The 72,089-nt window shown below is 35.1% G+C and overlaps 2 protein-coding genes, 1 long non-coding RNA gene and 2 other non-coding genes across 6 annotated transcripts; 3 read left to right on the plus strand and 2 right to left on the minus strand.

The window, feature by feature from the left end:
• Positions 1-21,725: 21,725 nt before the first annotated feature.
• On the plus strand, positions 21,726-25,430 carry LOC130982698 (S-adenosyl-L-methionine:benzoic acid/salicylic acid carboxyl methyltransferase 3-like). The gene is made up of 4 exons (XM_057906767.1): positions 21,726-21,864; positions 22,061-22,471; positions 24,500-24,754; positions 25,035-25,430. Exons 1-4 carry the CDS (start codon positions 21,790-21,792, stop codon positions 25,380-25,382), a joined length of 1,089 nt encoding a protein of 362 aa, XP_057762750.1. The 5' UTR covers positions 21,726-21,789; the 3' UTR covers positions 25,383-25,430.
• A 6,423-nt stretch (positions 25,431-31,853) lies between these two features.
• LOC130979047 (uncharacterized) lies at positions 31,854-34,210 on the minus strand. 2 transcript variants are annotated; one of them, XR_009086513.1, is made up of 6 exons: positions 34,167-34,210; positions 33,884-33,960; positions 33,424-33,472; positions 32,749-32,788; positions 32,543-32,652; positions 31,854-32,180 (listed from the first exon to the last, which is right to left on the minus strand). It is a non-coding gene; the product is annotated as an uncharacterized LOC130979047 (long non-coding RNA). The 2 variants fall into 2 exon arrangements; XR_009086514.1 differs by having other exon boundaries at positions 31,854-32,176; positions 33,884-34,204.
• Positions 34,211-43,109: 8,899 nt separating this feature from the next.
• On the plus strand, positions 43,110-43,213 carry LOC130983572 (small nucleolar RNA R71). The gene has a single exon (XR_009087556.1). It is a non-coding gene; the product is annotated as a small nucleolar RNA R71 (small nucleolar RNA).
• Positions 43,214-59,064: 15,851 nt separating this feature from the next.
• LOC130978974 (AAA-ATPase At5g17760-like) lies at positions 59,065-63,196 on the plus strand. The gene is made up of 2 exons (XM_057902308.1): positions 59,065-60,169; positions 62,424-63,196. The coding sequence occupies exons 1-2, from the start codon at positions 59,159-59,161 to the stop codon at positions 62,937-62,939; spliced, it is 1,527 nt and encodes a 508-aa protein (XP_057758291.1). The 5' UTR covers positions 59,065-59,158; the 3' UTR covers positions 62,940-63,196.
• Positions 63,197-70,922: 7,726 nt separating this feature from the next.
• On the minus strand, positions 70,923-71,030 carry LOC130984799 (small nucleolar RNA R71). Its single transcript, XR_009088708.1, has one exon. It is a non-coding gene; the product is annotated as a small nucleolar RNA R71 (small nucleolar RNA).
• Positions 71,031-72,089: the final 1,059 nt, after the last annotated feature.

Raw genomic sequence — 72,089 nt, forward strand, 5'->3', positions numbered from 1 at the left:
TATTTTTATAACGTGTTTAGTTATGAAATTGTAACATATTTTGTAAATTAATTAAAATTAATTGTTTTAAAAAATAAAAAATTTAAAAATAAATTATAAACTATTAATTATATCAAACATACCAGTGCTTTTATCAAATAAAAGATACCATATAATAAATTTTATAATAAAACAATAAAAGAAATAAGTTATGTTAAAAAAGTAAGGTACTATTTTTTTTAAGAGTATAAAGTCAGAAAAAACATTAATATTTGTGACAATAAATAAAAAAAATACATAATAGTGTAATTATCAAAATATAATGATGTAAGATATTATTAATTTTTTATATACTGATATGTACGTTAAATTTGTTGAGTTAATAGTCAAAATCGTTTCTAAAAGATATCTCGATTTTTATTTTCGTTCTTGAAAGATAAAATTAATCAAATTTGTCCCCAAAAAATAACTAACATGGTCGCGTTAGTCCTTCCATCATCTCCTGTGCTAAGGTGGCTAACGCTCGCTGACATGGCCTGTTAACTGCCATCGTGGCACTCGTTTAGTGTACCTTTTTGTTACTGATAAGATAAGTTTATTACATCAATTCAAATCAGTCCCTAAGTCCATGAACCCTAATCCTAAATTCAATGATTGGCTACCTTGGTACTGTCGTCCCTCTTCCTCTCACTTCCGACTCCCCTCTTCCTCTCACTTCTATCATTGCTCTTGGAGCAATTAATTCAAACTATAACTATATTAAATCCTCTTCTCAAACCACAGAGAGTTCATGTATGAAATCAGAACATTAAGATGGGTGCCTGCAATGTCTTTTCCTGTTCTATTTTGGCAACAAGGTTAATATATGATGATGATGATGGTTGTGTGAATGATGAGTGATCAAGTCATAAAAAGCTTGTTCCTACACTTGCAACGCCACGCTTCTAGGTAGTACTCAAGCCGTACGATCATATTCGGTTGAACCGACACGTGAACCGGTTCGCATGAGCTGCACCACCCGCACTTTGACCTAAACGACGGCAGCCATGACCCTGGACCCCTCAACCTCTTCTCATCCCCCGCCGTTGCCCTTTTTTCCTTCTCTTCCATGTGATGCTACACATGTCTTGCTGCTACTCCAAAACCTGAACCCAGAAAGGCAAGTTAAATAGTTAGTCAGAGCTGAAAACAGAAGTAGAGAGAGAGTCACGTGATGTTGAAGTGTACTGTTATGAACTTACTTGGCGCTGATGATACTCTGGTGGTTTTGCTGCTTCTACTGGTCATGGCTGAAACAGCAAAAGAGAACAAGAGGAGAGTGAAGGCCGTCAATGCTAATTTGGGATTAGGGTTTATGGATTTAGGGACTTATTTGAATTTATCTAATGAATTTATCTTATCATCAATAAGAGGGTACACTAAGCGAGTATCATATTGGCAGTTAACAGGCCATGTTAGCGAGCGTTGGCCACCTCAGTGCAGGAGATGACGGAAGGACTAATGCGATCAGGTTGGTTATTTTTCGAAGACGAATTTGATTAATTTTATTTTTTGAAGATGAAAATGGAGATTGAGATATCTTTCAAGGACGAATTTGACTATTAACTCTAAATATGTTAGTATTTTAATATCATGAAAAGAGTAAATGAATTTTTCTAAAAGATAGATATAGAGATCAGTATATAGAATTTGAATTGAAAAAATTTCTCAGATTTAAATCTATCACATGAAAAAAAATAATCACATACAAGAAAGCACATAATTTTTTTTATTTAAGCACCTATCTCGTATATATATGGTTAATTACTAACAATTTTACTCCTTCTTATTTGCTTTCAGCACATTTAAATTTTTTTTATATTTGATCTAATATTTTACTATTTTAGCGTCCATCACACCCAACAATAATGCTAGTGGCACTACAAGGTTTTTGTTTATTTGTGGCAGTTTTTTTTCTTATTTGTGGAGGTTTATAACCCCCACCAAATAGTTTGTGGGGGTTTCTAAAACCCCCAAAATTTGAGGTGCCATGAGGTCTTTTGTGGGGGTTTTTAAAAACCTCCACAATCTATTCAGTGGAGGTTTTGTGTGTGTTTAGTAGGGGTTTTATATTGGACTTTTGTGACAGTTCTTGGTCAATGTTTGTGACGGTTTAAAACCCCCCACAAAAGAACTTTTTCATTTTAAAAATAACAGCTATTCTGTGGAGTTTTTAAACCTGTCAATATAATTTTTAAAAATTAATCTACACTATTATTACACTACTAATCATTTATTATTAAAAAGAAATATTTAAGTAAGACATTAAAAATGTTGAAGAAAATTAAAATAAAAAATACTTTACAACAAAATATAGCACACTACCATCATTTTTCAATCACATTAATTACTACTACAAAATATTAAAAATAACTTGATAAAATACAGACTTATATGTCTAAACTCCTGAACAATGAAAATAACTAGATAAATGTATTTACAAACAATGCAACTAGATCTTGACTTCTAGCCATACCATTATCATCCAGAAATAATGACAAACTAATAATGCAGTTAACAAGTCCTAATGCTTACATTAGCTGTTGCAGTAGCTGTTGAAGCTAGAACAAGAATATTTAGGAATTTTTGTTACAATGAGGAGCCTTTCTTTTAATCTCTATAGCCATTACTCCAAACAACAAAACCTGTTTATGTTCAATGCATCATATCAAATCTCAGGCTTACTTCACTTTCCAAATTCCAAATTTTAAGAGGACTGAAATTTGAAAAAGAAGAAAATAAAAAAACAGCAGCATGCAGAGAAGATATTTAATGTAATATAAGATTCATGCCTGGATTATTGCTCCACTAGCATACCAGAAAGGACCACTGACCCCATATTTCCAAGCAACATTTGAGCTTTGCAAGATTGTAGCATCCCATGTCCACTACACCACCAATTCATAGCAATTAACAAAATATATGTGAAAAAGAAAATTAAACTACAGATTCATCAATCTGTGCAAACTTCAAAGACTTTTAAATTCGTAGTTTTTGGCCTAATATAAGTGTTTGATCCAACAGAAATGATTACCTGTGAAACAATGACACTAGCAATGAGTCCTGTCTTGACATTTCTGCCTGCAGTATTGAATCATTCCGAGGTGTGACGAGACCCAACATATCTCTTCTCCAACCATATCTGATCCATAAGAATCAAAGTTTCTATCAATAATTTCAGCTTGATGAAAAATTAAAAACTAAAAAACTTCATCGAAAATGAAAAGTATGCTTCTCAATTAAAAGGGTGGAAAAGCATAATGTCACTCACTTGGTAATCTTTTCTGGTGTATGATAACCCATGTCAAATCTCACTACAAGGATATCTAACCAAGAAAAGGCATATAATTAAGTTTTCTTTCACCAAAAACTAACAAAATAATAATGATAAAGTGTTCGCTGCCAAGGTTGAGACATGGGAGTGTTTAAAAAAATTTTAGACTTAACTTTTTAGTGTGCTTGGTTATTTTTTGTGACCAACTATTAACATGCAACTCCGCTATTTCAAGGGCTAAAACATTGAAAATTTACTTTCCCAATAGGTAGTGGTAAATCATATTTTCTCATGATAGATAAAAAAAAACAATAGCACAAGGATATGTGCTACTTACTCTTCTTTAAGCCAGTAGGCTTGGCAAGCAAAACATCATTCATATTAGCAATATCACTAGTCAGAGTACCTAGCTGTAAATCATATTCACCTTCGATGTTTAGACCATTAATATTGAAACATGAGAAGAAAAAGATTTAAAAATTAAAAAAAAATAAAGAGATAGCGGATGTATTCAAACATATATAAAAGGCATACCAATAGATTTTGAGGCTTGATATCACGATGGCAAACTCTAATACAACGATGAATATAAGACAATGCCCTAAAGATCTGCAGCATATCACACAAATTGTCACAAGACCAACAAGGCAATGGCTAAACATATTAAGGGCAACAAAACATACCTGGTATGTGTATAGCTTCACATATATAAGTGGCATCCTTTGGTTCAACTTGTTGTAATGTTTGATAACACGAGTAGCCAACGATCCCTATAAACATAAGCATGGATAGAATGAATGGAATGAATGCTTGCAGTACTTTCTCTGTAGAATTTACTTGCTGAAACCCTCATTATGTTATAAACATACCTCCATATATAAACTGCTCCCATCTAGAGATTATAATCAAAACAAAATAAGAATTAGCCCCAAATTAAAATGATAATAAGAAGAGATAAAGAAGCTACATACAGCCATAAATAGTGAAGAATATGCCATCCCATATTTGTAGCAGACATCAGGATCTCCAAATGGGCTACCTTTATCTTTGCATATAGCTGGGATAATGATTATAGGCAAGTTTCCTAAGTTTCCTGTTCAAACATTAATGAAAAATTTAAGATTTCTCAGATCCATTAGTGTTAATACTTATTAGTATACAAATTAAGAGAATTTAGAGGGTTAGTAATTACTATGCCTGCAGAACAGACACCAATTATCAAACCTTCTAGGTTTTTGGGAGCCCTTGTGATTTTGACTAGGATCCATCCCAAAATTGACTCTATTATAAATGTAATGAGAATGTTCACTGGCATAAACTACCGTTAACAAAAGAAACAAAGTTAGAACACATGAATCAGAAGAAACAAAATTAAAGCAACATAAACATAACTACTACTCACAGTGTAACAAAATCCTCAAATGTTATAGTATCTGCCAAATTTCCTCCGACCAGTGCAGGATTGAACACAATACACAAGCTGTTACCAAATAATAAATACAATTCACAGCCATTAGTTATCCTCTGCATAGGTGAAAAATGGTACACACTTGAAAAGTTCAAGGTGCATACACGTCCACTTAATTAATTAATTAATTAATTAATTACAATACATAAGAATGTGAATGACATAAAGATACAAGTGCTTTTAGTTAGGAGATCAGAGGACGAATAATCTGGATGAACAAATATATAGTCCAAGAAATTAATAAAATAAACTAATTAGCTAGATATAATAAAATTGGCAAAGTGATAGGAAATAGCACTATATGGAATGAAGTCGGTGACATTCGTCATGCCACACAAAGAAGCTCTAGCCTAGAAAGATGACCCAATGCGCAACCCTTTATTTTTGGAAAAGCTTAATTTGCTTATTTTATTCACTGCATGGCCCTTTAGTTTTTGATATTTGATATGAAATATCAAATGTATAGAAAGACATCTCACATGACATCTCACTGCATGGATAGTCCCTAGTAAGAATGAAGTGCCAATATATAGTGGAAGACCTCCTCCTTGGAAGTATAATGACTAATATTTTTCACATTTAAGCTTGCTTCAACCTTCTCAATGTACAGAAACACCAACTCTTGCAAAAAAAAAAAAGAAAGAAAACAAACAATCAATGAATATATAAGATTAAAATGATCATGTTTGATGAGATGCAAAGATAATGCATGCCTCAATTACAGAAACTTACTGCAAAGATAATGGAGTGAACGAATTTCTTAGAAGCAATGATGACTCTCTTAGGGGTAATCTTCCAGACGTTATATAACTTATTCTAATTCTGGAAAAAAACCGAGAATGCCACCCATTAGCAAACTGAAAATTGAACTAACAGGAAGAAAGGAATGAAATGATTGTTTAGATGACATAATAGTACTTAACATGGACAATTGGAGACCTTGAAATCTTTCAAAGCAGAGAAATTAGTGTCTATGATAACATTGAGAACAAGAATACTCACCTCAAAAGATAAACCAAAATATGTGACTTCATTGTTAGCACTAATCCACCTATGCTTTCCAGTAACATCAGCTACCTATCTAACAATGTTGTAAAGAGAAGTTCTTAAGATGTAATATTCAATCTACTAAATCAAAACTATAAACAAGAATAACAAACAAAACTTCCTATATATACTATAACACTACAAGAACCTGAAAAGATCACAATATACTCAGGGAATTGAACTTGAATAGATCAAACAAAAAACTCATTACAATGAACTACTAAATTCATTACACTGGAACTCATAAAGGGGATTATCACATTGGAGAATCTCTTTGCAAACAGATCATCATACACTCTAAAGCATTTTCCAACTCTCTGCAACGATCCTCGTGCTCTTTACGCTTATTGGGCAATTTTCTCCCTTTTTGCTTGTGCTAATCAAACGTATGTCCGAATTGTAACATCCGAGATGCTCTCTCATTATATTTTTTATATTGGTTAAAATCAAATCTATATTACCAAAATTAAACTTCAACTTTCATATGTTGGATTGACTCATCAGGAAAAGGGAGGAGATCCAGTACTCTTGGATTCTTCAAAAACTCAATGTTATTCTGTCTCAATTGAAAAAATATTTGGAGAAAATCAGAATCCAACAAGGTTACGTTATCTTCACACATACTATATAAATAAATAAATGCTACTAGTACAACTTTTACACTCTAGTACATTATTAGTAACTCGGGCAAAAATTAATTAAGAAATTTAACATTTATTTTATAAATTATAAAAATACAAAAATTAAATTTAAATAATTTCTCGTTATTTAAATCTATACTTACTAACTCAAAGGTTTATCTTTAATTTTATTGTAGGGAAATTGCAAGATATAATTTGGCATTCAGAGGCCTTACAAAATCCTTCATCAGTAGGATTTTGGCAACTCCTCAAAGCTCTAATCTATCCCAACAACGTTGATAAACCTGATAATATATACAGTGAGCAAATAAGACACAGTATCGGTTCACCAAACAAGAATTAATATAACGATTAAGAGAATAAACAATTCATCAAACACTTGGAGTACTTGTGAATTTGAAACAATGTTCATCGATTAAGAGATAATAAAACTCATTGAATGTTATATCATATAGCAAAGCATTCAGAATCTGAAAATGAAAAACAAAGAAAATGAATAAAAAAGAAAAAGAGAAAGAGAACCGAAAATTGAGAATGAGTAGAACGAAGAAGAGCATGCAGAAACGAGAGAATGCCGATGGAGAACACGAGAGTCGTTGGCGGAGGAGAGTTGACAGAAGAGGTGCTTTTTCTTGGTCTCAGAGGCTTGGGCATTGCGACAAGATCTAGAAACGTGTTGATAAAGGAGGCGTCTTGGCTTGATCTCAGTAGCTTTCTGGCAATAGCATAAAGGAGATGAACTTTAGTAATGACGACGGCAGCAATGACGGAGGAGGCGGCGACGACGGCGAAAATGGCGGTGGAGATGGCTATCGCAATGTTAGGGTTTCAGCGAGCTCTCATCCTTTGTTTTTTCTCTTCAAGTGTTTTTTTTTTGGATTTTGAAAAGATTTTTAATTATTTGGTAACTTAATTATGATAAGAATGGGTTCTATTGTTGGCTATCTTGTATCTTGTGGGAGTTTATCAAAATGTCATAGATAAAATATATTATGGGAGTTTTTAAAAACTCTCACTAAAAAACACCCATAAACATATATAAATTTTGTAGTATGGAATCGTGTCAATTTTCCCCAGCCGTTAACAATCAATCATTTGAATACTTATCTTACATGATGTTAAGCATAAATTAAAAGAGTACCAACAATATAAATATTACCATTTAAACAAAGTTGAAATAATACCTTTAATTTGTTATGAGAAATATTAAAAAGCCAACAAAATCTATTATTTAGCTTCTCATTTGCTATATATGATACTCAAAACTTACTGTAGGTTTGTTATCTTGCTCGTCGTTCAGATTCCTTGTACAACAGCACTGTAGCTGCATTTGGTTTTAAGAATATGATAAAATAAAGGGTTAACCACCAAAAACGTCTCTGAATTATTCAAACGCTGACAATAATGACCTCAATTTTTATTATCGACAAAAATAACCTTTAATAATTTAAAATGCTGCACAAAATATACTTCTGTCAAGAAAGATATATTCCGTTAATGAAAATATCTGATGTGGCAATCGGAAACTCTCTCTCTCTTCCTTCACTGCCACTACCAGGCAATCGAAGACTCTCTCTCTTCCTTCACTGCCACTACCACCACTTGACACCACTCCTTCAAATCTCTCAAGCCCACCACACCTGAACCATTACCATTACCTGCATCCTTACCCTTGCCACCATCACATGGTCGCCATCTTCACATACTTCCCGTAACACCATGAATCTCACCCCAATCTAAAAACTCAAACTACAACCTTCACCTATCTTGCCGCCACCATATTTCATCGTCATCCTTCTAAAAATTCATCCCACTCTCACAGTTCATTCACTAACAACAACAACAACAACAACAAAATCAATAATAACTCACTATGATTTCAACAACAGATTTAACAATAGAAACAAAAACAGAAGCAGATGGTGAAGAGCTAAGTCAACGACAGTGAGTGAAATAATGGAGAAGGCAGAGGTTGTTGTTGCGATGAATGATGGAGGAAGGAGAATTGGGACAGAGCCAACTCCCACCCGTGAAGCTCGCCTTCCAGACCCGTCGGCGCTTGCCTTCCAGATCTGGTGGTGCTCGCCTTTCAGTTCTTGTTGTGGCGCGAATGATAGAGGAAGGAGGATTGGGACGGAGCCAACTCCCACCCGCGAAGCTCGCCTTCCAGACCCAGCGGCGCTTGCCTTCCAGATCTGGCGGTGCTCGCCTTTCAATTCTGGTTGTGGCACGAATGATAGAGGAAGGAGGATTGGGACGGAGCCAACTCCCACCCGTGAAGCTCGCCTTCCAGACCCAGCGGCGCTTGCCTTCTAGATCTGGCGGTGCTTGCCTTTCAGATCTGGTTGTGGAGCTCGCCTTCAGCTCCGACCGTCAAGCTTCCCTTTCATTCCGATCGTGCTCGCGTTGTAGTTCTGGGAGAAGAAGAAGAGCACAGAGATTTGGGAGATTTGGGGTTTTAGGGTTATTAATTTTGGGAATGGGGGATGGGGAGACACGGTGAGGAAGAAGAAGAAACAAGAGAGAGCGCACACCACGTATGTTTTTCCGTCAACGGAATATGCCTTTTTTGACGGATGGATATTTTGTGCACCATTTTAAATTATTAAAGGTTATTTTTGTCGATAATAAAAATTGAGGTCATTATTGTCAGCGTTTGAATAATTCGGGGACGTTTTTGGTGGTTAACCCTAAAATAAAATACAAAAGACAAAGGAATAAAACTAATATTTGCTGTAAAAAAATTATTTTTTGTCACATTTTTAAAGCATGTTAAAAGTGTAAAAAAGTGTGACGATAACTTTTCGTCACCTTTTTTAAACTATTGGTATACTTTTAAAAAGATCACATCACAAATATACTAATTACTCTATCGTCACACTTTTATCTATCTATTGGTATGCTTTATTTTTTGTCACGCTTTCATCTATTGCCATACTTTAAAAGCATAACTAAGAGAAAATATGACAACGCTAATAAGAAAATGATAGAGTAAACACCCAACCCGGTCCCTGTCCATTTTTCATAAGGACAAAGCGATCCCTGTCTAAAAAAAAGGTACGTCCCGGCCCCTGTCTTTGCATTCCGTGAGACATGGTGGCCCTTCTGTGTATTCCGGCGTTGAAAACAACCAGAATAAACATACGTGTCACTTAACGGTGATGAGCTAGCTGCCAGGTATCATTGAAGTGCCAAGCTGTCAATTAAAAAATGGATAGGGGTCGATCTGTCCCTACCTCCCAAACAAAAACGCTGTCGTTTTAAGTGGGATGGGAGGTTCAAATGCTGCGCTGCTTTACTGTGTTCGACTGTAAACCCTAGGACAGCATGGTTGATAGTGAAGAACGTGGGTCGACATCAAATCGGCGAAGTGGGAGAGTTGAAAACGAATCAAGTTGGAGTTTGAAGGTTACTGGGAGTGTGGGATCAAGGTGGAAGAAGAAGTGGGTTGCCCCAGAGTGTAATTGTGGGATTTATGCAATTTTGTTCATGTCTGGAACCGATATGAACCCAAACAGACTATTCTTTCGATGCCCATATTTTAAGGTAGGTTTATTAACAATTAAAATTTTGTTCACTTTGTTTCTCATTGATGCTCATACTTCAAGGTAGGTTTATCAACAATTAAAATTATGTTGACTCTGTTTTTCAATAGATTCATAATAAAGAATATTATTTTGTAGACTCCAATACCTCATTGCAAATACTTTTATTGGCTTGATGATTATGTTGCATCATTCAATGAGGATGCTGCGAAGACTCTTTTGTTCGGAGGTTTGAAGCTAAATCAGAATCATAAAGAAGGTCATTCTTCTGCAGATGATAACAAAGTTAGGGAGCTAGAGGAAAGATTGGTTGGCTTAGAAATTCATTTGAAAAAAGCTAGATTGAATTTTTGTCAAATTAGATGCAGTAGTGTTGGATGTGTTATGTTGGCATTTGTTGCTGGAATTGTAGTTGAAAACCTGTTTAGTGGTGTAGTTTAGAGAGATCAAATGTTGCTTCTGGAGTACTGTGAAACATGGTAATCTTGGTTGTTAAGTTGTTTAGTCTATGGCATTTGTTGCTATTGATCACTTTTGATGAATGAATATAAATATAATTAAGAGACACAAAGAGATATGGAGTATTACAGATATGGAGACACAAGAGAAAAATTCCAACATCACTACTATGAATTCCATTGAACCCTATTTTCTATATATGAATTCCATTGCTGGAAGGGAAAACATCTTTCTCTCTTGATGGCAAAATGTCCCAAAATTAGCAACATTGAGCCCTAATCAAACTCTATCTTTGTTATGCGACACCAAGCCAGAAAACAAAAATTGCAGACTTGGAGACTTGCACAAACCCAAAACTAATTAAACAATACACAATGTAACTAATATTTTATTTGAATAATCTGTTACTTACCTTGAAGTCTTGCACAAGAAATTTCTGTCAACGTCGTCAGGGAGTCCGTTAGTGGTGCCGTCTGAAGCTTCACTTGGAGCGTTGTCAGCAACACTGTCAGCGTCTTACTCAGCACCACAGCTAGGTAGAGCGTTGTCGTTTTGTCGTCTTCAAAGAGTCTTCAGAGAGAACATGAAAAGATTTTGGGTATTCTGTAATTAGGAGAAAGGGAAGAAGGGTTAAATGGAAACCCAAGGTATGTACTCTTCGCACCATTTCAATCCCCCATCTAAAACGACAGTGTTTTTTGTTTGGGAGGCAGGGACAGATCGACCCCTGTCCATTTTTTAATTGACAGCTTGGCACTTTAACGACACCTGGCAGCCAGCTCATCACTGTTAAGTGACACATATGCTTATTCCGGTTGTTTTCAACGCCGGAATACACAGAATGGCCGCCATATCTCATGGAATGCAAAGACAGGGGCCGGGACGTACCTTTTTTTTTGGACAAGGATCGCTTTGTCCTTATGAAAAATGGACAGGGATCGGGTTGGGTGTTTACTCGAAAATGATATAGGCACGCTTAATAAATGTGGTTGTTAATGACTACAAAAAAAATTATAGCTATGTTTAATAAATAGTAATTGGAAATTCTAGTACAATAAGCTACTAAAACAACCCTTTGGATAAAAAGCAAACTCTGGTCGCACAAAGAATACCTAAAGTTTTAAGTAGTTTTAGATAAACTGCATAAATTAGGATTAACCTTGGATGCTTCAATTAAATTATGGACCCGAAAAGGTAGTAAAGTTGCGTTTGGTTCTAAGAACATGATAAGATAAGACACTAAAAATAAGACACAAAAATTAATATTTTTGTATTTTATTTAGTAATAAACTAGAACAAAAAATAAAAGTTCAATTTATTCTTATTTTTTTCATTCAAAAAATTTAAGAAAAAAAATATAATAATAAAAAGTATAATTATGAAAAATTAATACGAATAATGAAAGAAAAAATAAAAAATAAATTGTATTCTTTGTTATTGTTTTAGTATCTTTTCTGTCAGAATGAATACAAAATACACTAATTTAGAGTCTTTAGATATAATATTTCTGTCCATCTTATCTGCCAAACATGATTTTATATTCTATATCCTGTCTCATTGTCTTGTTCTTATAAACAAACGCAACTTAAGGACAAAAAATAAGAGACTATATTGCTAAGTAAAGAAAAATGTGAAGTTGAGAATATACTTATTTAAAAGCAGTATTGCATACTAAGGGCATAATTCATGAGGTTTTTTTTCTCTAAGATGCTTCATAAATTTTAATTTTAGAATATCCCTAATTATTTTCCAACCCATGACCTATTCAAAAAACAAACAGCCATGTTGAATTGAAATCAGTGTGTCTCAATAATAACTGTACGTAATATGAGTATGACTTGCATGCTCTTTTAGCAATAATATTAAACCTTTGGTTGACTGAGACATATATGCATTACACGAGTATTTGGAGCTACCCGAGCTATCACCACCAATAAACATCATCACCACAAATTGGATTTTTATAAATGTTTGCCCAGCATGTTGAAACCATCTGAAACTATAAACATTTGGTTGTCAATTTTATATCAAAGTAGCGTTCAAGTAATGCCCTTTGATTTCACCAGTTTCGGCCTGGGATTTAAAAATTGCTTCGGCACAAAATAAGAAACGGTCTCTCCAACGCATAAATGGTTGAGAATTCACATTTTCATCATCTTTGGTAAAATCAAGTCCACCGCGAAGACATTCATAAACTGCTCTACCGTAATTTTTCGCGGATAACCCCAATTTTGGTTTAATAGTACATCCCAATAGGGGGCGACCATACTTGTTTAATTTATCTCTTTCAACTTGGATGCCATGAGGCGGACCTTGGAAAGTTTTAATATAAGAGATAGGGATTCGCAAATCTTCCAGACGTAGGGCGCGAAGGGCCTTGAACCCAAATACATTACCTACAATGGAAGTAAAATCGGAAAAAAATCGGGCCCCCCTCTTTTTTATTGTATGTAATTTGTTCTATTTTTTTATTTAAAACAAAAAACGAGTTACCTTAGAATGCCCTTTCACTTTTTTATCATTAGATTTAGTCGTGGATTCCATTCCTTTACTATACTACAACAGAAGAAAAAGGATATGAGATCCCATCCCTCAAACTCGGGTTCTGCAGTTTTTTTGTCTTTCCATATCTTATTTAAAAAGAAAACTCTATCAACCACGAAAGAGTCTTTTTTTTCTGTCAATCACCCAAATAGTGAAATTATTACCTTATTCTATGCATACTAAATACAAAATACTCTGTCAATCACCCAAATAGTGAAATTATTACCTTATTCTTGTTAAGGGGATGAAAAAAAGATAGGAAATTTTTTCCTATTCCAACCTAATTCTTCCTAAGATTTCTATTTAGATGAACTGGCTCTTACCAAAGTTATATATCGAAAATGAGTAACCGCGGAACCCCTTTAACACCCATTTTCCCTTTTTTCCCCTCTTTTCAAAGTTGGATTTCTAAGTTCTTTATTGAACTCATTTATTTGCAATCATGGTTAAAATGTAAAAAAGATTGGGGTTGACTACCAATCTTTTCAAAATACAGAAAAAGCTTCTCGTAGAAACTACCGATCATTTGTTAACTATTACAACTATTCCAACTATTTAATCAATTACTTCTTGGAAATGCTAAAAGTATTACTCAATTTTTTTATATGATACCGGGCCGGGATTGATATTAAGAATCAGAAACCCATAAATTTGAATAGCAAAAATAAGAGTTGCTTTTGAATTATTACATATATATTTTAGTGGAACCAATACAAAAAATGGATGAAATAAAGAAAAAATTGGAGCTTACTTGGTGGAATTTGGCATATTTTAACCAAACCTTTTGCGTGGGCTCGGCGTGCACTTGTATGGTCCGGAGAAGCTTATTTGTCTTATAGTTTAGGTGCTTTATCTGTTTTTGGCTTTATTGCTTGTTGCTTTGTCTGGTTTAATAATACCGCTTATCCGAGTGAATTTTACGGGCCCACTGGTCCAGAAGCTTCTCAAGCTCAAGCATTTACTTTTCTAGTTAGAGACCAACGTCTTGGGGCTAATGTAGGATCCGCTCAGGGACCTACCGGTTTAGGTAAATATTTAATGCGTTCCCCGACCGGAGAAGTAATTTTTGGGGGAGAAACTATGCGTTTTTGGGATCTACGTGCTCCCTGGTTAGAACCTCTAAGAGGTCCCAATGGTTTGGACTTGAGTAGACTTAAAAAAGACATACAGCCTTGGCAAGAACGTCGTTCCGCGGAATATATGACTCATGCTCCTTTAGGTTCTTTAAATTCCGTGGGTGGCGTAGCTACCGAGATCAATGCAGTCAATTATGTCTCTCCTAGAAGTTGGTTAGCTACTTCTCATTTTGTTCTAGGATTCTTCCTATTCGTAGGTCATTTATGGCACGCGGGAAGAGATCAAGGAAGCTTTTCGGATGGTATGCCTCTAGGAATTTCTGGTACCTTCAATTTTATGATTGTATTTCAGGCTGAACACAATATTCTTATGCATCCATTTCATATGTTAGGCGTAGCTGGTGTATTCGGCGGCTCCCTATTCAGTGCAATGCACGGTTCCTTGGTAACTTCTAGTTTGATTAGGGAAACCACAGAAAATGAATCTGTTAATGAAGGTTACAGATTCGGTCAAGAGGAAGAAACCTATAATATTGTGGCTGCTCATGGTGCACTAATAAGCAGCAACAAACTTAACATGACAGTACCTCATTGGCTCATTCACACATAACCCTACAAATTAATTGCCAGATCGACCTACAAGAGTAGAAGACTTACCATGATAAATAACAGAGCCACCGAACAAGTTTGTCAAAAGAAGGACAGACTACATTCTTCTTAGATTTATAAAATAAAAAAGTGCTTATGTTTTGATTCCTTAACTAGTTACTTAATACTTGCGTTAACAAACTCTTTCTTCCGAAGGAGCAAAATTAGAACAAAAAATATTAGCAAAAAGAAAATTATAAAATTGGCATGAAAAGGAACCAAGTAACCTTTAATAGCTTCTCCTGCTCAACGGCAGCCTCTCTGGTTGTCCAGGCAGACCAATAAGAAGCATAAAGGATGGTACCAATAGCCATAAGCCATAAAAATACTTCCGCTACATCAACGAATGGGCGCAACGGAGAGTATAACTACACAGACACTTAAGAGTGCAACGTATATCACGTGAGACACAAAACCAGACAGGTACCAAAATAGCCATTTTAACTTTACCTATGTGAAACATACCTATCAATTTGTTTTGTATATGACTTCTAATGTTTTCACCAGCATCTTGTGGAAGCATCACAGTAAGAATTCCAATATCAATATCAGTTTCATTCTCTTCACGTATCATCTTGAAAAGTTTTGCACAGTAAAGACATAGAACAGTTGCTTAAAACGAAATATAATATTATCCTTTATTGCGACATCTGAGTTTACTCAAACAAACAAATAATGAACAAAAATTATTTATTTAACATTTCCAAATGCTAGGATCCAACTCCACCTAAGCTATACCTGTTATAGCCGATCCCAAACTCGGATAAAAGAGGAGGGTTGTGTTAGGCCTTCAAAAACCAACATAAAAACTTAGTCAAATCTTCATAATATGGATCAAAGACGTTATTGCACTAAAGTTAGGTCATTGCCCGAAAGCAACGTGCTGTATGACTCGCATACAGTGTTAAATGAGCAAGAGCTGCTGCATCAGTGTCCAGGTATAGTGTTAAATGAACAAGGATTCTTGCGTTTTCATAAACAGACGAGGGTAAATAAACTAGTTCACAAAGAAAAATGTAAAGGTAAAGGCCAGAGCAACAAAAGGTTGAGATTCGAGACATGAAACAAAGGCACTCTAATAGAAAAATTCATGGAGGTGGTGGATATCATGACAAGGAGGAAGATTAACATCATGTGCCTACAAAAAATAAAATGGGTCGGTGCGAAGGCTAGGGAGTTGGATACTTCCGGGTTCAAACTTTGGTATACAGGAAAGATGAAGAATAGGAATAGGGTAGGTAATATCGTGGATAAGCAGTAGAAGAAGAACGTAGTGAATGTCAAGAGGGTGGGAGATCATATCATTTCTATCAAACTTGTGGTGGAAGGAGGTACTTTTCATGTGATTAGCGTCTATGTACCGCAAGTGAGTTTAGACGAACAACACAAGATAGAGTTTTCGGGAAGATCTAGATAGTTTAATCCAAGATATACTTTCAGGAGATAAGATTTTTTTAGGAGGAGATTTAAATGACCATGTTGAAAGAGAAGTGTCTGGGTATGGAAGTATTCACGGAGGCTATGGTTTCGGGGTGGTCAATATTGAGGGTAAAACTATTTTGGATTTTTCCTCAACTTTTGACCTTCTCATCGCAAATACATGTTTTAAAAAGAGAGACGAATATCTTATAATCTATAGGAGTGGCATGACAAGCTCTCAAATCGACTTCTTCTTGTTGAGGAGAGTCGACTGGAAATTTTGCATTAATTGTAAAATTATTTCAGGAGAGATTTTAACAACACAACATAGGATGCTCGTCATGGATTTTCAGTTAAGCAAAAGACATCATACGAAGAACCCAAAGACGAGGTTGTGGCGGATGAAAGGTGAGAAACAAAGAACTTTCTAAGACAGGTAGGAAAAGAGGAAAAGTAGGAGAGGGATGGAAGCGCGGAGAAAATGTTGAGGGAGATGGCAGAAGTTATTAGAAAAACAGCAAAAGAAAGTTTTGTGGAATCTAGTGGGATAGGACTAAGAGACAAAGAGTCATGATGGTGGAATGTGAGTGTACAAGAAATGATAAAGACTAAGGGAGTGCTTTAAGGAGTGGTCTTTGGCCGTAATGCAGATAACTGAAAAAAATATAAGGCTACTAAGAAAAAGACAAAAGTGGTTGTAAGTGAAGCAAAAACAAGAGCATATGAGGGTCTCTACCAGTCTTTAGGCACGAAAGAAGGGAAAAAATGTATATATAAAATCGCAAAGAGCCATGAAAGAAGAACGAGAGACTTGGATCAGGTTAAGTGCATAAAAGATAAAGACAGAGAGATTTTGGCACAAGATGAGAAGATCAATGAAAGGTGGAAGAACTATTTCTACGAATTATTTAATGAAGAACAGAAAACTCTTCCGAGTTTTGTTCGGTTATGAACGAGGGAAGAAGATCAAAATTTTAACTACTATCAAAGGATTCGAGACTTCGAGATAAAAGAGGCTCTAAAGCAGATATAAAATGGCAGGGCAGTAGGACCCGATAATATTATGATTGAAGTTTAGAAGGGCCTTAGAGATAAAGGCATCAGTTGGTTAACCAAACTTTTTAATGGGATTTTATGGTCAAAGAAGATACTAGATGAGTGGAAAAAGAGCACCTTGGTACCTATCTACAAGAATAAGGGGATATACAAAGTTGTGAAAACTATAGAGGGATCAAACTCATGAGTCACACCATGAAGTTATGCGAAATGGTGATAGAACAGAGGTTGAGACAACAGACACAAGTAACAGAGAACCAATTTGGTTTTATACCAGGCAGATCCACCACTGAAGCGATAAAATTGTTAAGAAGGGTGATGGAGATGTATCATAATAATAAAAGAGATCTACATATGGTGTTTATTAATTTAGAAAATGCGTACGATAGGGTGCCAAGGAAGGTCTTATGGAAGAGAATAAAGATCGCATATATTCGTGCAATTAAAGAAATGTATGATGTGACTACAACTAATGTAAAGACTCAAGGTGGTGTAATAGAGAAATTTCCTATTGGTATAGAATTATACCGGGGATCTTCCTTAAACCCATATTTTTTTTACATTAGTCTTGGAAGTACTCACAAAGCATATTGATGAATCCATATTTGATGGTTGTTGGAATTGAGCGGATTTCATCATATAAACCTATACTTATTTCCTTAAATAGCATGCCTTTGAGTTTTCCTCCTAAATTATGCTTGATTGTGAAAACATGCTCTTTTATGCTTAAATTAATTGATTTTATCTCATTTGCATCCCATTCGATACCTTGATATTTTGGTGAGTGATTTCAGTTGTAAAAGGTAGGAATGACTTGGCGAGAATGGAAGAGGAGCATGCAAGAAGGAGGAAGCATGAAGAAACAAAAGAGAAAATCACTGCGAAGTGTGCGTGCGCATAGTCTCTTGTGCGTATGCACAACCTGAGGATTCGGCCATGTGTGCGTACGCACACACCTGTGCGTACGCACAGGTACTGGTGCGTGACTTCATTTAAAAGTCATGTGGATCGCGTTTTGGGGGGCTTTTGAGACCCAAATCTGATGGCCTAGAGCTCATATTGGAGGGAAAACACTTGGAGAAACATAGCATATCATTAGGAGTAGTTTTTAGATAGTTAGGAGGCTTTAGGTTTAGTTTTTCTCTAAGTTTTCTCTCAACTCTCTTAGGGGTTTCCATTAGGGTTTACATTTCAAGTGCTATTTCCAGTTTTGATCTTAAATTTTTGCTTGCCTCCATTGTAAGTATTTCTTAATTGCTTCCTTTTATAGCTACAATTTTGATACTCTTTCTTGTAGTTAAGGACATATTGTTAATATATATACTATTTGCAATTTTGATTTCTTGTTGATGACTTTGATGATTGATGATTGTTATATGCTCGGTTGAGTTATTATTGTTGATTTTGATCATTTGTTGTTCATAGTTTCAAACATTTTCTCAATTTTGCCATATTTTATGTTTATGCCCACCAAGTATTTGTGGAAATGTCAATTTTGATTATGGGTTAAATTTCCACCTCTTGCGTTGGGAAAAATGAGCATATGGATTACTAGACTTGTAATATCCAACATTTAGTGATAATTCATGGATTGTTAATCGTTCTTATTTCCACTAACGCTAGCTTTTTGCTAAGGCAATCAGCAAGTGAGTTAGGATTTGTGGATTAAAAATAATTATGCTTACTTGACATACTCCTCAATGTTGAGGGTTAACTAAGTGAGATTAATCCATCATAATTGTCATAGTTGTGGTTACAACAAGGAAAGAATTCCCTAGCTCATCCCAAGCCAAGATTCCACTTATGCTTTGAATCACACACACATACATCAATCACTTTTATATCTTACTTGTTCATATTACATTGGTAGTTCTTTAATTTTTTTATTGGTTTGTTAATTGCAATTTTGGGTTGTTCTTTTGTTCTTTTATTTGTTTCTTCTTTATTGGAAACCCTCTTGATCTTTACAACCGAAATTGTGTACTTGTGGTCACTAGTTCTTGGGAGACGACTCAGAATTCTACTCCTGAATTTAATTGGTTTTAATTTGTGACATATCTAATCTAAACTTTGGTTGTGAGTCACCTTGTCGGTTGAGACTATACATGCAACGCTAAAATCCATCTTTTCTTCCTTTTTGGAGGAAGAGAATTCCTAACCGACCATCCGACACACACCAAATTTTTGGTGCCGTTGCCGAAAAAATACAAGTGCAATGAGTACTATAATTTTAGTTGTTGTGAATATGTGAATAATGTGAATACTTGATTTTTGTTTGTCACTTGACATTAATTGGTAGATGGCGCCTCTATCTAACTAGTAGTAGTAACTATTGATTTTTATTTGTCTAGTCTTGGATAAATAGTGATAGTTAGGACATATATTTATTTGTTCATTACTTTTGTTAATACTATTGAATCTTATCTTTTCTTTTCACCATGAGCTATCACCCTTTTGGCTTGGAATTTGATTATTATCATGTTGTAGGGGATGACAATATCAACATGGGGTTGCCTCAAAGTATGGGAGGCCAAATTGAAAGAGGGTCGAAAGTAAGAAATTCTTGGCAACAAGGACATCTACACGGACCCTATGATCTTAATGCCTCTTAACCTCTCTTACCTAGTGGGACACACCATCATTATAACCTTCCTTCTCCTCTACATGTTTATACTCTATATCCTCTACATGAACCACAATCACTAAGCGTCCAAGTCCGTTTATTATTTCAACCATGAACACCTCTTCATTCACCCTATCAGGCATCATGTAGGGAGCAACCTAACCTTTACCATCAACCCACTCAATGCGACCTTCCTCATAGAGAGAGAAATCTTCAAGCCTTCATTCAAGAACAACGAAAATTTCAAAGGAAACAAGACAATTGCATGGTAATTCTTGCCGAGGTCTTATCCTGTTTAACACTCTCTTCTACCACTAACAAACTTGCTCCTTCCCAACTTGTGACACCTAATGGTCCACCTTTGCCGCCTTCATCAACCCTCAAGTATAGCATTGATGCTATAAATCCAAAGGTAGGCGAGTTATTTGAGAAGGTAGACCCTCAACCCATTCTTGTCAAGGAGGAGTCTAATAATGAATTGATTGATGGAGATGAGAACTCCGTTGAAGATGGAGAAGGGGAAAAACTCATGGTAGATACCAAACATGAGCTTCGAGGATATTTAAATGTTGAAGGGAGCTCAAAGGTGGGAGAATTTGATGACGATGATGAACGTACCTGATCACCAATCCCTATGACCAGGAGGATAGACTACCATACCAAGAAGTAAGGAAAGATTTGAAACCTTTTCCACCTCATGTCAAATATGTATTCCTTGATGAGGACAATAAATTTTTAGTGATAGTTGCAACTAATCTCTCCAATCAAGAAGAACAAAAACTTCTTGAAGTTATCCGGAAGTACAAGAAGGCGATTGTGATAGAGGGTGCGAGAAAGAGCTGGGAGAGACGATATTGTGAGGGTTCTCAGTGATGAAGTTGAAGATGGATTAATGTTTGAGGTTCTCATCACAATGTGAGTGAATGTTGAAAGTGAGGGTTGAGGGTTCTCACTTTTCAATAGGATTCGTAGTTCTAAAAAAAATTAAAGTGTTTGTAGAAAAAAATTAGCGAAAAATTAAATTTTTTGTGTGAACTATATTACTACGCTTTTTTAGGGTGTCCAAATAATTAGAGGATATGGACACGCTTTGAAAATGTGACTGTAAAAAACAAACTAGCCACGCTTCAAAAGCATGCCTGTTTTTCTGTATGGCCATGTTTTTGAAGCATGACAAAAAAAAGTGTGACCAAATCATTAATCAATCGTCACTCTCATAAAAGTGTGTCTGTTTTTTCTCTATAACAAGAAAAAGCGTGGTCAAATCTCTAATCAATGGTCACTCTCGTAAAAGCTTGGTCATTGACCATTTTTGGCCATGCTTTTAAAGTGTGATGAGAAAAAAGTGTGGTGATAAGTTTTTTTCACTTTAGTATTTTTATATTTTGTTTGATGATAAATTAGAATAAATCGTGAATGTTTAATTTATTTTCATTTTTTATTTCAAAAAATTTGAAGAAAAAATATAATAATAAAACATATAATTACAGAAAATTAATAAAAATAAAAAAATAAAAAATAAGTTGTATCTCTTATTAATATTTCTGTGTCTTTTCTATTAAAATTGATATATAATATTATAATACACTAATTTAATATTTTTAAACACAATATTTTTGTTTATATTTTATCTGTCAAATACAATTATGTGTTTCTATATTCCAGTTTGAGTATCTCATGCCAATAAACAAACACTCCCTATAATAAGTTCCGTCAAGAATTGACAACACACAAAGTTCGAAAAAGATTTATTAATCACATTAATTAGACGGATCCATCCTTCACATGTATGTTCGTTTAGAGCTAGTACGTATACTAATTCAGAAGGTAACCATTATTTAATGGGAGTTGGTTCAGCTTCCACATTTCTATATATAGTGTCGGGGTCTATGTTTGATTTGATCATATATATTGAGGCATTCAATTGTAATAGAGCGAAAGAGTGAAACGAATAAAAGGGAAAGAAAAATAATGGACGTAGCGCATGTACTGCACATGAATGGAGGCGATGGAGAAGCAAGCTATGCAAGAAACTCCTTTCTTCAGGTATATATATATATATATATATATATATATATATATATATATATATATATATATATATATATATGTGTGTGTGTGTGTGTGTGTGTGGAAAATCAAGAGTAAACTATTTAACTCATCTTAATGAATGGTGAGGTATTATAGATTGACCCATATTGCTGAGATGGAATAAAATGACTGTTTTGTTTGCGCCATACAGCGAAAGGTGATTTGCTTGACAAAAGGGATGAGAGAGGAAGCCATAAGGAAGGTGTATTGCAGCAGAAGGCCGAGAAGCCTAGTCATTGCAGACTTGGGTTGCTCTTCGGGACCCAACACTTTGCTTGTGGTATCTGAGGTTATCATGGCGGTGGAGAAGCTTTGCAGAGAACTGAAGCATGATGATGAGTCTCCAGAATACCAGGTGTTGATGAATGATCTTCCCGGGAACGATTTCAACAACATCTTCAAGTCGCTTGACTTATTCGTAGAGCAGTTAAGTAAACAAGTGGAAGGTGGGGTTGGTCCATGTTACTTCAGTGGGGTTCCTGGTTCTTTCTATGGCAGGATCTTTCCAACCAAGTCTTTGGATTTTGTTCATTCCTCTTACAGCCTTCAATGGCTATCTCAGGTTATCATCTTGTGCCTAACTAGACAGTATGGATTTATGTTTAATTTAAGAGAAATATCAAACATGATCAGAATTTATTATTTTTTATAATTATTTAATTATTAATTTAATTTTTTAATCTGCTAATTTAATAACATATTTTTTTTATATTTTTAAATATAAGTAATTAATTAATAACAAAAAATAATAAATTTTGACAATTTTTTATTTTTTTAATTAATAATAATTATATTAAATATATATTAAAAATTAATTACTATATTAATTATTAATATAAAATATATATTAAAATATAAAATATATATTAAAAATAATTTAAATAATATATATTTTAATATTTATATATAAATACATACTATTTTTTAGTTGCTATTTTTTTTCACAAATCATTGGTTTTAACAACACCCATCAATTACATTTTTCCCCTTTTTTAAATGTTCAAGAGGGACTGAGTGCCATAAGCGCAGCTAGGGTTACCTGACGTTGCTGAAGTTGCCTTCATTGTGGGAAGCTTAGGGATTTTACTGAAGAAGTTATGGAAACACTACTGTTGAAGTAATCTCACATGGCTTAAATCCCTAATAATTTTCATAAATATTATGAGTCATCTAAAAATATCCCATCAATCAAATTTTACGCACGTGAAAAAAAAAACCCACTTTTTTTTATAATTATTCATACTGCTACGTATCCTATTCATCACCTTAATTAATTAGACGCTAGAAAATTTTTTAAAATTAGCTACACATATACAAAGTTAATATTTAAAATGGTATGTGAAATTTGACTTTTAATTTAATTTAATCTTTTAATTTTTAATTGATTCAAATTGTATCATAAAATTTTAAAATTTTAAAATATGATTCAAATAGTTGACCCATTTATCTATTTTCTATCACAAAAAAATAACGTGACAAAATTAAACGGCGTCATTTTGCATTTTACGCGTAAACGACATTTATTTACTCTTCCACTTTTCTTTTTTTTCCTTTTCAATATCTGAACTCCCACCATCCCATTCTTAGTTCTCTCAATCATAGCTTCTCAACTCCGCCTTCTTCATCCTCACCACCACCACTCTCCTCCTCCTCAACAAAACAATTTTATACTCTTTAGTTTTAAAAATTTTGCAAGTGTGATAGCTCTCATCAACCTTTCTATCTTATTACAATACAAGATTCTCAATTTTCTCAAGTTAGACAAATCTATGAATTCGTCTTTTTCACTCCAGATGATGTCTAGTCTTTTTAAGCCATATAGAACTAAACATTAAAGATTTTGAAGATGTTAGCGTAAAGAACAGAAACCAGACACACAACATAATTTCTCCAATTTTAGGCAGTATGCACTTTTATCTTCTTCAATAAAAAAGCTTTGAATGACAAAGTTTCACATAAATTTCTGTTCCGCTGTTAAGGAGGAGGAGAGAGATGGTGGTGGTGGTAGTGAGGAGGGTGGTGGAGTTGAAAATATGTTATTGAGTGTGGTGGTAATGGGGTGGTAGGATGGTCTTACATTGAAGAGGAAGAGAAAGAAGTGGGAGTAAAACGACGTCGTTTAGGTGTAAATTAAAAAACGATGTCGTTTAATTGTGCCACACTATTTTTTTGTGACGAAAATAGACGGAGATACCAATTTGAGTCACTGTCTTCTAATTTTAGGGTATAATTTGGTTCAACTGAAAATTGGAGGAATAAACTGAATAATGGTAAAATTTTATCGACCATTTTAAGTATTAATTCTATATATAAAATTTAATTTTTTTCAAAAATATTATTTATATATTAAAATCAACTACTAAAATTAGTTATTATATTTATATATAAATAAATATATAGTTTAATTTATTTTTAATATGTATATTATATTTTAATATATATTTTATACTGATATCATAATTAATTTTAAAAGTTAATTTTAATACATACCTAACATAGTTGATTTTTTTTTTATATTGAAGTGGGATACCTTTTTTTTCTGATTTAAGAATAAAATATTGTTGGTTTCTTGTGATTATTGAATAATTAGGTTCCTGAAGGTGTAGTGAACAATAAGGGGAAAATTTACATGGCGAGCACAAGTCCCTCAAACGTCTTCGAGGCCTATTATGAGCAATTTCAAAGAGACTTCTCTTTGTTTCTCAAGTGTCGTGCTGAAGAGGTGGTTGAAGGGGGCTGTATGATTCTAACATTTTTGGGAAGAAGAAGTGATGACCCATCTAGTAAAGAGTGTTGCTACATTTGGGAACTTCTTGCCATGGCTCTTAATGAAATGGTCTTCGAGGTACATCTTTAATTAACCAAAATTAAATCATTTGTAAGTTTATAATGTACACAAACTAATATTACCAACGACAATTTCATGATGCGTATAAATTTTTTGTCTAAATTATTTAAATTTGAGTGTTGAGAGTGAAAACCTCTTTTATAAAATTGAAAATAAATATTTTATAAGTGCCACATAATACATCTACTATTATTACTTAGGTACTATATCATTTTTTTCCATAACAATAAATACCTAACTCAAAATAAAAGTTGTTTATTTTTATGTGGTGGTAAAGGGTATTATAAAGGAAGAAGAAGTGGACAGATTCAACATCCCTCAATACACACCATCCCCATCTGAAGTGAAATCAGAGGTTATGAAAGAAGGCTCATTCAGCATCGATCGCTTAGAGGTTTCTGAAGTACATTGGAATCCTTTTAATGATGATGGCTCCGATGATGGAGGATACCATGTTGCAAACCTCATGCGCTCTGTTGCTGAACCTTTGCTAACCACCCACTTTGGAGAAGCCATAATCGAAGATGCTTTTTGCCGCTACCGAAGAATCTTAACCCGTATTATGTCTAAGGAGACAACTATGTTTATTAATGTCACTGTTTCCATGACACGAACTGCATCATGATTCATGTGCCAACAATATGTTGCCATGGTTCACTTTATTTTGCTAGCACTCCTCATAATAAAATTATGTTCAATTTTGATATATTGAAATATAAATTTTTTTACACAATAATTTCTTTTCATTCAAATTTATGTTTAAATCATAAATTTTAAAATTAGTTATTTTGTTAACGCATATAACAATAAATATAAAAATTTAAGATTTAAAATTTAGTATGACTAAATTTTTAGAGTGATCTCTTAAATTCATAGTTTTTATTATTTTAGTCTCTCAAATATAAAATTATCTATATTGATTTTCAAAATCCAATTTTAAATATTATGTTGGTCCTTAAATTCTTTTTAGTATGAACTAAACGATGAGGTGGCTCTGATTTGTCATGCTGGATATATGACTAAATAGCGTCATTTTATTTTGAGACTTAAACAAAGTAAAAAAAAAATTCATATGATATGCAATTCATTATATCTTTTTTCATTTTTTAGAACGACTTTATTTTTACTTATTTAAAAACTAAAATATAAAGCTAAAGTGTCATTTAATCATGTATCTAACATAATAAGTTAGAACTAGCTCAACATTTTGTTTGTTGACTCAATATAAAAAAAATATACAAAAATTAATATAATATGTGCTGATGAATCTCAAAAATCATCAATATAATAAAATTTAAACCTAAACGACTAAAATAACAAAAATCTTGATGAAATTTAGTCGTTTAGTATATGGAAATTAAGTTCTAATAAATATAACTGTTACTATGCCATTTATTACGTTTTACCATCCTTGTATTTATTTTTTATGAGTATACGTGTTACAATATTACTGAAATTTTTTCCTTTCACGTGGGATGCATTAGTTATGTCTCTTTCATAATTAAAAAAGGATTGGATTTAATTTGTTGATAATACTCTGAATAAAGATTAATTTTTGTTTTTATTTTTTTCTTTTTGATATAGTTTTTAGAACACCGTTAACTAACAAAAATTTACATAAATAAATAGATACATAGGTTCGGAAAGACATGGTCACATGGATTATGGATTGATGATATCATGGAGAAAACATATGATGAAAGACCAAGTGTAAACAAAATAAATACAAGAGTTTATTGACATTCTCTTAAGTTGATAATGTGAAACAAATTAAAAAATATTGACCAAGTGTAAACAACACCGAATATATAATAATAGGCCAGTTGCCTCCAACCCCCAGTTGATTCTTGATGATTATTGCCGAAGCATATTATATAATTGCATTAGAATTCTGATGGAAATCATGGAACTGATTGAGAAATATGGCGTTCATTGTAACGTCTCAGTTTTTTAATTATATTTATTATTTAATTAATTAAATTTTTAATAATTTAAATTTTAAATTCATAATAAAATATTAAAAAATAATGCACTTAAAAAATTAAATTTTAGTAAATTTCTATTCGATAATAAATAATTTTTTAAGATATAATAATAATTAATTCCATATTTATTAAATTTAAATTATCTTTACCTGAAATAATAAGAAAATTAGTTTTATTCTTTAAATTTAGTACAAAATCAAATTCAAATTAAATTAAATAGATAAATCTATTATAAATTTATAGTTAAAAATTGTGTTCGAACCACAATCATCCTAAATTCCTGATATACTAACAATATTTTGTGAATATCTCAAACTGCAGTTATCCGATTGACTTCGTTCAAAGTTTATTTTAAATTTAACTCAATTCTCTATAAATTTGAGTGTAATAACTATTTTCAAATTATAAATTTAGAAAACTTTATAGGACTTGCAAAGTGACAATTCGGATTAGATATTTCACCTAAATATGAGTTACATTCTCCTAACATAATATGTACGTACCTAAGAACTATTTGAGTCCTTCCTTTCTCATTCTATTACTCTTTTTTCTATACAAAATATTCTAGGTAATCTATCTTCTATTATCTCTATAAATTGTCATCTATATACTTTCTTCACTTCATTATAAGAAAAATAATTATCTCTTCTCACTTTCTTACTCTTACTTTAAATCCTTTGTCAAATTATTTATAAATTTCACTCATATATTGTTTGAGAAGATATCCTCTCTGAACTATGCAAACTACGAAATATAAAGATTTTCTTTCTATCCCTTAGTCAAAGATTTATACCTACATCAAAATATACACAAAGTCTAGTCATGAAACAAGTCTCTCTTTGCTGATAAATCGTGTCTATTTGTAGTGAAATATATATAGGATTTCTATAACTTCATTGGATGTAGGAGTTTTATACTACTTTTTTTATATGTCATATCTTAAATGTTTTTGAATATGGATGTTAGCATTACATGTCATGATATAATGTCTCTTTATTTCATACACATTAAGCATTATAATAACCATCTTATGTGCATTAAAGAATTGAGAGAATGATCATTCGGTAAGGGAAGGTGATCATTGTAACACCCTACCATACAAAGTTTTACGCTTATATATATATATATATATATATATATATATTTGAAAGAATATAATATACGAGGAGTCATGAAGAATAGGTAAAACAAAAATCGTAAAATTAAAAGCGCAACGCTCAGGAAAAGGATTTCTTGCGTACGAGGAAAGTTAAGGTACATAAACATATATATAGACAAAGAGAGTAGAAGGTCAAGGATATAAAATAATCAAGCTCCGACCTCAGCCTGCGAAGCTGAAGCTGAAGCTGAGCCGGAGAATATTTACATACATACATATAAGAATTTATAACCCAAAATACTCAAAAGTAACCCTAGTTCTCCATAAACCCCTATGAGGTGCAAAAGTAAAACATAAATACATGAGGAGAGTCTATACATATAATATAGATATAGCAAAATAAAACCAAATATCAAGTCCTAAAATCCCATTTCGCTGTAGAGAACTTCAGACGCCTAACGAGATGTCTCTCGACCTGCATATGAAAAATACAAATATCCGTATGGAATGAGAACCGGAGGTTCTCAGCATAGTAATGGTGCCACATAGATAAGATATAAGGTCCCGGAAAAGGCATAGACAATTCTAGAACTCCGACACTTAGATTATAAAACTTAAATAACTAAAACAGAAACCATAAATCAGGGTGGTTCTCTAAGACTTCCTAAACTTAACCAAAACTTTAACTAACCCTCTATCATCCATTTTCCTCCAAAACCTCCATCTCCAGTGGAATCACACAAACAAGCAAGCAAACAATTACAATCACAATTAGGATACAAGTAATGCAGATAGCACATATAACAATTAAGTATGTTAAAGTCACATAGGCATCAATTAGATCACAAGAAAATAATTCAAATATATGCATATGATGTATGCTTGACCTATGACTGCTGAGTCTCATCTGTCGATTATTAAGCCAACCCGATAAGTCCGGCTGCTAAATCTTGGACTGTCCCTCGATGCGCATCCCCAAGAGTCTATGCATAGCTTTTTCTCATATATAAATCTTGCTCATTTGGGGATATCCTTCTTGGGAATTTATACATTCTCGGCCACCCTTGCGTCGTAGGGTCAACAGAGTATCGAGTCTCAACCTGGAGCACGTGGTAGCAAGCCACTGCTCTTTACCAAAAAAAAAACTCATATCTCACATAAAATAAGTGAATAAGTCACTTAAGCATTTATATTCATTCATAATTAGTTCATAATCATTCATTATAGCCATAACATCACCTATACATTATATATTCAAACTTTTCATACATAATTCATCATAATTCAGAGCAAGTGGGGCGAACTACACTTGCATCTACCCGGGAAGCCTCTATACTAACCAACTTGGAGCAAGTGGGGCGAAGCAACCCTTGCGTCTATCTAGGAGTTACGTTCTTGTATACCCAGGAGGAAAAAATGAGGGGATCCTAACCTCCCACCATCTCGCTGGGGGCGATTTTACAATTCCAGGAGGAACAAAGAAGAGGATCTTCACCTTCCACCATCTCCTGAAGTCTCACTTTCAAGAAAGAGTGCTCAGATATAACATTTCTTTCTTTCTTTAATCAGCTTTATAATATAAGAAATATATATATATATAGATTTAGAAGTTCGTAACCATGTTTAAATCACAAAACTACATGTTGCTGAAAATAAGGTGTGTGCGTACACTTGTGCAATTGTTTATAAAGGTGCGTACGCACCAGGAGGTGCGAATGCCCTCAACAAGCAAGCATGTCCATGCGTGTGCCTGCGCATCCTGTGTGCGTATGCACATTTGCCAAAAACACACAGGATGTGCATGCGCTCCAATGTGTGCGAATGCTCTCAGTATTAGGCATGTCCCTGTGTGTGCGTGTGCACTATAGTGTACGTACGCATGTTTTCTGAAAATCACAGGGTGTGTGTGCGCACAGCGCACGAGTGTGCGTACGCACTAGAGAAAATGTTGGCCCTGCTGGGCGCGTGCGCACAACAGTGTGCGTATGCACACAAACCAGAGGTTCTAGTTTTGCTGTAACTTGGAAAATTTTGTTTTTTGCATAAGATTTTTGACGTTCATAACTTCCTCTACAAAATTTCATTTTTCACGAAATTTATACCATTTTAAAGCTTGTAAAACCATCTTTGTTTTGAAGAAATTTTCATTTCCATCCAAAATTCAAAACTCTAGTTATGGGCCGCCGAAATTCATTAAAAATCAAGTTTTCATCCAAAACATCAAACCTCCATTTTTACCACAACAAACTCAATACTAACATTCTATGCATACAAACAACACCACAACATACCATATCACAGTAACACAATCTCCACATCCTACCACAATCCACCATACCTCAATATTACACAATCTCATACATAAATTCGTCAATTAACCAACAACATCATCAATAATTCATCACATATACATATTCATTCTGAACACCATGTCAATCATCATTGAATCATCTTATAGCATTCTATTTTTATCAGCAACATCAATCACTAAACCAATGCTCAACCTATTGCAAGTAGGGGTGTTCGCAGTGCGGTTTGGATTGGTTTTGAGTCAAAATCTCATCCGATCCGAACACTATGATTACTTGCGGTGCGGTTTGGATTGGATGATTTTTTAAAAAAAAATCGATCCTATCCGATCCAATTTTGAGCGGTTTGGATTGGATTGGATTTGTGGTTTTGTAAATTAAAAAAATTAAATATATATAACAAGTCTCAACATCAAATTTTAAATAACCAATAATGATATAGCAAGTCTTAACAATATCTTAAAAAACCAACAATAATATAACAATAGAAATAAAATTATAGGTTAGTTAAAATAAATAAATAAATCACATTTTGAACATAAAACACCTATTAAATAATAATACATAAAAAATATAAAAATGTATAACAAATTGAATATGTTATAAGTATAATTGTAAACATAATAATAATATTATAACACATTGTGCGGTTTGGATTGGATTAGATCGGTTGTGAAAAGTAGATCCGAAATCTGATCCGATCCAGCGGTTTGCAAAAAATAAAATCCAATCAAATCCGAATTAGTGCGGTTTTAATCGGTTTTCGATTTGGATTGAATTGGATGAGCGGTTTAATTTGGATCGGTTTGGATTTGAACACCCCTAATTGCAATAATTACCATCAAGGTACTAAGCAATTAACATATTCATGCATTCCCACTTATCCTATGATCATCTAACCTAAGTTTTTACGAGACATTATATATTAAATACGAGAAATTAGAACCATACCTTGGCTGATTTCCTCGTATAACCCAAAGACAACCCACTAAGCAAGCTCATGAGTTCCACCTCCAAAATCCAGCCTCCACAATTTTCACCAAGCATTCAACATCCACAATTAAGCTTCAATTTCACTACAAGGGAACCGGGAAATAGCGGCGGTTCCTGGAGTGATTTGCGGCGGTTTCCGACCGCCGCGAAACGGGATTCTAGCGGTTTGTTAAGCGTCGCCTATTAGGGGGTGGTTATATGATTTTGCGGCGCTTCTCAGGAACCGCTGGCACAACCACCGCAAAACCCAAGATTAGCGTCGCAATGTTTAGCGGCGGTTTGAAACCGCCGCAATCTGGAAATCTGTGATCGACACGAAATGTTCGGCGGTTTGAAACCGCCGCCGTTTAATGGCCACGGTTTAAAGACTAATGTATTTACCGGCGGTTTGAAAACGTCGCGGTTTAACGGCCAATGATTTTTGAAATGTAACTGGCGGTGGTTTAAAACCGCCGCTATCTCCTAACCTGATTTTTCAAATTTCTAACGGCTAGTACGCAACCGCCACTATTTTCCGGTCAAATGGCCGCAAAAATACTATTTTGTACACTGGCAATCCACGCTGTTTTTTATTTCAATGTACATTTTTTTTCGTTTTTTTTAAATCGTTCTTAATATTAGTAAGTTAAATTATTTAAAATCCCGAAAAATAAATTGCAGGGTAAACGACAATAGCAAAACCATTAATTTAATTAATATAATTATCCGAATATCATCAAAGTGTACTCCTTACTAAGAGTTGCATAATCAACAAAATAAAAGTGTATATCTGAAAGAAGAAAAGGTTCCACAATCCTAAGATCTACTTTCTATTCTGTCCCACCAACGCACTCATCCATGTGGCGACGTCTGATGGCAGCTTCCTACCTTGCCCTTGAAGTAGACATAACAAAGCACTCTCCATTGCCTGCATCCTGACCCTCCCAACTGCTACTTCATCCTCCACTGCCTGTCTTTTGGTCTTCTCAGATGCTACTTCATCCTCCACCGCCTATCTTTTAGTCTTCTCGACTGCTACTTCATTCTCCACTGCCTTCCTTTTCAATTAAAGAAATGAAGACTTATTTTGAGTATGGAATACATAGGATTGACTCATTATTTTGTGCATCTTGTGAGGTTGTAATTATTTTCACCTAAATTCTAATTAGCAGAGGTTGAGGTAAAGATGCCCTGTCTTTGTTAAAAGCCACTAACAGGAGCATGGACTGTTTGGAAATTGTTAGAAAGTCAAAAGAATTGTTAGTATGCTCTTCTAAAATAATGATCAGACAACTATCTTAATAGTTTAATGACAAAGAGAAAATAAAGGAAGGAAAAAGGTCAAAGTATGATCCAGAGTTTACAACACTGACAACGACATATGGATATTAGCATTCAAGGGTGATAACTAATAACTGACCTGCTTGTCTGCTCTTTTAGTTATAAGTTCATCCCACGAATATATTGCCAACCCAAACTTTTCAACTTCTTGCTTTTGTTCAGGTGTAACCTTCCCAAAGCTCACAGGCGCTGCACAAAGAAAAAGAGGTGATTGCTTCTTTTTCATGAATATATTTTTCTGTACAAATATCTGAAGGAATGGATAGAATCAAAGGAACTTCTTACTCTTGAGATACTTTGTGGTATTTGGAAATGTCTTCAATAGCTAAAACATTTTCAGGAAAAAGATAAATAGATAAGAGTCAATGTATTGTACACAGTAGCTAATCTTTCGAAAATAGTAAACCAATATAAAAAAAAGGTATTTTAATAGGCGAACATCCGGTATTTTCTTTTCTTCTACAAATGATACAAATACCTCTGCATGGCATATAATAAACTCTACAGCCACAGCACCTAAGTCATATCCGTGTGTCAAAAACAATGGTCATTATAATTAGAGAAAGTATTAGGATGCCACATATATCCATCCTTGAACCTTAAGCCTTATTTCTTGGTTAAGATTTCAAAAACACAAATTCGTGAACTAACTTATTTCTTGATAATTTTATTTGGAAATAATATAAAAACTGCTAAATAACCATGGGAGTTCCCAATGCAAGTGTGAATTGGCCCTTGAATAATTCTTGTTCACCAAAGATAAATTATTCAAAAAAAAATTGCAAATGGATTAGTGAATTCATTTATTAAATGTAAGAGTTACATGAGCCCCACAAGGCCACACATTTTTCAGTTTTATCACAAGTCCTGTGAAAACATATTTGAAAACGAAACTATGCTTGCAGTTGAGTAAAAGAGTCACCATGAAATATGCTCAACAAGGTCTGTGTCTGCACATACCTAAGGTATCATACAAAGGAACACAATAAAGTCCGTGAGCATTGATGGCCTGCAATCATTACATGTCCAAAACCATTGAGTGGAAGAAGCTATTCAGCAACATATAAAAGGCTATTAGGTCGCCAGGGAGGCTCACCACATAAGCATAGAGCACCAAGTAATAGAAGTGGTCCTTACCAGAGAAAGTAGATATTGAACAGACAAGTACAACCAAATAAAAGCAAAATACTAAACATGGAAACAATAATATAGATACAGCGTAAAAAAAAAAAACAGAAAAATGGTACCAAATCAAGAAGAAAAGGATTAAAGTGGACCAATTCGAAATACAACCTCACTAATGAGTCAATCACTAGTGGTTTGCCATTAATTTATAAGTCTTTAGATTAAAAATGAATACTTAATAAATTCCTGAAAAGACTTTGTGCAAGACTTTTTGGTTCTACTCTATTGATAATACCTGTCACAGCTGCAGGTACAGGAATACACCCCAAGTAAATTATTTCAGAGCTCCGATATACCCGCTCGTCAGAGAACCTGATTCAATGCAAACAAATTAAGTTTAGAGAAAGTCAGAACTTAACTCCGAGAATTAGAGGAAACACTGAACAATGGTAACCAAGATATTGATAAGCTGATGAGAGATCATGAGATTAAAACCATGGAAAATAAACATTCATAACAGATTCTGGAAAAGATGTTACTAAGCTGGTAAATGATCTAGTAAAGAAACAGATGCAAACATTCATAACTTTCTCCACCAGTGTTATTGCCATTCATCTTAAATGTTCCAACTTTTAAAAATATTATGAACAGAGAAACCACTTAATTATATATTTGAAGTACTAGTAGAGCAATCTAAAAATATATTGTTAAGAGTCACTACTGTCTAATTCATTAAGCTTGCTTATGTCATTATAATTCAATAAGTGTGCCAGTAACCCTTAATTATTTATCAGCCATAAACTTATGTGTCTATCTACTTGTTTATTAAATACATGCATGTCCCAGCATTCATGTTGATTATATTATTGTTGATCCCCACCCTGTACTACGTGATTGAATTTTCTGTTTATCGTGGTTGTCTCAATATTAATAGCTTTCAGAGCAATCAATCAATTGGTTTTAAGTTTTGTATACATTTTTCTACATACTATTATTTAGGAGTATTTGTCTGCCAAATCAAGAAGGTGCAATTTTTTTTTGGGTGGTAGCTAGCACATTCATAAAAAATAATTAAATCAAGGATCAAAGGGTTTACTTTCAGTCTTCTTTAATCACACGAAAATCAGAGAACAAAAGTGCATTTTTGTTTGCAATGTCATGCCTACATTTACAAGAGCATTTTAATTTGGAAAACACATTTGGTGATTGACCAAGCAAGAATTTGATTTTTCTTCTTCTTACTAGACTATTTCTGAATCAAGCTCTTCTAAAAAAACCAAGGTTGATAAAATAAAAAAAATAAGACTCCAATTACAAATTAAATAATGTGTAAGCTTTTACTTTTCACTTTATCTATCTTCTCAATTTATAAATCTTTCTCCTGCAAAGATAAAATGCAAATTCTTTCAATTGCAGTGAAGTAGTTGCGCAATGGACTTAAAAATCTAAGGACACATCAACCAGCCAAAAATATAGAGAGGGTTAAATTTACCACAAGACAAAAGATACTATCATACAAATTATTGTAACGGGTAAAGCCCTCATGCATATATACATTATTATTATTATTATTTAACTTAATTACCTATTGGCTATTATCATAAAAGTAGCATAAAAATAATTTTTTGATGTATAGCAATACTCAGTTAAAAAAAAAAGGCAAGTATGCTAAAAATAAATAGCAAATATAATCATAGCATATTTGGATACCAAATTAAAAATGGCAACAACCCAATAAAAAGACTGGGAAGAAATGGACAAACACACTAATTCACTCCACTCAATAATAATATTAAACACAAGACTCTGATCAACCACCTGATTTTACTTTGAGTAACGTAACATGACAGTTTGTACGTCTCTTTTCCTCTTCGTTTTAAATATGCAAATCTAATATCATCATCCCACCTTCTCCCTAGGATCCCATCTACCGTATGGTTGCAAACGTTGATTTAATCTTATTTCAAATAAAATTTTATCCATGTAATAATATTAATGATTAATAGTTTTGTCTCTATTAGATTTTCTTATTTCTTCGTTCCAAATATTTTCAAAAGTGAGAAAAAAGCTGTAAAACTGGTTACTCACCTTTAAAAATATTAGGATCAAAATAAAAAAAAAATTACAACGAGACTAAAACCACAAATTACCGGTTTTACTGGAACAAAACATTTATTTAACACGTTGAGATTTAGCAATAACAAAACAGGAAATAATATTGGTAAGCATGATTGAATTCTCCTGCACCAAACATCATGAACACTCACAATCAATCACCCTTCAAGTTTAAATTTGCAGGTAATACATAAAGCTTGAATAAAGTGTGCAGGACCACTTTAAACTTTAAATTTGCACATAAAGCTTCTAATTTTGTAGTAACTAGCTAGCTCTATATATATATATATATATATATATATATGGTTAATATCCTCCCATAACATTATATGATGGAAGTGTCATATGTGATCACATACATGTGAAAGTAACTATAAATATATTTATTCTTGTGCAGCCAAAAATAATCATAAAGATGCAATTGGATTGTGACAGATGCAGAACAATGGCTAATACTAAACACATTAAACATCTGATCAAAAAATAATTGTTACAGCTAATTTTGACAAGTTTTATAGGTGTAAGTCATTAGCAAAGACTTGAGTCTGGCTAATACTAAACTAATCATTGGCCTTTGAAACAGGAAAATAAAATACAATAAATTAAGAAACGGCTTAATGCACATCACTAAGTCAGAGGTACAGTTTTTGGGTTATACAAATTCCATTAACTTGTTATCAATTGTTCTAATAATAGAAAAGAAGATAAAATCTTTTGCAGTAATATACAAGTCACTTTCACTTGGTCTACCATGAAGACAAGAAAAGCCAAAAATTCACAAAATGCTTTATCATCTCTTCATTTTAAATAAAATACATAAACATCATAATTCTCAGAAAAATCTAAATTAGTTTAAGGGCTAGATGAGATATCCCCCAAAACAGAGAAAGTGATGATAAACAAAGAATAAAGAAATTAACTGGCCTATCTCAGCATATCAGAAATACAAAGGATAATTTAAAAGTTGTTTGTAGTTATCTATTGATAAATATTTAATGTTAATTTCAGTAGCTTTGTAAAAGATGGGTTTTATAGGCATGGTTAGTGTCAGGTGTTTGGTTCTCTAAGGAGTTTTATTAATTTCACGAGTTTTGAAAGATATTGGGATATTAGAGGTATGTCTGCTGGTGCGCGAAATTGTGATCACTACACAACTTTGCACAACTAACCAGCAAGTGCACTGGGTCGTCCAAGTAATACCTTACGCGAGTAAGGGTCGATCCCACGGAGATTGTTGGTATGAAGCAAGCTATGGTCACCTTGTAAATCTCAGTCAGGCAGACTCAAATGGGCATAGTGGTATACGAATAAAGCATAAAGATAAAGATAGAGGTACTTATGTAATTCATTGGTAGGAACTTCAGATAAGCGTATGAAGATGCCTTTCCTTCCGTCTCTCTGCTTTCCTACTGTCTTCATCCAATCCTTCTTACTCCTTTCCATGGCAAGCTTGTGTAGGGTTTCACCGTTGTCAGTGGCTACCTCCCATCCTCTCAGTGAAAATGTTCCCATGCTCTGTCACAGCATATGGCTAATCAGCTGTCGGTTCTCGGTCAGGCCGGAATAGAATCCATTGATTCTTTTGCGTCTGTCACTAACGCCCCGCCTGCTAGGAGTTTGAAGCACGTCACAGTCATTCAATCATTGAATCCTACTCAGAATACCACAGACAAGGTTTAGACCTTCCGGATTCTCTTGAATGCCGCCATCAGTTCTCGCCTATACCACGAAGACTCTGATCTCACGGAATGGCTGGCTCGTTTGTCAGGCGAGCACTCGGTTGTCAGGCGATCAACCATGCATCGTGTATCAGGAATCCAAGAGATATTCACTAGAGCCTTGGTTGCTTGTAGAACAAAAGTGGTTGTCAGTCACCTTGTTCATAAGTGAGAATGATGATGAGTGTCACGGATCATCACATTCATCAAGTTGAAGAACAAGTGATATCTTGGACAAAGAACAAGCGGAATTGAATAGAAGAACAATAGTAATTGCATTAATAGGTACAGCAGAGCTCCACACCTTAATCTATGGTGTGTAGAAACTCCACCGTTGAAAATACATAAGAACAAGGTCTAGGCATGGCCGAATGGCCAGCCTCCCAAAGTGAGTTCAATCATAAAACATGATCAAAAGCTCCAAAGATGATCAAAGGATCTAAAATAATCCAAAGATGAAAATACAATAGTAAAAGGTCCTATATATAGAAAACTAGTAGCCTAGGGTGTACAGAGATGAGTAAATGACATAAAAATCCACTTCCGGGCCCACTTGGTGTGTGCTTGGGCTGAGCAAATGAAGCATTTTCGTGTAGAGACTCTTCTTGGAGTTAAACGCCAGCTTTGGTGCCAGTTTGGGCATTTAACTCCCATTTAGGTGCCAGTTCCGGCGTTTAACGCTGGAATTTCTATAGGTGACTTTGAACGCCGGTTTGGGCCATCAAATCTTGGGCAAAGTATGGACTATCATATCTTACTGGAAAGCCCAGGATGTCTACTTTCCAACGCCGTTGAGAGTGCGCCAATTGGGCTTCTGTAGCTCCAGAAAATCCACTTCGAGTACAGGGAGGTCAGAATCCAACAGCATCTGCAGTCCTTTTTAGTCTCTGGATCAGATTTTTGCTCAGGTCCCTCAATTTCAGCCAGAAAATACCTGAAATCACAGAAAAACACACAAACTCATAGTAAAGTCCAGAAAAGTGAATTTTAACTAAAAACTAATAAAAATATAATAAAAACTAACTAAAAGATACTAAAAACATACTAAAAACAATGCCAAAAAGGGTACAAATTATCCGCTCATCACAACACCAAACTTAAATTGTTGCTTGTCCCCAAGCAACTGAGGATCAAATGATATAAAAAGAAGAGAATATGCAATGAACTCTAAAAACATCTATGAAGATCAGTATTAATTAGATGAGCGGGGCTTTTAGCTTTTTGCCTCTGAATAGTTTTGGCATCTCACTCTATCCTTTGAAATTCAGAATGATTGGCTTCTTTAGGAACTCAGAATCCAGATAGTGTTATTGATTCTCCTAGTTAAGTATGATGTTTCTTGAACACAGCTACTTTTTGAGTCTTGGCTGTGGCCCAAAGCACTCTGTCTTCCAGTATTACCACCGGATACATACATGCCACAGACACATAATTGGGTGAACCTTTTCAGATTGTGACTCAGCTTTGCTAGAGTCCCCAATTAGAGGTGTCCAGGGTTCTTAAGCACACTCTTATTGCCTTGGATCACAACTTTATTTCTTTCTTTCTCTTTCTTTTTCTCTTTTTTTTTTCGTTTTTTTTTTTCTTGTCTTCTCTTTTTTTTTGTATTCACTGCTTTTTCTTGCTTCAAGAATCATTTTTATGATTTTTCAGATCCTCAGTAACATGTCTCTTTTTTCATCATTCTTTCAAGAGCCAACATTCATGAACCACAAATTCAAAAAGACATATGCACTGTTTAAGCATACATTCAGAGAACAAAAGTGTTGCCACCACATCAAAATAATTAAACTGTTGTAAAATTCAAAATTCATGCAATTCTTTTCTTTTTCAATTAAGAATAATTTTTAAGAAAGGTGATGGATTCATAGGACATTCATAACTTTAAGGCATAGACACTAAGACACTAATGATCATAAGACACAAACATAGATAACATAAGCATGAAAATTTCGAAAAAAAACAAGAAAAATAAAGAACAAGGAGATTAAAGAACGGGTCCACTTTAGTGATGGCGGCTTGTTCTTCCTCTTGAAGGTCTTATGGATTGCTTGAGCTCCTCAATGTCTCTTCCTTGTCTTTGTTGCTCCTCTCTCATGATTCTTTGATCTTCTCTAATTTCATGGAGGAGGATGGAATGTTCTTGGTGCTCCACCCTTAGTTGTCCCATGTTGGAACTCAATTCTCCTAGGGAGGTGTTTAGTTGCTCCCAATAGCCTTGTGGAGGAAAGTGCATCCCTTGAGGTATCTCAGGGATCTCATGATGAGAGGGGTCTCTTGTTTACTCCATCCTTTTCTTGGTGATGGGCTTGTCCTCATCAATGGGGGTGTCTCCCTCTATGTCAACTCCTACTGAATAACAGAGGTGACAAATGAGATGAGGAAAGGCTAACCTTGCCAAGGTGGACGACTTGTCCGCCACCTTGTAGAGTTCTTGAGCTATGACCTCATGAACTTCCACTTCTTCTCCAATCATGATGCTATGAATCATGATGGCCCGGTCTAGAGTAACTTCGGACCGGTTGCTAGTGGGAATGATTGAGCGTTGGATAAACTCCAACCATCTCTAGCCACGGGCTTGAGGTCATGCTTCTCAATTGAACCGGCTTCCCTCTTGAATCTCTCTTCCATTGTGCGCCCTCTTCACAAATGTCAGTGAGGACTTGGTCCAACCTTTGATCAAAGTTGACCCTTCTAGTGTAAGGATGTTCATCTCCTTGCATCATGGGCAAGTTGAATGCTAACCTTACATTTTCCGGACTAAAATCCAAGTATTTCCCCGAACCATTGTAAGATAATTCTTTGGATCCGGGTTCACACTTTGATCATGGTTCTTGGTGATCATGCATTGGCATAGAACTCTTGAACCATCAAGATTCCGACTTGTTGAATGGGGTGGTAAGCACTTCCCAACCTCTTCTTCGGATCTCATGCCGGATCTCCGGATATTCACCCTTTTGAGTGAAAAGGGGACCTCGGGGATCACCTTCTTCAAGGCCAAACTTCATAGAAGTGGTCTTGATGCACCCTTGAGATGAATCTATCCATCTCCCATGACTCAGAGGTGGAAGCTTTTGCCTTCCCTTTCCTCTTTCTAGAGGTTTCTCCGGCCTTGGATGCCATAAATGGTTATGGAAAAACGAAAAAGCAACGCTTTTACCACACCAACTTAAAAGGTTTGCTCGTCCTCGAGCAAAAGAAGAAGAAGAGAGTAGAAGAAGAAGAAATGAGGAAGAAGGGAGTGGCTTATGTATTCGGCCAAGAGGGGGAGAAGTGGTGTTTTAGGTTGTGTAAAAATGAAGGGGTGAAGAAGGGTTTATAGGAGAGGGGGGAGATGGGGTTCGGCCATTATGGGTGGGTTTGGGAGGGAAAGTGGTTTGAATTGAAGGGTGAGGTTGGTGGGGTTTTATGAAGGATGGATGTGAGTGGTGAAGAGAAGATGGGATTTGATAGGTGAAGGGTTTTTGGGGAAGAGGAGTTGAGGTGATTGGTGAATGGGTAAAGAAGAGAGAGAGTGGTGGGGTTGGTGGGGGTCCTGTGGGGTCCACAGATCCTGTGGTGTCAAGGAAAAGTCATCCCTGCACCAAATGGCATTCAAAATCACGTTTTGAGCCATTTCTGGCGTTAAACGCCGGGCTGGTGCCATTCCTGGCGTTTAACGCCAGGTTCTTGCCCTTTTCTGGCGTTTAACGCCAGTCTGGTGCCCTTTCTGGCGTTAAACGCCCAGAATGGTGCCAGACTGGGCGTTAAACACCCAACTGCTAGCCTTACTGGCGTTTAAACGCCAACAAGTGCTTCTTTAATGTCAGTAGCTTGACAGAGGGCTCTCATGGAGCCTCACAGATACTCAGAGCAATGTTGGAACCTCCCAACACCAAACTTAGAGTTTGAATGTGGGGGTTCAACACCAAACTTAGAATTTGGTTGTGGCCTCCCAACACCAAACTTAGAGTTTGACTGTGGGGGCTCTGTTTGACTCTGAATTGAGAGAAGCTCTTCATGCTTCCTCTCCATGGTGGCAGAGAGATATCCTCGAGCCTTAAACACAAAGGATTCTTCATTCACTTGAATGATCAGTTCACCTCTGTCAACATCAATCACAGCCCTTGCTGTGGCTAGGAAGGGTCTGCCAAGGATGATGGTTTCATCCATGCACTTCCCAGTCTCTAGGACTATGAAATCAACAGGGATGTAATGGTCTTCAATCTTCACCAAAACATCCTCTACAAGTCCATGAGCTTGTTTTCTTGAGTTGTCTGCCATCTCTAATGAGATTCTTGCAGCTTGCACCTCAAAGATCCCTAGCTTCTCCATTACAGAGAGAGGCATGAGGTTTACACTTGACCCTAAGTCACACAGAGCCTTCCTGAAGGTCATGGTGCCTATGGTACAAGGTATTGAAAACTTCCCAGGATCTTGTCTCTTTTGAGGTAATTTCTGCCTAGACAAGTCATCCAGTTCTTTGGTGAGCAAAGGAGGTTCATTCTCCCAAGTCTCATTTCCAAATAACTTGTCATTTAGCTTCATGATTGCTCCAAGGTATTTAGCAACTTGCTCTTCAGTGACATACTCATCCTCTTCAGAGGAAGAATACTCATCAGAGCTCATGAAAGGCAGAAGTAAGTCCAATGGAATCTCTATGGTCTCATTTTGAGCTTCAGATTCCCATGGTTCCTCATTGGGGAACTCAATGGAGGTCAGTGCACGCCCATTGAGGTCTTCCTCAGTGGCGTTCACTGCCTCTCCTTCCTCTCCAAATTCGGCCATGTTGATGGCCTTGCACTTTCTTTTGGATTTTCTTCTGTGTTGCTTTTGAGCTTCAGATTCCCATGGTTTCATTGGGGAACTCAATGGAGGTCAGTGCACGCCCATTGAGGTCTTCCTCAGTGGCGTTCACTGCCTCTCCTTCCTCTCCAAATTCGGCCATGTTGATGGCCTTGCACTTTCTTTTGGATTTTCTTCTGTGTTGCTTGGGAGAGTACTAGGAGGGAGTTCAGTAACTTTCTTGCTCAGCTGTCCCACTTGTGCCTCCAAATTCCTAATGGAGGACCTTGTTTCAGTCATGAAACTTTGAGTGGTTTTGATTAGATCAGAGACCATAGTTGCTAAGTCAGAGGGGTTCTGCTTAGAATTCTCTATCTGTTGCTGAGAAGATGATGGAAAAGGCTTGCCATTGCTAAACCTGTTTCTTCCACCATTATTGTTGTTAAAACCTTGTTGAGGTCTTTCTTGAGTCTTCCATGAGAAATTTGGGTGATTTCTCCATGAAGAATTATAGGTATTTCCATAGGGTTCTCCTAGGTAATTCACCTCTTCCATTGAAGGGTTCTCAGGATCATAAGCTTCTTCCTCAGATGAAGCATCCTTAGTACTGCTTGGTGCATTTTGCATTCCAGACAGACTTTGAGAAATCAAATTGACTTGTTGAGTCAATATCTTGTTCTGAGCCAGAATGGCATTCAGAGCATCAATCTCAAGAACTCCTTTCTTCTGATTTGTCCCATTGTTCACAGGATTCCTTTCAGAAGTGTACATGAATTGGTTATTTGCAACCATTTCAATCAGCTCTTGAGCTTCTGTAGGCGTCTTCTTCAAATGAAGAGATCCTCCAGCAGAGCTATCCAAAGACATCTTGGATAGTTCAGAGAGACCATCATAGAAAATACCTATGATGCTCCATTCAGAAGCATGTCAGATGGACATTTTCTGATCAATTGTTTGTATCTTTCCCAAGCTTCATAGAGGGATTCTCCATCCTTCTGTCTGAAGGTTTGGACTTCCACTCTAAGCTTACTCAATTTTTGAGGTGGAAAGAACTTTGCCAAGAAGGCATTGACTAGCTTTTCCCATGAGTCCAGGCTTTCTTTAGGTGTGAGTCCAACCATGTCCTAGCTCTGTCTCTTACAGCAAAAGGGAATAGCATAAGTCTGTAGACCTCAGGGTCTACCCCATTAGTCTTGACAGTGTCACAGATTTGCAAGAATTCAGCTAAAAACTGATGAGGATCTTCCAATGGAAGTCCATGAAACTTGCAATTCTGTTGCATTAGAGAAACTAATTGAGGCTTAAGCTCAAAGTTGTTTGCTCCAATGGCAGGGATAGAGATGCTTCTCCCATAAAAGTCGGGAGTAGGTGCAGTAAAGTCACCCAGCACCTTCCTTGCATTGTTTGCATTGTTGTTGTTTTCGGCTGCCATGTCTTCTTCTTCTTTGAAGAATTCGGTTAGGTCCTCTATAGAGAATTGTGCCTTAGCTTCTCTTAGCTTTCGCTTCAAGGTCCTCTCAGGTTCAGGGTCAGCTTCAACAAGAATGCCTTTGTCTCTGCTCCTGCTCATATGAAAGAGAAGAGAACAAGAAAATGTGGAATCCTCTATGTCACAGTATAGAGATTCCTTGAGGTGACAGAAGAACAGAAAAATAGAAGAAGGAGGTAGAAGAATTCGAACTTAATCAGAGAGAGTTCGAATTGTGCATTGAGAAGGAGTGGTACTCCATAAATAGAAGGATGTGGGAAGAGGGGAAGAGAATTTTCGAAAATTAAGTTAAAGAAATTGAAAACATTTTGAAAAACACTAATTAATTTTCGAAAATAAGAGTGGAAAAGAAATTAAATGATTTTTGAAAAAGATTTTGAAATTAGAAGTCAAAAAGATTTGATTGAAAGCTATTTTGAAAAAGATGTGATTAAAAAGATATGATTGAAAAGATATGATTTGAAAACAATTTTAAAAGATATGATTTTAAAAATTAATAACTTGGCTATCAAGAAAAGATATGTTTCAAACATTAAACCTTTCTCAACAGAAAAGGCAATATACTTGAGATGTTCAATCAAATCATTAATTGTTAGTAAGTATCTTTAAAAAAGGAAAGAAATTGATTTTGAAAACATTTGATTGAAAAGATATGATTTGAAAAAAGATTTGATTTTGAAAAACTTTGAAAACTTGAAAAAAAATTGATTTGAAAACAAAATCCTCCCCCTTGTGCCATCCTGGCGTTAAACGCCCAGAATGGTATCCATTCTGGCGTTTAACGCCCAAAATGCTACCTTTTTGGGCGTTAAACGCCCAACCAGGTACCCTGGCTGGCGTTTAAACGCCAGTCTGTCCTTCTTCACTGGGCGTTTTGAACGCCCAGCTTTTTTTGTGTAATTCCTCTGCTGCATGTTCTGAATCTTCAGTTCCCTGTACTATTGACTTGAAAATAGAACCAAGATCAGATAAACAATACATGCAAGATACCAAACTTAAAATTAGACACTAGACTCAAACAAGAAACATAAAATATTTTTGGTTTTTATGATTTTGTAATTTTTTTTTTTGTGCTTTTTCGAAAATTATATGAAAAGAAAATAAAAGTTTCAAAATTCTCAATTTGGATTCCAGGAATCATTGCAATGTTAGTCTAAGACTCCGGTCCAGGAATTAGACATGGCTTCACAGCCAGCCAAGCTTTCAAAGAAAGCTTTGGTCCAAAACACTAGACATGGCCAATGGCCAGCCAAGCCTTAGCAGATCATTGCTCCAATAGCAAGATTGATAGAAATCAACAAGCTCTTGTGATGATAGGTTGAAACCTCGGTCCAATAAGATTAGACATGGCTTTACAGCCAGCCAGACTTCAACAGATCATTATGAAACACTAGAATTCATTCTTAAGAACTCTGAAGAAAAAATACCTAATCTAAGCAACAAAATGAACCGTCAGTTGTCCATACACAAAACAATCCCCGGCAACGGCGCCAAAAACTTAGTGCGCGAAATTGTGATCACTACACAACTTTGCACAACTAACCAGCAAGTGCACTGGGTCGTCCAAGTAATACCTTACGCGAGTAAGGGTCGATCCCACGGAGATTGTTGGTATGAAGCAAGCTATGGTCACCTTGTAAATCTCAGTCAGGCAGACTCAAATGGGCAGAGTGGTATACGAATAAAGCATAAAGATAAAGATAGAGTTACTTATGTAATTCATTGGTAGGAACTTCAGATAAGCGTATGAAGATGCCTTCCCTTCCGTCTCTCTGCTTTCCTACTGTCTTCATCCAATCCTTCTTACTCCTTTCCATGGCAAGCTTGTGTAGGGTTTCACCGTTGTCAGTGGCTACCTCCCATCCTCTCAGTGAAAATGTTCCCATGCTCTGTCACAGCATATGGCTAATCAGCTGTCGGTTCTCGGTCAGGCCAGAATAGAATCCATTGATTCTTTTGCGTCTGTCACTAATGCCCCGCCTGCTAGGAGTTTGAAGCACGTCACAGTCATTCAATCATTGAATCCTACTCAGAATACCACAGACAAGGTTTAGACATTCCGGATTCTCTTGAATGCCGCCATCAGTTCTCGCCTATACCACGAAGACTCTGATCTCACGGAATGGCTGGCTCGTTTGTCAGGCGAGCACTCGGTTGTCAGGCGATCAACCATGCATCGTGTATCAGGAATCCAAGAGATATTCACTAGAGCCTTGGTTGCTTGTAGAACAAAAGTGGTTGTCAGTCACCTTGTTCATAAGTGAGAATGATGATGAGTGTCACGGATCATCACATTCATCAAGTTGAAGAACAAGTGATATCTTGGACAAAGAACAAGCGGAATTGAATAGAAGAACAATAGTAATTGCATTAATACTCGAGGTACAGCAGAGCTCCACACCTTAATCTATGGTGTGTAGAAACTCCACCGTTGAAAATACATAAGAACAAGGTCTAGGCATGGCCGAATGGCCAGCCTCCCAAAGTGAGTTCAATCATAAAACATGATCAAAAGCTCCAAAGATGATCAAAGGATCTAAAATAATCCAAAGATGAAAATACAATAGTAAAAGGTCCTATATATAGAAAACTAGTAGCCTAGGGTGTACAGAGATGAGTAAATGACATAAAAATCCACTTCCGGGCCCACTGGTGCTTGGGCTGAGCAAATGAAGCATTTTCGTGTAGAGACTCCTCTTGGAGTTAAACGCCAGCTTTGGTGCCAGTTTGGGCGTTTAACTCCCATTTAGGTGCCAGTTCCGGCGTTTAACGCTGGAATTTCTATAGGTGACTTTGAACGCCGGTTTGGGCCATCAAATCTTGGGCAAAGTATGGACTATCATATATTGCTGGAAAGCCCAGGATGTCTACTTTCCAAGCCGTTGAGAGCGCGCCAATTGGGCTTCTGTAGCTCCAGAAAATCCACTTCGAGTACAGGGAGGTCAGAATCCAACAGCATCTGCAGTCCTTTTTAGTCTCTGGATCAGATTTTTGCTCAGGTCCCTCAATTTCAGCCAGAAAATACTTGAAATCACAGAAAAACACACAAACTCATAGTAAAGTCCAGAAAAGTGAATTTTAACTAAAAACTAATAAAAATATAATAAAAACTAACTAAAAGATACTAAAAACATACTAAAAACAATGCCAAAAAAGGTACAAATTATCCGCTCATCATCTGCACTTTGATGATGGATGGAATTTTTGAGCGTATAATATGCTGCTACGTTTCAAGTGAGGTCACAAGCAAATAATTTGATAGTACAGACTTAAACATGTCCTCCCTCTTTATCATTTCAACTTAGCCTATTCCTATGGATCAATAGGGTTCATTGTTGATAATATCTTTTAATGAAAATGCAGATACTTTTCAAATATCCTCTTGGAAAGAAGCTAACAGTACCTCGGAAGGAGTTATGCTCCTTTTGCTTTCCGGAAGGTGTAAAGGTCTGCTTGAAAGCTATTTGTATTTACTTAGATATATCAAATGGTACCTTCTCTCATTGTCTTCTAACAAAAATGCTACCTTTCAAATTGTTTACTATAGTTTTCCATTGTTTGCATTTGGTGCCACTAAATTGATCCTACTATCACCGTGTGTTTACTCTTGCTCCTTTGATAAATCTGCTTCACAAAGTTACTCTTTCATTTAATTTTCTATCAATAAACATCATAAACATAGCTATTTTCGGAAGGTTCATACTTTGAATAGAGGAGCAAACTTGGAACACAGAAACACAAAAATGGCAGATATTCTTGCTTACTAAAAGTGGATTCTACTTAATTTAGTCAACCACACAGTCCCACAGGAAGTACATTAGTTTAATCCAAATTAAAAGTGCAAAACTGGATTCCAATATGAAATTGCACTAAGGACAAACGTATCAAAACTCGGGTTCAGAAATTGAGAAAAGAAAATCAAATCTGCTCACTAAATTGGGAGAGAAAATTGGAACATACGAGGGAGAGGATCGTTCCTCACAGGCTTTTGACACCAAAAGTTCACATGGCACAGGGATGAAATTGATGTTGAAATTAATTTATGAACAGCCACTCAAATTAAATTGGGGGAGGGGACAAGAACGAACCTGAGAGAGGGGAGAGGGGGCGATCGGCGCACAGCAGGGCAAGGGCAAGGGGGAAGGCTGCCGACGACGTCACGACGGTGGTGGAAGGAGACCCGCGATTGGCGCTATGCTCTGCTAGGGTTCACGCCAAAAAGAGGGAAAGTTATTGGCGCCTTAATGTATTGGTTGTGGTTCTTTAATGAAACAACCCACTTCTCCCACCTTGTTATTAGATGCGGTTGGGACAAAGAGGGCAACCATTTTGGATTTATTGGAGGCGGACCATCAAAACGCATGAAGAACTGCAGCAGCTCACTCGAACAGCAGCGCTCTGGAAAAAGGGCTAGTATTTTACCGCAGGTAACACCCCGGTTCAGTTTATTTGGTGCGGGGGAGTATTAACGCAGCAGAATCGCAACAAATAAGGCAATTTGGAGCGGTTGGGGAGAACGGCCGGCAATTTGGGGCTGCTAAGTCCCGCGCCTCTTGTAGTGTTTACACATATACACGCCTAACACGTATTATCATATATACATACCCAAAATTCAATACCCAACACACTTAATCAAGGAATTAACTAGGATTGATGATCCTTATTTTGTAGGTGTCTCAATTAAACAAAAGTCCACCGCCAGGGACGGACCCAAGCACAGCAATGAGGGAACACTTGCCCCCACGGTGTTATTAATTTTTGTTTTAAAAATATAGTTATATATAATATGTCCCTACTTTAAATTTTAAATGACCCCACTACAAATAAAATAAATTCAATTAGTTAAAGTTTTAAATTTATTTTTTATTTTTCTATCATTTTGATTATTATTTAACCTAATCAAATTTAATTATTGTACCGTTACTTCTTTATTCTCTTAAACCCTTTTCTTATTTTTATATTTTCAACCTTCTTTTTCTATTCCTTATTTAGTGGTCATATTCTTTTCATCAAAAAATAAATTTTAAATTCTCCAATTTTTTTATATAACTCTCCATGACTCTATGTATCTTTCAGTTTTATTATTTCTCTTTTTTATATTTTTAATTATAATTTTTAATTCAAACAATTATAGTTTAGGTATTAATTTAATATTTTATTTTTTTCGTTACTTTATATATTTTATTTTATTCTCGATCTATTCATCCTTATTACTTATTTTTTTTAATCTTTTGTTCTATTATATGTACCTATGTTGCATATAAAATTTTAAAATAAACTGATTAATTTACCAATTTAAAATATTTTTTATTTTTAAAAACAATGATAAAAAATATTTTAATTACAATATATAACTAAACATATGTATAAAATCTTTCATCTAACATTATATCAAAATTAAATTAAAAAATATATAACAAATTTAATTATTTTAAAAAGAAATAAAAAAATTATAAATTATGTTTCTATTATTTTATATAAACATACTTTTTATATAAAGATTTAATTTTTCTAGTATTTATATATAATTCTAATTTCAAATTATAAATACTAATGTATCATTAAGCGTTAATATGCCAGTTAATTAACTTAATTCAGTCTTTTTTATTAAATGTGTATAAAAAAATTAGTTAGAATAATAAGTTATCTATAGTTTAATAAAAATATTTTAATTTTAAGTTTTAGAAATAAAAAATATTTTTTTATAAATTATATATAATGAATAGTATTTTAAGAATAAAAGTATTTCCTAACTCTTTCTAATTTTTATATCTCCGTATAATTAATAATATTTAACAAAACTTATTTAATATATATATATTTTTGCCCCCACTCCTAAAATTTTCTGGGTCCGTCACTGTCCACCGCACTAATTTCTTAAGTCAATTTGATCCTAAATCATCAAATTAACCACAAATATTAACATCCAAGACTATACTATTTTCGAATTTGAGAAGAGAAAAATGAAATTGGGAATGTGATTTTCTCACCTTACAATGTACTAGGCTTTGTAGAGCTCGTCACTACGGTCGCATGACCATAAACAGTGCGACGATCGGAGCTCGGAATGAGAAGATATGGGGATTTGAATGAAATCCAAGGGTTTGTGAAAGTTGGGAATGTTCTTCCCCCTTGGCTGAGCTTCTGCATTCTTTGCATGCAAATGGGGAAGAGAATGAGCTGAGCTCATTTGTTTAAGCGAGTAGGTTGGGCCTACAGGCCCGGTTTGGATTCGATTTGACTGGTTCGGTCCGTTCGACTCAATCTTGAACCAAATATTTTAAAATTATTGTCAAATTCTTATTTTAATTAGCTCTATCTTATTGAACTATCGGAGTGGCTGGAGATGGATACGATGACACCATATAAATAAATCACTGAGAAACTTTTGTTTCTCACTCCTCTCTCCGTACCATTTTCAGGAACAATGCGGCACAAAACGATACACTTCTTGATTGAGCTGAAAAGACCAATGCACAATTAGAAGTAAGATATCAAGATTTTAGATACGAAACGTTAAGCACTTATCCAAATTCTTATTAAAGAGGAAAAATAGGCGATTGTTTTAATCATACTTATGTAAATTAAGAGAATTGTAAATTTTTGTGTATCTTATTTTATCTTTATTTAGTGACTACAATTGTGGCTATAATGTTTCTTTTTTATGATTATTTGATATGGGTAAAGTTTGTTATTATTTTTATCTTTATAGTTTAATACGCTATTTTTTTATTTTAGTATTTCTAAATTCGTTTATATTTTTTAATTAGTAACGATTCTAATAAAAGTTAACTATCTATTATTATTTTTATATATAAATTATTTTATATAAAGATCTTATTTTTTCAATAATATCATAAAGTTTCAATATCAACGAAATAAAACTTAAACATAGTTTAGAAATATTAGGATGTCACATTGATCATCTAATTTCCTATTGTTTCTATAACTTTCCAATCAACTGACTTTTGCTTTCAAACAACCAACATGTGTATCATGCAATGCAAGTTGCAACAAAAATAAACTATCAACCGTCAACAGCTATGTATTAAAGTTGGGTTTACTATGTATACCTATAACTAACTCTAAGTAACCTCGTAAGATAAGGATTGTCAACCAGTTATAATATATATACTCTCTCATGATGATTAGGGGGTTCAATACAAGGAACACACATGGAGTTAGAAATCTATACTAAATACATGATAAACTCTAAATTTGAGTGGATTCAACCTAAAAAATAATTAATTAAGAAAATCAAATTATTGTAAAGACTATCATATCATTACCATGTACCATAAACTTCTAAACCATACAAATGCAAGAAGCTACAGACAAATAGAGGTCTTCAGGTTTTGCTGAGGAGGGTGAACAACGAAAGATGTAGGTATCAATTTATTAATAAGCGGGGTTCACCTGAAATGAAGCTTCAAATATCAGAAACTAATCTATTATGAAGATATATAATTAAAACCGGCTGTGAATTATTATCACCATTGTAGTGATCAGAATCAGGGGAGTGATAGTTTCGAGTAATACCAAGGAACCAACACTATATAGCATAGCAGTTAGTTTCAACTAAAACTATAATAGGTTGCTAAACAAACTCGTTATGAACCCTACTTAAAACGAATTTGAATCTTGATTCCCAAAACTTTTTTAACAGTTACGCCATGGTCATGAAGTCGGTGTTGAAGGTTGGTATCAATTGTGATAAGAGCAAAAGAAGCTTCTACTCAAAACTGTTTCTTCCCTTATCTTCATAAAAAATTATAATTGAGATATGAAAACAAACTTTGTGATGTTAAGTAGTTTAGTTATATATACCAAACTATACAATAGTTTTTAACTATTATTTTTATACGAATACTATTTTAAATATTTTCATGTAAGCAAATAAGTAATCATTCTACAAATAAAGAATAATGTGTTAATTATTTTGAATTGCAGGGGTAGATAAAACAGAAGCTGCTGAACGGAAGGGTGCGTTGACTGTAACAGGGGGATGCAGTCCGCATAAGAAAATCAAACGGGCTCAAGTTTTGATTATTGGGCCTCCTTCTTCTACGTAAAAGAAAACCCCCCAGAAAACAAGAAGTGCGGCCCATATATGCAGCCCACTTGCAATACTCATTACCGCCGTTGCTTTACGTCCGTAATACAAAACAAATTAGAAAGATATTATGGAGTAATTTACTAATTTCTTGATCCTATAATGGAATCTGAGCAGACATTGCAGAGGACAGTAGTCATATCATAGTACACAAGCAAGGACAAGGTTCACTCCCCTTGCCTCCGAATCCACTTATCTTGCCTTTTATTTATTTACTTTCCTTTTTTCCGAGTTAAATGCAGTGCAAATCACAGCCTCACAGGTAGATTACGCCATCAGTTCGTTTTGTGGCTGATGATGTATACAAAACAGTGAAGTTCGGTCATGTTTGAACATGTCATAATGTAATATAAACTATAAAGTAAGAGTAGTGAGCTAATCTTCAATTTGGGACGCCGAAAGTACATTCTTTCTTATATTACCAACCATAGAATAAAGTATCAAATATAAATAGAGAAAGTATAGGCCTTAGAGGCAACATGACCATATAATGAATGCTGAAAATATTGAAACATAATAAACGACAGCAGAGGATTTCGAATAATCAAATTGTTAAGGCTGTGGGAGGATTATCAAGGACTTAATTAAGCAACAATATTATCATTTGCATACAAACAAGCTAAGTTGGTGTTATCAAAATGTAAATTTCACTTGTAACGAGGGAGAGATGATTCTGCAGAATAAAATTCGCAGGCCCTTGTTGCATTGGGAAAGAGATTCTCTGCATGGGATCGTGGAATATTCTGAGGCCAGAGTACATAATAAATAAAAATGATTTTTTTTTCAATTTTTTATATTTAATCAACATTAATTAGTTTTGCCAATTTTTTACTAAAAAAAAATTGATTTCTTAGCATTTTCCAATAATAAAAAGTCACGCTAGAACTAGAGTCCAAAGCATTGAAAGGAATCGTATTGTAAAGTGGAGAAGGACAGTAGCAGTGTCAAATTAAGATTGGTTGGAATGGATGAAAGGCTTTGAAAAGCTGCTGATTTTAATGTGGTCTCTCAGAGACAACCTTTGAGCCTTCGATTTAATACGAAAACGATACACCGGACAAATATATTTCTCAGCCCCATCACATGACATAGCTTCTATACCAGATGCAATAGGCCTAGCAATATATACGTGTCAATGTATGAGTCGTAGGATCTGCGAAGGTGTACAATGTGAATGTGTAAAGAACTAAATATATTGAATCGGTGACTAGTGATTAGTGATTGTGTATTAAATATTAATATTGTTATGGGTGCTACACACTTATCTATAAGCTTCAGATACTCTGTACTAGACTTCTATTATTATAATAATACTTTTAGAATTAAATTGAGCTATTCAATTCTTATAGTACCATGCAAAGATAAAAAAAATTATAATAAATTATTGATACTAAATTTTAAATTATAAATTTTGAAAAAATTATATAAATATAATTAACAAAAAAGATCTTTCATAAAAAAAATTTAAAAAGAATATATTCCGTAATTATTCTGAATTAAACCAAAACTTACAAGAAAACGATATTAAAAGGCTATAAAAAAAATTATTATGAAAAAACGAATTTATAAAAGGAAAAGAAGTAGGATCTAAGAAATCTCGAATACTTTGAAATCGACATGTAAAAAAATCTAAATTCTAAATTCCATGACCAATAAACTTGTGATATCTCATAAAAAGAAAGAGTAGAAAATGCTATAAAATATAGAAAAGAATTAAAGAAGTATGTAATCACTTACTATCGAAACTAACTTGAGTATTAACGTGTCTTTATAATTATGGTTTCTGACATGATTTTATAATTTGCACGAGATTACGAGTTCTTCTATCTCAATATGGTTGGAATATCGAAATAATCATAGTAAATATACACGCACAAAAAAAAACTCAATTACTAAATTAGTCGCTTATAAAAATATATATTTTAATATAAAATATATATTAAAAATAAATTGAATTATACCTATATATTTATACATATATAACCAGTGTATATATAAATTTTTTATATTTGAAATACTTCGAACAATAATAACATTATTGGTTCACTTGTTTTTTGGTCGACTTCGACAGATCATATTAAAGTAAGTTTGTATCAAGATCTCAAGTATCGGATAACAAATACGATTTTTTTTGAAAAAAAGAGTAAACTCGACCCGAAAATTATTTAATTATGGTGTCATAATAATTTTCTGGCAGAATTATGGAAACAACAAAGGAATAAATAATTAAATAAAGAGGACAATGAAAATGCAAAATATTGATTAAAGAAAAATAATAACAAACTTTAAAGAAAATAAAACGAAAATGAATCAAATAAACAAAAGAAAATAAGTTAAAAATTGACTTCCAACACTCATATGTACTTGCACTCCATTTTTTTTCGTTATGTTGTGGAAACTGGGAATCTTATGAGTTTATATGATAATTTAGTGTTCTTGATTGAAGTCTCAAAACTCTTTTGAGTTTCTCCTTTTTATAGGCTATAGAGATAACTTGCAAATGGAACATTTTGTCCACTATCTTACTTCCTTCTTTTTCTCAACTATGACCTTATCTTGACCATGAAGAATCTTAACCGCTATGTTTTGACACCCATGTCTTTCTTAGCCTTCAAGTCCCACACTTCCTCAAATTTCACACCCATATTCTCCACTCAGTCTTAAAGGTCGAGTAGCAAACCTTGATGCTCAAGGAAAAGCAATAACTGCCTATCGACTTCGACGCTCTTTGTACTATCTTTCTTTGACTTCAACTTACCCATCTCTGCTTCTGTAGTCGAAACCATTGGCAGTCGAAACGCCGTCTTGTCGAAAAAAAAATCTATTTTTATACTAATAAATTTTTCCTTTAAAACTTATTATTTTGTTCAAAAATACAAGTTTTAATATTTCTCGTGCGAGGCACATGCAACCTTTTCAAATTCTAAAAATTTGAAAGGACAGTTACGTATCACTTAAAATGACGCGCGCTTTTCTTTGAACACATAACGTCCCCTGAATTTTAACGAGCCGTTTCTTGAATAGATGATTCCATCATTACTTCTCAAATTAAATCAAATCATCCCCAATTTCTAAGAACTTTGCTTCTTGAAAATCCTAATCCTTTTCTTTCTGAGCAACACGCTTTCTACAGTTTGTCAATCGCTTTCATTTAACTTTTACGCCAACCATCATTACTGCATTCTCTTCTTCAGCAACTATGGCCACCACTTCTTATTCTCGCGAAGAAGGAGATAAAGCCCTTCCTTTTCCTCTATTAGTGGATGAAGCAGTGCAGTTCTATGATGAGAATGGAGTTTTAAGAGCCCCAAACCCAAATATAAAAACCTCTAATCTCTGGTATCGTTAGGCATCTCTACCATTCTCAGTTAATGGAGTATTATATTCCTTCTTAGGTCCTTTGGCAACCCAAGAATAAATTGACTCTATTTCTTCTTTCTTTCCATCACCACCAGAGCATTTACCATTGATTTTCTACAAAAATGTCAAGGCTTCATACTTTGCTGGTCAAGTTTTAAGAACTGTTCCCCATAAGAATTTGAATCTCCTTTTTTCGGCCTGGATGTCTAGACTTGCACTTACATATAAGCCAATTTAAAAATCTCTAAATATTGTGCATGCCTTAGAATTAGCTACTTTTGATCTCTCTTATATTGCTCCTTTGCTAGAGACCAGTTTGTACTTCTGGTGCTCTGCCACCAATAACTTTCATTTTCCTTATGGAATGATGGGTCTGACTCTGATAGACATTTTGACCTGAACGGTTTGCCAGTTGATGGTGAATTTATGTCATGGTCGACCGATTATCTTAAAGATGATTTTCATATCAACTTCGATTCAAATTTCATATTGAACTTCATTCAAAACAACATGAGTTCTGATAGAGATCATGTTTCTGATAGTGAACATGTAGCTTTCTTCTTACTTTGATTCAATTCTTTTGTTTTCTACTCTAAGTCAGTCAAAATTCAAAAGAACAACTACTTGCCCTCAGTCAAAATTTAAAAGAACAACTACTTGCCCCTAGCTATTATGCTTAATCACAAAAAACTCATCGATCTTCTTGCCTTGATCTTGAGTCAACTTTACGAAACTCTTTTTTTGATTGTTAGTGAAATTCGTCAAGAGGATCCTTCGATCAACCCTTTTAGTTCCTTTGTGGCTCAGAGCTGTTCTTGAACCTCATCTCACAACCTCTGATTCAAAAGTTCTCAACACTCCAATTAACGGTATTCGTCTTTTCCAACTTTCTTGGACGAAACTAAAAATCATGTCTCTCATTAGTGCTTTTTGACACTTTGTTTAGGATTCTACTTAACATCAATGAAGACAACAATATTCCTTATTTTTCAAATCCATTCACATTTCGACCTAGTTCTGTTTCATGCCTTGACTCTTTTACTAGCTCTCAGCCAAAAAATCAACAATCGATGATATGTAAGCTAGGATCCTAACTCCTCAAATTCTTCTTATTGGTTTACCTCATGAGTCGACATGGGATCTCAAGAAGAAACTAGTTGTTTATTCACCTCACTATATAGCTTGACAATTTGACTTAGTCCAAGCCTTACCTTTTTTTTTGTCTCTCGACCTTGAGGAACAAAAGATTCAATAGTGTTGGATACAAAGAATTTGATGAAATGTTAGAAATGAACCACCAACGGATGTCGAATCAATACCAACGTCTGAATATCAGTAGTTATTTTTTATCAACTCCTGATTTTCATACCTAGTGATCAAAGTACTTTTCTTTCCATTGTACATTTGTCGATCAACCTCTCTCGAATTTGGTCTTCTCTCCTACACAGATAATGTCTAAGAAAACTATAAGTAAGTAAAAGAAATTTTGAGATATGAAGGGTTTTTTATTAAGGGTTGATAGGTATTATAGTTTGCCATGTAAGAGTAATATTAATTGTGTGTATCTACTGAAGGATATCCTGAAGGAGGTGTTGGATTATACAAAAGGTTATTTCTTATAGTGTTAATACGTCCAGTACATACGACATTAGGATTCTCTAGAGGTAGTGAGTAATTTGGAGGTAATTCGTATTGAGGCCATGTGACGGGTATGGTCGTTGGAATACCTTTTGTCGACCGTTGGCTCGAAAGACTGGTCGAAGGGACTACCTCTATTTCAAGGCCTCTAGTGAAATTTTCACTATCATTATTCGACGTATCTGCCGAAGTTGAAGCTCTATCCGTCATGATTAACTTACTACTGCATAATTGCATACACAGCTTGACACAAATATAACCCAGGATCCCACCGAGTGTGCGAATTTGTTTCACTCGTTTTTTGTCAACTTCGATAGGTAGCATCAAACGAGTTTGTATCAAGATCTCAAGTATCGGAGAGCGGATACGACTCTTCTAAAAAAAAGGAGCGAGCTTGACTCAGAAATTACTTAATTATGGTATCAAAGCAATTTTTTGTCGACATTACTAGTGGCAGAATTATGGAAAACAACAAAAAAATAAATAATTAAATAAAGAGGACAATGGGAATGTAAAATATTGATCAAAAGAAAAAAATTACAAACTTCAAAGAAAATAAAACAAAAATGAATTAAATAAACAAAAGAAAACAAGTTAAAAATTGACTTCCAACACTCACATGCACTTGCACTCCATTTTCGTTTGTTGCGTCGCAGAGACTGAGAATTTTATGAGTTTATGTGATGATCTAATATTCTTGACTGAAGTCACAAAATTCTTTTGAGTTTTTTCTATTTATAGACCATGGAGATAGATTTGCCATGAAGCATGTTATCCACTATCTTACTTCCTCTTTTTTCTCACGTATGACCTTGCCTTGAGCATGAAGAATCTTAACCTCTAAGTTCTGACACACACAATGAAGAATCTTAACCTCTAAGTTCTGACACACACGTCTTCCTTGGTCTTCAAGTTCCACACTTCCTCAAATTTCGCACCAATGTTCTCCACTCAGTCTTGAAGGTCGAATAGCAAACTTTGACGCTTAAGGAAAGGCAATAATTACCTATCAACTTTGACGCTCTTTATACTATCTTTTTTCGACTTCAATTTACCCGTCTCTATTTCTATAGTCGAAATACTGCTTTTTGTAATCGAAATCATTGGCAATTAAAGCACCCTCTTATTGAAAAAAATATATTTTTTCTACTAACAATTATATTATTATAGAAACATAATTAAATTTATGGAGTTTTAAATTCAAATTTACTTTATTATTACTTTTACCTGTCAAATTTATTTTTAAAAAATATTATGAGATTATTAAAATTTATTATTTTTTGTTATCAGTTAATTATTAATTAAATTTTTTAGTCTAATTATTTTAATTTTATAATTAAATAATATATTTTATTTTATATTTTTAAATATTAATGATTAATTGATGGTAAAAATAATAAATTTCTCTTTACATTTTTAACACTTCCAACTTACATATGCACGAGGATTAGTTTTTTTCTATTCTACATGTCCGTGTTGATGAAGTTTGTAAATATAGTGGAGTTGGTCGCTTTCACATTCCATGTGGGGAAGACTTGGAGAGAGAATTGATGACAACTATGTGTTTTATAGTAGCCTTGTTAGACTTATATATTTACGGTACTCGTACTAATTTTCCAATATAAAGCTACGATGGAAATGGAAATGAGCTTGTTCAATGAACCTACAAATCCGTAATCTTTCAAAACCTTTTGAAAATCGCATAGAATTGTTTTATCTTCGCTTTGATTCGTATATTAACTAAAAATTATGTATATAAAACTATTCCTGCATATATCTTTCTTAATTATGTTAGTAAAATGTAAATTAAAATAAAAAAATAAATTAAATTGTCTCGCTTTATATAATGACTAGCTTGACCTCCATATGGAATGAAGTGATGAGTCATTGCTTTCTTGTAAGTGAATCTTATTACAAGTTTATGACAACTTTTATTACTATTATAAAAAATAAAAAATGAAGAATTCAATTTGTATAGATTTTCATTTTCCCAATAACCAAATAAGAAAATGAAAAGGAGGTCCAAAAGCAGATAAAAGAGAAGGACTAGCAAAAAGTAAAAAGAAGGCACACTGGCACACAGTAATCACCAGTAGGATTCCACTCACCTACGCAATTCATCCAACTTGTGGCTGATGATTCATCAACAAATACCGGCAGATGTCTTGAGATAAATTGAAAACATAGGATGTTCAATATTCTTTTATATTTAAATTAATACTAACCAATTTCTTATTTTTTATTAAAAGTATTAAAAAATGAATATAAATATTAATAAACGATGTAAGGTCTAAAATTAGTGAGATATATATTGATGGAGCAAGAGAGTGAAGTGAAGAGAGTCCCTCGTCTTAGAGAATCAGAAGGATAAGCATGTTTTCCCAAAGAGAGATGCCATCAGCGTCATCAATGTTCTCCGCATATGCATCGATGGCAGCATCCATGATGCTGCTGCGATCAATGGCGAACGAGCTCATTCCGCAGCCAATCAGAGGCTACATCCTGAATGCCTTCCACTACTTAGTGAAGCCGAGATCCCAGTCGCTGACCCTGGTGATCGAGGAATCCAACGGCATAGCACGCAACCACGTGTACGATGCAGCCGAGGCCTACTTGTCCACCAGAGTGAGCCCCGACAACGAGAGGCTCAAAATCTGCAAGAGCCCCAAGGAGAAGAAGCTCACCATCCGCCTCGAAAAGGGGGAGAAGCTGCTGGATCTGTACGACGGCGTGTCCCTCCGCTGGAGGTTCATCTGCGCCGAGTCCGACAAGAATGCCCCCAGCGAGAACACCAGTATTAGTAGCAACGTATCGGTGAGGTCGGAGAAGCGCTACTTCGAGCTGAGCTTCCACAAGAAGCACAAGCAAATGGTGTTGGAGTCTTATCTGCCTTTCGTTCTCGACAAGGCGAAGGAGATGAAGGACGACGAGAGGGTTCTGAAGATGCATACTCTCAACACTTCTTACTGTTACGGTGGTGTGAAGTGGGATTCCATCAATCTGGAGCACCCTTCCACTTTCGAGACGCTGGCTATGGACTCGGAGCAGAAGGAAGCCATCATGGAGGACCTCAACAGGTTCGTGAAAAGGAGGGAGTTTTACAAGAGAGTCGGGAGGGCGTGGAAGCGTGGCTACTTGCTCTATGGACCTCCGGGGACTGGAAAATCAAGCTTGATTGCTGCCATGGCTAATTACCTCAAGTTTGATATCTATGACTTGCAGCTTGCTAACATAGTCAGGGATTCCGATCTCAGAAAGCTGCTGCTGGCAACTGCCAATAGGTCCATTCTTGTAATCGAAGACATTGATTGCAGCGTCGATCTTCCCGAGCGTCGCCATGTCGATCATCACCATCATCATGGACGTAAACAAACCGATGTACAGGTCAGTAATCCTATCCAATCCTATGCATACTTGCATACCTATCATAACTATTCTGGATGGGGACATGCTTTCTTCACTGAGTCGCTGTTATCTTTCAAACATCTGGCCCCACTCATACATATCATCAATATTAGCTATTCAGTAAAGTATAATTTTTCTCTAGTTTGGAAATACTTCTAAAGTTATCTTTAATGTTAAGTTCCATATTTAAATTTTTAACATTTTAAAATGTTCTTAATATTAATAATTTAAATAAAATAATTTAAATGTTATGAATAATTTTAAAATTTATTTTAAACATTAAAAACAAAAGTATTTTTTATTTTTAATTATTGAATTTCACTTCGAGTTCTGAGATTTTATATCCCACGCACCCAATCTAATAGTAATAATGAAAAAATAAGTATAGGATAATCATTATTTGGTTTTTTCAATACATCACTTCTATTTTTAAAATAAGAAATATTAGGGTGACCAATTTTTTTAATTTGTTTTATATTTAAGTTAGCACTAACTTTTTTTTCAGTTAAAGTGTTGTCATCTAACGTTCTCCTTTAGTAATGTCTACTTAAATAATATATACATTATATTAATCAAATTATTCGGTTGTTAAGCATAATATTACTTTTTAAATTTTCTATTTTGTTCAGAATAAAGATTACTTGAACCCGAAGAGAATAATAATATAGTCTTCTATGTCATTTTCTGCTGAGTGAGTTGCATATCATGCATGCCATGATGTGTGTGCATTATATATATCTGGTCTAGAGAATTGTATTTTCACATTATGTTTAAAAGTTACGAAAAAAAGGGAAAGGCAGTAAAGAGAAAGGATTTATCAAACACATGTTTAACATACTAGCGATTTGCAAAATGCAAAGTAGCTTTCATTATATTGATTTAGAATGCAAAGTACCTTTGATTGCTTTTAGGTCACGATCTCATTTGTTTGGTATAGTGACTTATTTTATGCTGATGCATGATAGCAAAAGCGATAGGGGGTAGTAGGTTCTTGGCTTAAAATCGTTTGTTTTCGAAATCACAAACCCAATCACGTGGTTTCTGATTGAGGGATGCAAGATGCAATATTATTGCTCGTCCCTTGTGGTTTTAGAACTCGACACGTTCAATGCTTTACATTTTCTTTTAAGACCATGTTCTCATTTGAGACAAAACACTTTTTATATTTTTTCCCCCTTCCTTCTCCTATACCTAGCTACTCTTGCAAGTGGAAATATTATATTGCATTTAAAAGCAACCCTTAAATGGTAAGTGGGACACAGGACTAGATGATGCATATATATCACAATTGGTTGATACATTTGGTTTTGGTAGTAGTTTAATAGTTGTAAGTGTAAATAAATTTAAAAAAAAAACGACAAAAAGTATTTACCGTGTCATCGTCCAGCAATGGGCGAGCCCAAAAAAGCATGCTTTCACCATCGGTTCACGCATTTTGTTTGGACCGTTCATTGTTCTTGTCGTCTTGTTTTGTTGCTTTCTGTATTTTAAGCAGAGTATGAGCATATATAATGCTGTTCAAAGGTCGTTATTATAATTATTATTATAATGTTAGGGGATGGTACGTGGCAGGTCACCATAGGAATAGGACGATCCTCGTGTAAAGCTTCTATTCATTATGTTCCAGAAAATTTTGCTTTATTCCTTCTTGGTACAAGATTTTCTGCTGATCTCGTAATATTTTATATTGGTTTCCATGAGAAACCAACACGATTATTCAAAGATGAAGACAAGACTATTGTAGAGACAAGTGACAGACACATCACCATGAGATCTGATGTACATACATCTCTTAAAACATTATTAGCCAAAGATAGCATAAACCCAATCTCCTTTTCTTTTTCTTTTTTTTTTCTTGTTAGTTCAAAGATTAAGTGGTCAACATTGGTTTTGGAATAATAAATAGCATGATTCATACCTCATCAAAATTCAAACTTCTGACGGTCAGGATATAAATATAATTCATCAAAAACTGAAACCAATTTTTAATATCGAAAAGATACTTTAAAATATTACTTAAAATTTTTTTATTTTATATTTTTATTAGAATAATAATAAATATACAATTATAGATATTACATAAATAAAATTACAGATGCTAAACTAAATATATAGTTAGAAGTCTTATTATAGGATGATGAATGGTGGTGAGCAAAGTTATATGAATTGTAGAAAGCAAAAGTATATATGATTGGTGAAAGAGTGAGATGATTATATGATTATATTGGTGCAGTTAACATTGTCCGGATTGCTGAACTTCATAGATGGGCTATGGTCAAGCTGCGGGGACGAGAGAATCATCATATTCACGACGAACCACAAGGAAAGGCTAGACCCTGCTCTTCTCAGACCCGGAAGAATGGACATGCACATTCACATGTCCTACTGCTCCTTCCAAGCCTTCAAGATCCTTGCCTCCAACTACCTGGACATCTCCTCCGACCACCACCACCACCTCTTTCCGGAGATCGAAGGGCTGATCGAGGACACTCAGATCACCCCTGCTCATGTGGCAGAGGAGCTGATGAAGAGCGAAGACGCCGACGTGGCCCTCCAAGGATTCGTGAAGCTCCTCAAGCGGAAGAAGATGGAAGGTGATGTTTGCGAGAATGATGATCCGGATAACAAAGCTGAACCTGCTACTAAGCAATCTAAGAAGCGCAAGGTTGCTTGCAAGCAAAAGAAAACTGTAGCTGCTGCTGGTACACAGAGAAGGACAAGAAGGCTTAGAAGAGGCTCTAGTTTGTAAATTGTTGTAATCAACTTGCTTGCTGCTGCTACTTATTGTATGTATTTATAAAATAAAATTTGCTGATCAATCATCTAGGATTATTAATTTTCTACTTTTTTTTTTTTTAGTTTATTTTCCATCTAAGAGAAGATGATGAAAAAGAGAGGCAGAGTTTGAGGCAAGTGGACATCTTTATGTATTGTATGGATGTAGTGATGACATTGATTCACTGGTTACATCTAATTCAAATAGAAAGCCTCCTCTGTATGTGTACACATATTGGTTTGTGGCTAAACTCTACATATCTACTACTACTGCAGGAGCTACTTGGATTCGAATTCTCAAACTCGATCCAGAGTTTTAATGATCTTTTCATGTCTAAAACTAGACTATTCAAGTTATAACTTGATTTTGAATGCACAATTATTATATTTATTTTTTAACAGTAGGCTATACTTATTATGATGATTAGTACCCATTTAAAGACTTAATGGTCAATTGGTCATGGCATCAATGGCTGGTCAACCCAATGTTTATATTAGATACCATCTATAATTTAATAAAAAAAAATAGTGTTGTGAAATAAATAAATAAGGAAGATATAAATATAAGATAGAAAAATATAAATATAAAATTTTTGTATTAATGTTCACTAATATAATTATTTTGATATAATAAAAATAACTTATATATTACTAATATAAGTAGTATTGTATGTAAAGAGAGAGAAGAGTATAAAAGGGAGAGAGAGAAATATTGCTCCATAGAAAGAAAGATTATTATTGTTTGCTTGTGTTTTTTTCAGAGGCAATAGACCTCTATTTATACATGTATGGGGGAGTCTAACTTCAACATACATTTAAGATTATTCTTCCTTGAAAAAGTAAGCTCTACATAGGAATGGGCATCCACGTCCAATTCTTATCACAACACTCCCCCTTGGATGCCTATTTAGCATTATGCCTCATTAAAATCTTACTAAAGAAAAACTCAGTGGAAAAAAACTCTAGTGAAGAAAAAAGAGTACAAAATCCTTTGTGATGGGAACTGCCTCATTAAAAACCTTGTCAAGAAAAATTCAATGGAAAAAAAACCTGACCAAGAGAAAAAGAGTACAGTCTCCCCTTTTTGTCGACATCATTTAATGTTTCAAAATCGGCGCATCCCAATGTCATGTACCAATCTTTCAAAGGAGAATTTTGGGAGTGATTTTGTAAAAAAATCTGCCAGATTGTCACTTGAGCGGATCTGTAGGACATCAATTGTCCCTTTATTTTGAAGATCATGAGTGAAGAAGAATTTGGGAGAAATATGTTTTTTCCTATCACCTTTGATGTATCCACCCTTAAGTTGAGCAATGCATGCTGTATTATCTTCAAACAGGACAGTTGGAGCTATCTTATGATCAATCAGTCCACATGATGACAGAATATATTGGATCAGACTCCTGAGCCAAAAACACTCGCGACTAGCTTCATGTATCGCAAGTATTTCAGCATGATTAGAAGATGTTGCTGCAATCATCTGTTTCGTGGACCTCCATGATATAGCTGAACCACCATATGTGAACAGGTATCTTGTTTGAGATCTCCCTTTGTGTGGATTAGACAAGTATCCAGTATCTGCATAGCCAACTAATTGTGACTTGGATCCATAGGGATAAAACAATCCTATATCAACCGTTTCATGAAGATATCGAAAGATTTGCTTGATTCCACTCCAATGTCTTCTGGTTGGAGAGGAACTATATCTTGTTAGTAAATTCACCGCGAATGATATGTCAGGTCGCGTATTATTAGCAAGATACATTAGCACTCCAATGGCACTAAGATATGGTACTTCAGGACCAAGGATATCTTCATTCTCTTCTTTAGGACGAAATTGATCCTTTTTCACATCCAAAGATCTTACGATCATTGGAGTACTTAATGGATGTGACTTATCCATATAAAATCTCTTCAAGATCTTCTCTGTGTATATTGTTTGATGAATAAAGATTCCATTTTTTATATGCTCGATCTACAGGTCGAGACAAAATTTAGTCCTTCCAAGATCTTTCATATCAAACTCTTCTTTTAGAGTTTTTATAATTTTTGGAATCTCTTCAGGAGTCCCAATGATATTTAAATCATCAACATACACAGTAATTATAATAAATCCAGATGCAGATTTCTTTATGAAAACACATAGACATATATCATCATTCTTGAATCCATTTTTGGCTAGATACTCAGTAAGACGATTATACCACATTCGTCCATATTGTTTCAAACCATATAAAGATCTTTGCAATTTGACTAAGTATAACCCTTGCGAATATTCATTGGATGGTTTAGATATCTTTAGTCCTTCAGGGACTTTCATATAGATATCCTGATTTAATGAACCGTATAAATAGGCTCTTACCACATCTATTAAATGCATATGCAGTTTATGATATGCAGATAAACTGACCAAATAACGCAATGTTATCGCATCCACTACAAAGGAATACGTTTCGTCATAATCTATACCGGGCCTTTGTGAAAAATCTTGTGCCACAAGTCGGGCTTTGTAACGCACAACTTCATTTTTTTCATTTCGTTTTCTCACAAATACCCACCGGTATCCAACGGATTTTACATCTTCTGGTGTACGGACTACAGGTCTAAAGACTTCACGTTTTGCAAGTGAGTCTAACTCAGCCTTCATGGCTTCTTACCATTTTGGTCAATCATTCCTTTGTCGACATTCTTCGACTGATCTTGGATCAAGATCCTTACTTTCATGCATGATATTTAATGCCACATTATATGCAAATATTTCATTGACAATTGTCTTATTTTGGTCCCATTTCTCTCCTGTAAAGACATAATTTATCGAGATCTCGTCATTTTCACAATTTTCAGGTACCTGAATGTCTTCTGGCGTTAAAACTATATCAGAATGTTAGACAACTGCAGGTGTCTTTACTATGTCTTTTTCAACAGGAATAATATTTACCTCTTTTCTCTTTCCAGAATTTTTGTCTTTGCAACCGACAGGCCTGCCACACTTCTGGCGTGAATTTGCTTCAGTGGCTACTTATCCTACTGGGATATCAATTTGATTTGGGGCATTTTCCGTTGGTATATAAGATTTGGTTATCCTCTTTGTATTGGAAAATGCATCAGGCAATTCATTTGCTATTCTTTGCAAATGTATAATCTTTTGAACTTCCAGTTCACATTGCCCTAATCAAGGATCTAAATGCATCAACGATGATGCATTCCAATTAAGTTTCTTTTCAGGAGGCTTATTCTCTCCCCGTAATGTTGAAAATTTTGATTCATCAAAATGACAATCCGCAAACCGGGCTTTAAATACATCTCCAGTTTGTATTTCAAGATACTTCACTATAGAGGGAGAATCATATCCAACATATATCCCCAATTTTCTTTGGAGTCCCATTTTAGTGCGATTAGGTGGTGTAATGGGAACATATATCGCACACCCAAATATTCTTAAATGGAAAACATTTAGCTGCTGGCCAAAAGCTAATTGCATAGGAGAGAACTGATGGTAACTCGTTGGCCTCAAACAAATAAGTGCTGCAGCATGTAAAATAGCATGCCCCCAAACCGAGGATGGGAGATTTGTTCTCATAAGCAAGGGTCTAGCAATTAATTGGAGACGTTTAATAAGTGATTCTGCTAACCCATTTTGTGTGTGAACATAAGCTACTGGATGTTCAATACTTATTCCATTAGCCATACAATAAGCATCAAATTCTTGGAAAGTAAATTCACCAGCATTATCAAGACGAATTACTTTGATTGGATTTTCTGGAAATTGTGCTTTTAATCGAATAATTTAAGCCAGTAATCTCGCAAACGCCAGGTTGCGAGAAGACAATAAGCACACATGTGACCATCTCGAAGATGCGTCTATTAGGACCATAAAATATCTAAAAGATCCACATGGTGGATGAATAGGTCCACATATATCACCTTGAATCCTTTCTAGGAATTCAAGGGACTCAAATCCAATCTTTACTGGTGATGGCCTTAAAATTAACTTCCCGTGAGAACATGCAGCACAACAAAATTCACTAGGTTTAAGAATCTTCTGGTTCTTTAGTGAATGTCCATGAGAGTTTTCAATAATTCTCCTCATCATGGTTGTTTCCGGATGACCCGATCTATCATGCCAAGTTATGAATTCATTTGGGCTAGTAAACTTCTGGTTTACAGTGGCATGTGATTCAATTGCACTAATTTTGTTATAATATAACTCAGATGAAAGTGAGGGTAATTTTTCTAATATAACTTTCTTATTTGAATCATGTGTTGTGATACATAAATACTCATGATCTCCCTCATTCAGTGTCTTGATGAGCGGATAATTTGTACCCTTTTTGGCATTGTTTTTAGTATGTTTTTAGTATCTTTTAGTTAGTTTTTAGTATATTTTTATTAGTTTTTAGTTAAAATTCACTTTTCTGGACTTTACTATGAGTTTGTGTGTTTTTCTGTGATTTCAGGTATTTTCTGGCTGAAATTGAGGGATCTGAGCAAAAATCTGATCCAGAGACTCAAAAGGACTGCAGATGCTGTTGGATTCTGACCTCCCTGCACTCGAAGTGGATTTTCTGGAGCTACAGAAGCCCAATTGGCGCGCTCTCAACGGCGTTGGAAAGTAGACATCATGGGCTTTCCAGCAATATATGATAGTCCATACTTTGCCCAAGATTTGATGGCCCAAACCGGCGTTCAAAGTCACCTACAGAAATTCCAGCGTTAAACGCCGGAACTGGCACCTAAATGGGAGTTAAACGCCCAAACTGGCACCAAAGCTGGCGTTTAACTCCAAGAGGAGTCTCTACACGAAAATGCTTCATTTGCTCAGCCCAAGCACACACCAAGTGGGCCCGGAAGTGGATTTTTATGTCATTTACTCATCTCTGTACACCCTAGGCTACTAGTTTTCTATAAGTAGGACCTTTTACTATTGTATTATCATCTTTGGATTATTTTAGATCCTTTGATCATCTTTGGACATCTAGTTCTTAGATCATTGGGAGGCTGGCCATTCGGCCATGCCTAGACCTTGTTCTTATGTATTTTCAACGGTGGAGTTTCTACACACCATAGATTAAGGTGTGGAGCTCTGCTGTACCTCGAGTATTAATGCAATTACTATTGTTCTTCTATTCAATTCCGCTTGTTCTTTGTCCAAGATATCACTTGTTCTTCAACTTGATGAATGTGATGATCCGTGACACTCATCATCATTCTCACTTATGAACAAGGTGACTGACAACCACTTTTGTTCTACAAGCAACCAAGGCTCTAGTGAATATCTCTTGGATTCCTGATACACGATGCATGGTTGATCGCCTGACAACCGAGTGCTCGCCTGACAAACGAGCCAGCCATTCCGTGAGATCAGAGTCTTCGTGGTATAGGCAAGAACTGATGGCGGCATTCAAGAGAATCCGGAAGGTCTAACCTTGTCTGTGGTATTCTGAGTAGGATTCAATGATTGAATGACTGTGACGTGCTTCAAACTCCTAGCAGGCGGGGCGTTAGTGACAGACGCAAAAGAATCAATGGATTCTATTCCGGCCTGACCGAGAACCGACAGCTGATTAGCCATATGCTGTGACAGAGCATAGGAACATTTTCACTGAGAGGATGGGAGGTAGCCACTGACAACGGTGAAACCTTACATAAGCTTGCCATGGAAAGGAGTAAGAAGGATTGGATGAAGACAGTAGGAAAGCAGAGAGACGGAAGGGAAGGCATCTTCATACGCTTATCTGAAGTTCCTACCAATGAATTACATAAGTACCTCTATCTTTATCTTTATGCTTTATTCGTATATCACTATACCCATTTGAGTCTGCCTGACTAAGATTTACAAGGTGACCATAGCTTGCTTCATGCCGACAATCTCCGTGGGATCGACCCTTACTCGCATAAGGTTTATTACTTGGACGACCCAGTGCACTTGCTGGTTAGTTGTGCGAAGTTGTAGTGATCACAATTCCGCGCACCAAGTTTTTGGCGCCGTTGCCGGGGATTGTTTTGTGTATGGACAACTGACGGTTCATCTTGTTGCTTAGATTAGGTATTTTTTTTTCAGAGTTCTTAAGAATGAATTCTAGTGTTTCATGATGATCTGTTGAAGTCTGGCTGGCTGTAAAGCCATGTCTAATCTTATTGGACCGAGGTTTCAACCTATCATCACAAGAGCTTGTTGATTTCTATCAATCTTGCTATTGGAGCAATGATCTGCTAAGGCTTGGCTGGCCATTGGCCATGTCTAGTGTTTTGGACCGAAGCTTTCTTTGAAAGCTTGGCTGGCTGTGAAGCCATGTCTAATTCCTGGACCGGAGTCTTAGACTAACATTGCAATGATTCCTGGAATCCAAATTGAGAATTTTGAAACTTTTATTTTCTTTTCATATAATTTTCGAAAAAAGCACAAAAAAAAACTTTAAAAATCATAAAAACCAAAAATATTTTATGTTTCTTGTTTGAGTCTAGTGTCTAATTTTAAGTTTGGTGTCTTGCATGTATTGTTTATTTGATCTTGGTTCTATTTTCAAGTCAATAGTACAGAGAACTAAAGGTTCAGAACATGCAGCAGAGGAATTACACAGAAAAAGCTGGGCGTTCAAAACGCCCAGTGAAAAAGGACAGACTGGCGTTTAAACGCCAGCCAGGGTACCTGGTTGGGCGTTTAACGCCCAAAAAGGTAGCATTTTGGGCGTTAAACGCCAGAATGGATACCATTCTGGGCGTTTAACGCCAGGATGGCACAAGGGGGAGGATTTTGTTTTCAAATCAATTTTTTTCAAGTTTTCAAAGTTTTTCAAAATCAAATCTTTTTCAAATCATGTCTTTTCAATCAAATGTTTTCAAAATCAATTTCTTTCCTTTTTCAAAGATACTTGCTATCAATTAATGATTTGATTGAACATTTCAAGTATGTTGCCTTTTCTGTTGAGAAAGGTTTAATGTTTGAATCATATCTTTTCTTGATAGCCAAGTTATTAATTTTTAAAATCAAATCTTTTTTTTAAAATTATTTTCAAATCATATCTTCTCAATCACATATTTTTAAAATCAATCATATCTTTTTAACCTCATCTTTTTCAAAATAGCTTTCAATCAAATCTTTTTGACTTCTAATTTCAAAATCTTTTTCAAAAATCACTTGATTTCTTTCCCACTCTTATTTTCGAAAATTAATTAGTGTTTTTCAAAATGTTTTCAATTTCTTTAACTTAATTTTCGAAAATTCTCTTCCCCTCTTCCCACATCCTTCTATTTATGGAGTACCACTCCTTCTCAATGCACAATTCGAACTCTCTCTGATTAAGTTCGAATTCTTCTACCTCTTTCTTCTATTTTTCTGTTCTTCTGACACCTCAAGGAATCTCTATACTGTGACATAGAGGATTCCACATTTTCTTGTTCTCTTCTCTTTCATATGAGCAGGAGCAGAGACAAAGGCATTCTTGTTGAAGCTGACCCTGAACCTGAGAGGCCCTTGAAGCGAAAGCTAAGAGAAGCTAAGGCACAATTCTCTATAGAGGACCTAACCGAATTCTTCAAAGAAGAAGAAGACATGGCAGCCGAAAATAACAACAATGCAAACAATGCAAGGAAGGTGCTGGGTGACTTTACTGCACCTACTCCCGACTTTTATGGGAGAAGCATCTCTATCCCTGCCATTGGAGCAAACAACTTTGAGCTTAAGCCTCAATTAGTTTCTCTAATGCAACAGAATTGCAAGTTTCATGGACTTCCATTGGAAGATCCTCATCAGTTTTTAGCTGAATTCTTGCAAATCTGTGACACTGTCAAGACTAATGGGGTAGACCCTGAGGTCTACAGACTTATGCTATTCCCTTTTGCTGTAAGAGACAGAGCTAGGACATGGTTGGACTCACAACCTAAAGAAAGCCTGGACTCATGGGAAAAGCTAGTCAATGCCTTCTTGGTAAAGTTCTTTCCACCTCAAAAATTGAGTAAGCTTAGAGTGGAAGTCCAAACCTTCAGACAGAAGGATGGAGAATCCCTCTATGAAGCTTGGGAAAGATACAAACAATTGATCAGAAAATGTCCTTCTGACATGCTTTCTGAATGGAGCATCATAGGTATTTTCTATGATGGTCTCTCTGAACTATCCAAGATGTCTTTGGATAGCTCTGCTGGAGGATCTCTTCATTTGAAGAAGACGCCTACAGAAGCTCAAGAGCTGATTGAAATGGTTGCAAATAACCAATTCATGTACACTTCTGAAAGGAATCCTGTGAACAATGGGACTAATCAGAAGAAAGGAGTTCTTGAGATTGATACTCTGAATGCCATTCTGGCTTAGAACAAGATATTGACTCAACAAGTCAATTTGATCTCTCAAAGTCTGTCTGGAATGCAAAATGCACCAAGCAGTACTAAGGATGCTTCATCTGAAGAAGAAGCCTATGATCCTGAGAACCCCTCAATGGAAGAGGTGAATTACCTAGGAGAACCCTATGGAAACACCTATAATTCTTCATGGAGAAATCACCCAAATTTCTCATGGAGGAATCAAGAGAGACCTCAACAAGGTTTCAACAACAATAATGGTAGAAGAAACAGGTTTAGCAATGGCAAGCCTTTTCCATCATCTTCTCAGCAACAGACAGAGAACTCTAAGCAGAACCCCTCTGACTTAGCAACTATGGTCTCTGATCTAATTAAAACCACTCAAAGTTTCATGACTGAAACAAGGTCCTCCATTAGGAATTTGGAGGCACAAGTGGGACAGCTGAGCAAGAAAGTTACTGAACTCCCTCCTAGTACTCTTCCGAGCAACACAGAAGAAAATCCAAAGGGAGAGTGCAAGGCCATCAACATGGCCGAATTTGGAGAGGGAGGAGAGGAAGTGAACGCCACTGAGGAAGACCTCAGTGGGCGTGCACTGACCTCCAGTGAGTTCCCCAATGAGGAACCATGGGAATCTGAGGCTCAAAATGAGACCATAGAGATTCCATTGGACTTACTTCTGCCTTTCATGAGCTCTGATGAGTATTCTTCCTCTGAAGAGGATGAGTATGTCACTGAAGAGCAAGTTGCTAAATACCTTGGAGCAATCATGAAGCTAAATGACAAGTTATTTGGAAATGAGACTTGGGAGAATGAACCTCCTTTGCTC

Source organism: Arachis stenosperma, chromosome 5 (assembly GCF_014773155.1).
Source record: "Arachis stenosperma cultivar V10309 chromosome 5, arast.V10309.gnm1.PFL2, whole genome shotgun sequence".
Taxonomy (NCBI): Eukaryota; Viridiplantae; Streptophyta; class Magnoliopsida; order Fabales; family Fabaceae; genus Arachis; species Arachis stenosperma.

Bases quoted from the DNA above. Each gene is read 5' to 3' on its own strand.
- LOC130982698 (XM_057906767.1), top strand. From the start codon at position 21,790: ATGGACGTAGCGCATGTACTGCACATGAATGGAGGCGATGGAGAAGCA. The intron at 21,865-22,060 runs GTATATATATAT...TGCGCCATACAG, and splicing joins CAAGAAACTCCTTTCTTCAG to CGAAAGGTGATTTGCTTGAC. The intron at 24,755-25,034 runs GTACATCTTTAA...GTGGTGGTAAAG, and splicing joins TTAATGAAATGGTCTTCGAG to GGTATTATAAAGGAAGAAGA.
- LOC130978974 (XM_057902308.1), top strand. From the start codon at position 59,159: ATGTTTTCCCAAAGAGAGATGCCATCAGCGTCATCAATGTTCTCCGCA. The intron at 60,170-62,423 runs GTCAGTAATCCT...ATATTGGTGCAG, and splicing joins GTAAACAAACCGATGTACAG to TTAACATTGTCCGGATTGCT.